Here is a 72,089-nt window from a genome sequence, read left to right as displayed (position 1 = left end):
TGGTTGTGGCAGCAAAGAAGTCCAGAGGGGCGAAGCAAAAGAGGTTTGTGATCCGAGCGAGGTCCGTGGGGGCAGGAGAGAGGCGTCCAGAAGTCCAGGTCCGAGTGCGGAGGTGGAGGAAGGCAGTCAGAGTCCAGGGGGAAGATCGGCAGGTGAGGCGCACGGCTCACTACGGAGACACGGAGGTACTGTGGGAACAGGAGATGACAAGGACAAATAAGGACTAGGCACGAGGGAGACAAAGCGAGCAAAAGAGAGAGACACAGGTGAGGAGCCAGAGACGTGAAGCTTACTGAATCAGGGCTTTGTTCCGGCGTGGAGTAGTCAGTGGAGTGAGCCTTTATGCTGCTGCTTCTCGTCAAGACCAGGTGCGTTGATTGATGATTGCCGCCGGCTGTGGAGGCGCGTGGCCGCGGTCTGCGTGGCGCGTGCGGGGGCGTGTCCTGCGGTGCTTGCAGCGTAGCTTCGAGGAGCTCCTGCCGAGGAGGGAGAAGCAGACTGCGCGAGCGCCGTAACAGTGCCCCCCCTCTTATGCGAGGCTCTCGACGAGCGCCGGAGAGCTCCAGGGTTGACCTGATAGAAGTCCTCCAGAAGGGTGGGGTCAGCAAGGTAGGAGGCCAACACCCAGGATCTACCCTCTGGACCATAACCCTCCCAATGTACCAAAAATACCAGGCCCCTACCTTGCCGATGGACCCCAAGGATCTCCTTGACGGTCCAAACTGGGTCACCGTTATCCAGAGGGGTAGGGTCAGGGGAAGAGAGTGGAGAACTGGAGACAGGCTTACTCTGGGATACATGGACCACCGGATGTGGCTTCACCGAGGGGGGTAGAGACAGACTAACAGATACTGTTGGATAAGCTCAGAGCAATCGGATTTAACAAAACCTCATGGAGCTGGATGCAATCCTACTTGGAGGGGAGGAAACAGGTGGTAGAGGTGAACGGCACCGTGTCCCCCCCCCCCCCCCCTCTCAGTGAGCTGTGGAGTCCCCCAAGGCAGTATATTAGGGCCTTTACTGTTCCTGGTATACATAAACGACTTGTCATCGGCATGCGACTGTGAATTGTTTTTGTTTGCGGATGACTCGACCTTGCTGGTATCCGGCAAGGACAAGTCACAGGTGGAGAAAATCCTCAGTGCTGAACTCTGTAGAACTTGCACCTGGCTCGCTGACAACAAGCTATCCATACACTTGGGTAAAACGGAATCCATCCTGTTTGGGTCCCACATCAACCTTAAGAGAGTCAATGACTTCACTATAAAAGTGGGTGACGTTGTTCTCACCAGGAAAGATGAGGTCACCTACCTAGGTTCCATTCTAGAGGCTAATCTTTCCTGTGATAAAATGGCAACCAAGGTAATCAAAAAGGTCAACCAACGAACGAGATTTCTCTATAGAATCTCCTCTCTGGTCAACAAAAGCACCTTGAGGATTCTGGCGGGAACTCTCGTTCAACCCTTTTTTGATTACGCATGCACCTCCTGGTACCCTAGCACCTCTAAAACCCTCAAATCTAAACTCCAAACATCCCAAGACAAGCTAGTCAGATTACTTCTAGACCTCCACCCCAGATCCCACCTCACTCCTACCCACTTCTCCAAAGTGGGCTGGCTCAAGGTGGAGGACAGAGTAAAACAACTTGCACTGAGCCTAGTCTATAAAATCCACTACACCTCCCTGAAACCGAAGTACATGTCAAACTACTTCCTTAACGTAAATGACCGCCATAACCACAACACCAGGGGGAGCTCCACTAACCACGTTAAACCCAGATTCCGATCTAACAAAGGTCTTAACTCATTCTCTTTCTATGCCACATCAATGTGGAATGCACTCCCAACAGGTGTAAAAGAAAGCATAAGAAAAAGTATCTACATTTGATTGTTAACATTTGATTTATATATGTTTATTTTTGTAATATTTTTATGAATTTATTAATCAATCAACAAAACAATACACAACAATGCAATCCAATTCCAAAAGCAAAGCCGCCCCAGCAACACTAAGAACAACAGTAAACAGCAATTGAGGACACAAACATGACACGGAACAATCCAAATGTAGTGAAACAAAAATGAACATTATCGACAACAGCATCAATACTAGTAACAATATCAAAACAGCAGTGATTAAAAATCCCTCATTGACATTATCATTAGACATTTATATATATAAAAAAAAGAACAATAGTGTGACAGTGGCTTACACTTGCATCGCATCTCATAAGCTTGACAACACACTGTGTCCAATATTTTCACAAAGATAAAATAAGTCATATTTTGGTTCATTTAATAGTTGAAACAAATTATTCTTGAGACAAGATTTCGGGCCCCAATGACATATTTATTTGAGAAGCTGTCTCAGAAAATTATGATATAAAACAATAACTCCCCAGCTGGAGCCTTCCTAGTCACTGCCCGACATGACGTGGATTTGAAACCAATCCCCTTTGAGTGACAGCTAGCTGCCTTAACCACTCAACTATCATTGTTCTGCTGGAGCCAAGACTTCGGGCCCCAATGACATATTTAATTGAGAAACTGTCTCAGTAAACTATGATACAAAAAAGTAACTCCTCCAGCCGGAGTTTACCCAGTCACTGCTCGGCCATGACTGGGATTTGAACCCAGTCCTCTTTGATTGGAAGCTAGCTGCTTTAACCACTCAGCTACCCTTTGTCGTGCCCCAATGACATATTTAAATGAGAACCTGTCTCAGTTCGATCCTGCGCTCTGGATCTTTCTGTGTGGAGTTTGCATGTTCTCCCTGTGACTGTGTGGGTTCTATTCCGACTTTCATATATATATATATACAGTATATATGGGGTGACGGAGTGATATATATATATATATATATATATATACATATATATATAATGTGGGGTGAAGGAGTGATGCGTGGGATGATGCAACACTATGCCCAGATGTGGGATGTGAGTTCAGGATGTTGGTGTGGCTTGTGCAGCCCTTTGAGACACTCGTGATTTAGGGCTATATAAGTACTGTGAAGTCTGGGAAGCTAAATAAGGCACACTTGGAAAAAATGAATTTCTTTATGTGTGCAATTGCGGCAGAAGTCCACAGGAGGGCGCACGTTCCCTTCCAGAGTCTATAGCTGCCATTAAAAGACACTTGGGCAATAGCCAGAGGTGCACTCTTAAAACGAATGTGTTGGAAATAACACAATTTGTGTTGTTTTTTTACACATCTCCATGTCCAGAGGGGGACAACTCAATTTGTCAATTTTAACACATTAACTTTGTTACTTATATTAACACAGTAAATGTGTAGGTTTTAGTAACAAATGTTTGTGTTACTCAAATTAAACACATTTTGTGTATATTGGCAACACCTGTGTGTGTGTGCATGCTATGCTATATAAAAAAAACAACATAATTGAAATTTAATTGGCATTTAATTCAAAAATTCCTTCTATTCATTACAAGTCACAACATTTAGGAAATAAGTCTGTATCTTGTCAGTAAGTGCAATTCAGAATCTCTCAGCTCATATTAGGGATGTCCGATAATGGCTTTTTGCCGATATCCGATATGCCGATATTGTCCAACTCTTTAATTACCGATACCGATATCAACCGATATATACAGTCGTGGAATTAACACATTATGCCTAATTTGGACAACCAGGTATGGTGAAGATAAGGTACTTTTTAAAAAAATGAATAAAATAAAATAAGAAATAAATTTAAAACATTTTCTTGAATAAAAAAAGTAAAACAATATAAAAACAGTTACATAGAAACTAGTAATTAATGTAAATTTGTAAAATTAACTGTTAAAGGTAAGTATTATTAGTGGAGCAGCAGCACGCACAATCATGTGTGCTTACGGACTGTATCCCTTGCAGACTGTATTGATATATATTGATATATAATGTAGGAAGCAGAATATTAATAACAGAAAGAAACAACCCTTTTGTGTGAATGAGTGTAAATGGGGGAGGGAGGTTGGTGCACTAATTGTAAGTGTATCTTGTTTATGTGGATTTAATAAAAAAAAACAAAAAAAAAACAAAACACTGATACTAATAAAAAAAACCGATACCGATAATTTTCGATATTACATTTTAACGCATTTTTCGGCCGATATCGGCAGACCGATATTATCGGACATCTCTAGCTCATATACATCAAGTGGCAAAGCATCAGTTGCATCTTTCAGATTCATCACTTGAAATTAGTCTTTTTAATCACATAAGTGTGAAGGTGTTCATCAAAATAGTTAACAGTGAGAACTCTCAACAAAATGAACACCTCATCACGGTCAGAAAAGGTAACAATATACACTGTCTCTCCAAAGATATGTTTGTTGTCCAGATCACATTTGAAGGAAAGCACACAACCAGGTGTGTAGCAATGACCAAATATAGACACACAACTGATACTCCAAATGTTTCAATCATTGATTGAAGCTTTATTAGTAGATTGCACAGTGAAGTACATATTACATACAATTGACCACTAAATGGTAACACCCCAATAAGTTGTTCAACTTATGTCCACAGGCTGCCATTTTTTCAATCAACAACTCCTACTTTACCAAGCAGGCAAGTTACAAGCCCAATACAATTTGAAGAGTTAGTCCAGACTGCAGGTGAGACCCTCTTCCTGGAGTGGAATGACATGGGCAGCCACGAGGACATATTGTGTTGATGTTGTGCTGCAATGTCCAATGCTCACCAGACCAGGTTGCATCACTGGAGCAGGGTCAGTGGTTTGTAGGAGGTCATGGAAGCTTCTTCCTGGCTAAAACAGTGTATGCAACACATGGGATTACATCATCTTTACAAGTTAAGATATCTCACTTGTTTTATATTCTTATCACAAATTAAGATATTCTTACTTGTTCAATGTAGGACAGCACTGACTTGATGCTGCATTTTGTCCATCCCATAGATCTTCTTGACCCAGTAGGGGGCAGATCATGTGTGAGCATCTTCAGTGCTCTACAGCACCTTCATTCTGTACAAATAGACAAATATACACAGTTTATATCACTGACATGTGACACTGTAAGGTTAAATGTGTGTCAACTTGGGGAGTCTTTGGAAGATGACACAAAAAGGCATGATAATCCTCCATAAATAAACTAAACATTACCAGCACTCTCAGCTTCTGGTGGTTCATCTTTTCCTTCAAGAGCAGCCAGCTTCAACAACTTTGGTCCCATTTGTGTAGAAAGATGTCTGTCTTGTATGGAAACATCTTCTCAAACTGTCGATCTGTTAAGGTTTACCAACAGGACAAGACAAGGGTGACTAGATAAGGTTATATGCAAATCCATTTGAGAGTGCAGGTGGTGATTACATTTACTGACTTACCAGATATGGTACATCAATGAAACGAGGGTAGTTCTCAACAATCTCTGCCAGAGTAGGTGACTGATTAGATATCCAGTATCTTGGGTGGAAGTAGGTTTTGTCCATACCCATCTTGATGGAAGAAAGGTTCTCCGGACTAGGCTTCATCCTTATGATCACAGTTATCCATTCTTGGACAGACTCATCACTTTCTGTAACTTCTTCAAGTCCAACAGTGACTTCAGATGAGCCACCCCTTCTGCAATAACGGCAGCAATCATCCCTTCGTTTTCGGCGGATATTCCTCAGCTTACCTTCCAGAAAGCCAGCGTGGCATGTTGGATCATAGAAGTGTTCCTTTACAACACAAATAAAACTAATCTAATGAGCTACTGTCAGAATCAATCCAAGTAATGTGTGTTTCTCACTCTTAACATTCCCTTACATATCCTTATTTTCATCCTCCATGTTGATGTTAAGTGACGGGTAAAGTGTCACATGGTTCTGGCGAGAAGTTTTTTGTCCGCACTTACTGGATAACTGAGGAAAAACATCATGAAGAAGAAAAAGGACACATTAACATTGGACATAACATTAGACGTCCTGTACTTCAAAATAAGTGACAAATGTCTACTTACAACTGACGGCAGTTGTTACCAGTACCCTTCTCCATTTTTATGTACGTGAAGTGAATTATATAGCGCTTTTTCTCTAGTGACTCAAAGCGCTTTACATAGTGAAAGCCAATATCTAAGTTGCATTTAAAGCAGTGTGGGTGGCACTGGGAGCAGGTGGGTAAAGCGTCTTGCCCAATGACACGACGGCAGTGACTAGGATGGCGGAAGCGGGGATCGAACCTGGAACCCTCAAGTTGCTGGCACGGCCGCTCTCCCACTCTCCTCGTAGAATGCAAAACTCCTGGGATCTTTTAGTTGGAGGCGAGTGTTGGCAGTGTCAGGATGAAGATCACTGGCTGCTGTTGAAGTGTGAAGGAACAGTCCACTATTTTATTTCAACCAGTGTAGAGATATTAACACTTCATCTAAGCCAGCGTGTCCAAAGTGTGGCCCGGGGGCCATTTTCGGCCCGCAGCTAATGTTTTACCGGCCCATCATTCTAAAAAAATGTTTGAAAACATTAAAAGTGGAATAAAAGACCAAATGGGTGAAACGAAAGGAGAAAAACTTTGCAATGTTCACTCTAATAACACAATTTGTTTTTACAATTTCTCACAAAATAATCAAAATCAATGTTGCTATGAATTATTGACCGACTTAAGGACAAAAGGGACATACAAAACATGAAAAAAAGTTAATTATATAAATTGTTATTACAAACATACAAAGCTAATTACACTATATATTATCTGAAGCTGATAGAGATTTAAGTGTTAAATGTAAACATGAGTGGGGCACTTTTGGATCCCTAAGAATTTTAGTGGAATTAAAAAACACCTGTCTTTGCTAAAAAATTTAAAATAATAAATTCTAATCAATGTTGCTATTAATTATTGACCTAGTTAGGGATCCAATTACTTTACATCAAATATTCCACTTTGAAAATCTTTTTGGGAAAAATATTGTATATTTGCCCCCAAAAAATAGGGTTTTGACAAAAAGCTCATGAAATGTGTGTGTGTATATATTTTACACCTGAAGTTGAATTACAGATTCAAGCATTTAATTAAAAATATATATAAAACTTGTTTTAAACCCGTTTTGAGACTGAAACCCTTCTGCGTCCCTAGGACCTAACTTGCGGGAGCCAATAAGGTTAAAAAAAAAAATAAAGTGGATATTGTATTGGTTTTGAAAATGAAAAAATATCAAAATGGCCCCCGCATGTTTTGATTTTTCAGTGTGCGGCCCTCAGTGGAAAAAGTTTGGACACCCCTGATCTAAGCACTGGGATAATACTACAAATAAAAGGCACATAGGCTCACTAAACAGATTATTATGTTTAGTGAGCTGCCTTAAATGAACAAACATACCTGCTGTACTTCCATTTCCTGTGTGGTGACAGCAGTGGCACTGACATACCAAACATCTCATTGAATGGACTTGAATACAATTTGGAATGTATCCATGTTTTCAACTTGGCAGTTCACATCAGTGTCAATGAATTCATTAAAATCTGAGCAGAAATTCAGAATTCTGGTCATTTCTGCTTTGATGTCCACACCTGTGTAATGTCCTTGACTTTACCAGGAGTGGAAGTCTTCTTGAAAATGTCTCTGCCATCCAGGAGGACTTGTGAGACATCTGGGAGAAGCCATTCTTCTACATGTGTACAAACTCAAATGTACAGACAAACACAACTAATTCAATACAACTCCAAGGAAGGACTTTGTGTAAAATAATAATCATTTAATTATAGCCTAAGAGATTATAATACACATACAGTAGTTAGAACAAGCTACATTTTGAACCATTATTAGTCCAGTGCAAATATGTTTACATGTCATAGGTGACTTGATTTCTGAAACATTGACTATGACTGGAAATGGCCTTTAATACCTATGCAACATATGGACAGATTAAATTTAAAAAAGGTCATTTAAAATGGAGATAACATACCCAAAAGAAACCATGAATAGTTTAAGTCAACCAGTGCAGTTTTGTCAAACAGTTTAATTGATACTGTGGAGACCTTCTTATCAAATCTTACCTTAGTAATGTTAGCTAACTTGTGGAAACAAACCTGCAAAATAAAGCCAACATTAATTTAGCCATTAAGCAACATTATGTACACAGCATAACCAGGCTACTATTTGAAAGAGCCCTAAAATAATAATAATGGAGGTTTAGTATAGCTAGCAATATGGCTAGCTGTTCATCAGCAGTTCATTTGCACATGCACAACTTTACATCTTGTCAGCAGGTTACAGTCACACATTCCCAGCAAAACTACCACTATTACACCCTTTAAGATACAACAACGTGCAAGTAGACTGGAATATGCTTACCTTCATTAAGACGGATACAGTCGCAGAGGTCCGGCGGTGATGGCCACGTAGATCACAGAAAAGGCGGGACTTTTTTTGTTTTGGTTTTGTTTTGTCCCCAACTCTATGTCCACCCAGCTGATTGTCAAAGCTCATGACACAATGTTGTGTAGAATGTCTGTGTTACTTACCCTCAGGAAAATCCTGTGATTTAACACATTTGTTGAAATCATTACACAAAACATGTGTGGATTTCCAACACATTCCTTTTAAGAGTGTGGAAACGGGGTTTGTATACACACACATATTTTAGACCACAGTAACACTCCAGTTTGAAAAGTAACACTGTTGACATAGGAAAATAAAACCATACTTATAGGGATTTTGTCATTTTTAATGTTGAACAACTTCCATGTTTAATGTCTTCCTTAGAAAAGGTAAGCAGGCACACATGCAGCAGAATGTGTGGCATTTTTTAATGCCAAAATATTGTGTCCAAAAAACACTAACTCAGTGTCATGTTCTAAATCACAAATAAAAGACAGGGAAATATTTTCACACATTCATGAGTTAGTCACTCCTCTGTTACACAGAAATATCCTGCAGTTATCTTGCCATATATACAGTATGATTGCTGTGTGGATTTACTTGTGTTCAACAGGACGTTACACGGCTCCACCAAGAGGTGATGGAGGACCAAATGGACATGGCGGAGTACAGGAGGCAGGAAGAGAGACTGCAAGGAGACAGAAGAAGGCTGCAAGAACGGCTGAAAAGGGTCAAAACCGAAATTAGAATACTTGACTTAAAATGTAAGGAAGGTAGATTCTACAATCTGACATTACAATATTGTTGTTAAGTTTAAGCAATCTCTTGCAGTGGATCTGCTGCACACCCAACATGAGCTCGCACAACTGAGAAAAAGGTATGACTACTTGAGTGGGCTGATAAACTTTCATTTGTAACTTGTATCTTACCTTAACTGAAATTAAAACTATTTCTGTTTGGAGAGTGAATCGCAGCGCAGGGAGCGGCGGAGTGAGCAGCGGAGATGAAACACAAGTGTCAGTTAAGGTAAGCTACAAAAATACAAGTTACAAATGAAACAGTTAATTATCAGCCCACTCAAGTCGTCATACCTTTTTCTCAGTTGGGAGAGCTCTTGGTTGGTCTGCAGCTGACCCACGTTCCGTACATTTCAAGTCAAGCTTTGCAGCAGATGCTGAGCGGGAGAGGAAAGGACAGAGAGCCTGAAAGATGAGCCGAAAAACAGAAAAATAAAAGAAGTCTACTCTGCTCAAGTATGATTTTGATTGATTGAGACTTTAGTAGATTGCACAGTACAGTACATATTTCATCCATCAGTGGTCAATTGACCACTAAATGGTAACACCCCAATAAGTTTTTCAACTTGTTTAAGTCCACGTTAATCAATTTGTGATATGTTGGAGCAGCAGGCAGCTATATACTCTGCATTGACCCACAACACCCTGAAGACAAATGTCAGACATCATCAACCTGTCTGATGATGACGTGAGAGTGGCAGAGGAGGTCCTCCAGGTGCTTAAACCCCTCAGAACTGTTCCATCTCTACTGAGCACTGAAACGTCACCATCTGTGTCAATGATCCTGCCACTGAAAACAAGGATTGTACAATCCATGACTCCAAGTGTGGAAGACAGCAGCATCACTCCAGATGTCAGGCTTTATTTCACTACCTATGTTTCAAGGAAGATGATGTGCCTTCTTATGTTGCACTTTAACTTGCTTTTTATTATTGGTCATTGGTCCAAGTTTAAAGAAAGGAGAAGTGTCTTTTGATGTTGCACTGTTTTTCATTAATTATGTTAAAAGGAAGATAAAAATGCATGCCATGAATTGATTAACGTGGACTTAAACAAGTTGAAAAACTTATTGGGGTGTTACCATTTAGTGGTCAATTGTACGGAATATGTACATTGCAATCTAATAAAAGTTTCAATCAATCAAAAAGTCAAGTTGATCAACAAATTGTATTATTCTCCAGTGCAATAACAGTACTGAAATGAAGGCTAAAAGGGCATTAATGGGAGCTTTAGAAAAAAAAGAAAAATAGAACTAATTAAATAGTTACTTTTCACAGTAACGCATTACTTTTGTGTAAGTAACTGAGTTACTTTTGAAATAAAGTAACTAGTAACTGTAACTAGTTACTGGTTTTCAGTAACTAACCCAACACTGGTCACGGATGGGTTTGTGAAGAGTGTTCCAGAGGGTGGGAGCAGCGATGGAGAAAGCTGTCACCCCAGGTCCGAAGCTTGGTTCTGCATGGTGGGGAGAGCAGGTTGGCATCAGAGGAGCGGAGGCTGCGTGAAGGTATGGAGGTGAAGCAGGTTGGTGAGGTAGCAGGGGGCCTGCTTGTGGAGGCCTTTGTGGGTGAGGAGGAGGATTTAAAGTGGATCCGGTGAGGACTGGGGAGCCAGTGGAGTTTCTGGAGGACTGGGGTGATGTGCTCACGGGAGCGGGTGTGGCTGAGCAGGCGGGCGGCAGAGTTTTGAATGTATTGGAGTTTGAGAATTTTGCAAGAAGAGTCGTAGAGGATGCCGTTACAGTAGTCAAGTGTGGAGGTGATGAAGGCATGGATCAGGGTTTCAGCGGCAGAGAAGGATGGACGGAGACGGGCAATATTTTGGAGGTGGAAGAAAGCAGTTCTTGTGATGTGGTTGACCCGGTGTTGAAAAGAGAGCTTATTGTCCAGAATGACTCCGAGGTTGCGGATGTGAGTGGATGGGGACAGAGTAGAGTTGTGAGCAGTTTTGGTGAGGGATTTGGGGCCCACGATGAGCATGTCAGATTTGTCAGTTGAGTTTGAGGAAGTTGGAGTGCAGCCATGATTTGATTTCAGTGAGGCAGTCGGTCAGGGTGGAGAGATTTTGTGGAGATGTAGCTGGACATCATCTGCGTAGCAGTGGAATTGGAGGTGATGGCGGCGGATGATGTTACCGAGGGGGAGCATGTACAATGAAGAGAAGTGGACCAAGCACCCAACCCTGGGGGACACCTAGTGACAGAGGGGCAGTACTACCTTTAGAAGAAAGTATGTATTGATGTATTACAGTACAAGGACACAATTACTTATATAATATACTATCTTTAGATGAAAGTGTAAATACATATGTATATACTATATTTAGCAGTATTGATGTACTACAGTACAAGGATAGAAACATGCTATATTTCCAAGAAAGTGTATGTATTAATGTACTAAACTACAAGGACAGAAATACTTTTATAATATACCAACTTTAAAAGACAGCATAATGATGTACTACCAGGACAGAAACACATGTTATACTATCTTTGCAAGAAATGCTAAGTATTGATAAATACTGATGAAATATACTATCTTCAGAATAAATCCCAAGTACTGAAGCACTACAAGGACAGAAATATTTCATCCTGTATGACTTGTATTTAACTCCTGAGTAAACACTGCCCCCTGGTGGACTCTTTCACCACATACCTTGTCTCCTTTGGTTCCACTCAGACCTTGAGCACCTGGAACGCCCATCGCTCCTCTCTCTCCTTTGCTTCCCTGTCATATATGAGAACAATGAATAAGTATTGTACTTTCAACACAGTCTTTCCCACTATTCCTTGTGGAGCCACTGGACCGCGCTGACCTCGGTCTCCCTGCAGTTACACGTATGAGGTGAGTACCTGGAGTCAAAGTGTTATTGACTCAAGTATTTACCTTGGGACCAGGAACCCCAGGCTCGCCCTATAGTAATAAGTCATTTCAGGTGTGCAGTAGAAAAACAGTCTAATCGATAAGCACTGGATTTGTTTAGGTACTTACCAAAGGTCAAGGGTCACCGGACATGCCGGCATGACCTCTGGGACCAGGCTCGTCCTAGCAAGAGAAAAAGTGGTTAAAAGTGAAGTGCATAATGTAAAGTTTGATTGAATAGTGCTTACTTTAACTCCAGGTCCACCTTTGGCTCCTGGACTAGCAGGTAATCCTAGAGAGAGAAACGCAGCACAATCATACACATGTACTAGAACACACTCTTTATTTAGGACCACATGTTACAGTGCATTTTAATGTACAATCACCTCATGATAGTATTACACAATTCCCTAAGCCAGTGATTCTCTAACTACAAAGAATGACATAAATATGCAAACAGTGTTACTGTTCAAACTGTGGCCAAAAATATTCAATGAATACTTATGGCCACTACACAACTGTATTTCAATGTTGGTCATTATGGTGGTACTTGGAGAGCAAAGTTGTTTTTCCTGAAGTGGTGTACACACACACGCGTCAAATTGTATCTATTTTATTGTGTAAATGATAGTAACATATACATGTTTGTCAACATTTGGCTAAAAGGACATTTTTTTATGTATAAATGTTGATTTCTGAAAGTAAAAACATTTTCTAATTGGCTAAACGGTTTCAAATTATCAATTAAATCTGGGAAAACTGTTAAGTACAAAAACCCTTAAATAGATATCTTTATTAAAGTTTTCTAACCTATTTTTTTTTTTTTTTTTTTTTTTTTTTTTTTTTTTAAATTGTATCATATTTTTTAAATGCTCTTTGTATTTGCTTTTATTTTCTTTACTTGACATGTTTTGTTCTACCGGATGGATGTGTAATATTGTTGAATATAAAAAAACAAGTTTGACAACAAACTATGCTGTGTATATATACACACATATACACACACATATATATATACATATATACACACACATATATACACATACATATATATATATACACATACATATAAATACATACATATATATACACATACATATAAATATGTATATATAGTTCTGATGTTGTGACCTCTGTGTATAATATACATTTTCGCTGGTTACTAATAAATATCCATCCATGGAAAACTTCACTATAGTAATAGTAATTATAAGTCAGGGTCCGCGCATGCGCGAAGACAACGTCCCCTTTTTGACGGCATTCTGTGACGTCACGTTTTGTTATGTTAGAATATTTTATGAGTGTGTTGTCTAAAAACTAGCTTACCTAAAAGTAAAGGAACATGAGGGGGATATTTAAAAACATGTTGTATAATTATAATGCAATAGTAATCGCCCAAATTTGACGCGAACATGAATGTTTAAAACGCGAGATTTTAGCCGAGGAGCTTTCGCTAGCTGTTGTGCTAAGTTGCTACAAAGAGAGATATAGGTTATCGAGCAAATGTATACATGGAAATAAAGCTGTAGTCACTCAACAAAACTTTGCATCACTCTGGAGTAGAGAAGCCTGTCTGATAACTTTTTAAATGTACTTTCAGTCAACCTAAACAATTTAGTAAACATCAGTGAAATGATCTTCTTGAAACATTCTCCTCAGTACAAAACAAGCACTTCTTTCCCTCGCTTTCCTCACCAGTTGCGTCTTCTGAGTCCACACAGGAGCTGTCTTCCTTCCTCTTAGCAGCATGTCAAAAGGAGTGACGCTCAAACATGTTGAAGCATGTGCTCTGAGCAGGTGAACAGGTGAATTCAATCAAAGCAGGTGGAGATGTTCAGCCCTCAGCTCTCACTGTTGCCCCTTCAGGCCTGGAGTGTGCTCTACATGCTGCTCTGTACTTGGACTTGACAATATGTAATATGTACACACTGCAAGTATATATATCATGTAGTAACAGACACCTTCATAACAATATGTAATATGTACAATGTACACACTGCAAGTATATATATCATGTAGTAACAGACACCTTCATAACAATATGTAATATGTACAATGTACACACTGCAAGTATATATATCATGTAGTAACAGACACCTTCATAACAATATGTAATATGTACATTATACACACTGCAAGTATATATATCATGTAGTAACAGACACCTTCATAACAATATGTAATATGTACAATATACACACTGCAAGTATATATATCATGTAGTAACAGACACCTTCATAACAATATGTAATATGTACAATATACACACTGCAAGTATATATATCATGTAGTAACAGACACCTTCATAACAATATGTAATATGTACAATGTACACACTGCAAGTATATATATCATGTAGTAACAGACACCTTCATAACAATATGTAATATGTACATTATACACACTGCACGTATATATATCATGTAGTAACAGACACCTTCATAACAATATGTAATATGTACACACTGCAAGTATATATATCATGTAGTAACAGACACCTTCATAACAATATGTAATATGTACATTATACACACTGCACGTATATATATCATGTAGTAACAGACACCTTCATAACAATATGTAATATGTACATTATACACACTGCACGTATATATATCATGTAGTAACAGACACCTTCATAACAATATGTAATATGTACACACTGCAAGTATATATATCATGTAGTAACAGACACCTTCATAACAATATGTAATATGTACAATATACACACTGCAAGTATATATATCATGTAGTAACAGACACCTTCATAACAATATGTAATATGTACAATATACACACTGCAAGTATATATATCATGTAGTAACAGACACCTTCATAACAATATGTAATATGTACAATATACACACTGCAAGTATATATATCATGTAGTAACAGACACCTTCATAACAATATGTAATATGTACAATATACACACTGCAAGTATATATATCATGTAGTAACAGACACCTTCATAACAATATGTAATATGTACAATATACACACTGCAAGTATATATATCATGTAGGAGCAGACACCTTCATAACAATATGTAATATGTACAATGTACACACTGCAAGTATATATATCATGTAGTAACAGACACCTTCATAACAATATGTAATATGTACAATGTACACACTGCAAGTATATATATCATGTAGTAACAGACACCTTCATAACAATATGTAGTATGTACAATATACACACTGCAAGTATATATATCATGTAGTAACAGACACCTTCATAACAATATGTAATATGTACACACTGCAAGTATATATATCATGTAGTAACAGACACCTTCATAACAATATGTAATATGTACACACTGCAAGTATATATATCATGTAGTAACAGACACCTTCATAACAATATGTAATATGTACACACTGCAAGTATATATATCATGTAGTAACAGACACCTTCATAACAATATGTAATATGTACACACTGCAAGTATATATATCATGTAGTAACAGACACCTTCATAACAATATGTAATATGTACACACTGCAAGTATATATATCATGTAGTAACAGACACCTTCATAACAATATGTAATATGTACAATATACACACTGCAAGTATATATATCATGTAGTAACAGACACCTTCATAACAATATGTAATATGTACAATATACACACTGCAAGTATATATATCATGTAGTAACAGACACCTTCATAACAATATGTAATATGTACAATATACACACTGCAAGTATATATATCATGTAGTAACAGACACCTTCATAACAATATGTAATATGTACAATGTACACACTGCAAGTATATATATCATGTAGTAACAGACACCTTCATAACAATATGTAATATGTACATTATACACACTGCAAGTATATATATCATGTAGTAACAGACACCTTCATAACAATATGTAATATGTACAATATACACACTGCAAGTATATATATCATGTAGTAACAGACACCTTCATAACAATATGTAATATGTACAATATACACACTGCAAGTATATATATCATGTAGTAACAGACACCTTCATAACAATATGTAATATGTACAATGTACACACTGCAAGTATATATATCATGTAGTAACAGACACCTTCATAACAATATGTAATATGTACATTATACACACTGCACGTATATATATCATGTAGTAACAGACACCTTCATAACAATATGTAATATGTACACACTGCAAGTATATATATCATGTAGTAACAGACACCTTCATAACAATATGTAATATGTACATTATACACACTGCACGTATATATATCATGTAGTAACAGACACCTTCATAACAATATGTAATATGTACACACTGCAAGTATATATATCATGTAGTAACAGACACCTTCATAACAATATGTAATATGTACACACTGCAAGTATATATATCATGTAGTAACAGACACCTTCATAACAATATGTAATATGTACAATATACACACTGCAAGTATATATATCATGTAGTAACAGACACCTTCATAACAATATGTAATATGTACAATATACACACTGCAAGTATATATATCATGTAGTAACAGACACCTTCATAACAATATGTAATATGTACAATATACACACTGCAAGTATATATATCATGTAGTAACAGACACCTTCATAACAATATGTAATATGTACAATATACACACTGCAAGTATATATATCATGTAGTAACAGACACCTTCATAACAATATGTAATATGTACAATATACACACTGCAAGTATATATATCATGTAGGAGCAGACACCTTCATAACAATATGTAATATGTACAATGTACACACTGCAAGTATATATATCATGTAGTAACAGACACCTTCATAACAATATGTAATATGTACAATGTACACACTGCAAGTATATATATCATGTAGTAACAGACACCTTCATAACAATATGTAGTATGTACAATATACACACTGCAAGTATATATATCATGTAGTAACAGACACCTTCATAACAATATGTAATATGTACACACTGCAAGTATATATATCATGTAGTAACAGACACCTTCATAACAATATGTAATATGTACACACTGCAAGTATATATATCATGTAGTAACAGACACCTTCATAACAATATGTAATATGTACACACTGCAAGTATATATATCATGTAGTAACAGACACCTTCATAACAATATGTAATATGTACACACTGCAAGTATATATATCATGTAGTAACAGACACCTTCATAACAATATGTAATATGTACACACTGCAAGTATATATATCATGTAGTAACAGACACCTTCATAACAATATGTAATATGTACAATATACACACTGCAAGTATATATATCATGTAGTAACAGACACCTTCATAACAATATGTAATATGTACAATATACACACTGCAAGTATATATATCATGTAGTAACAGACACCTTCATAACAATATGTAATATGTACAATATACACACTGCAAGTATATATATCATGTAGTAACAGACACCTTCATAACAATATGTAATATGTACAATGTACACACTGCAAGTATATATATCATGTAGTAACAGACACCTTCATAATAATATGTAATATGTACACACTGCAAGTATATATATCATGTAGTAACAGACACCTTCATAACAATATGTAATATGTACAATATACACACTGCAAGTATATATATCATGTAGTAACAGACACCTTCATAACAATATGTAATATGTACAATGTACACACTGCAAGTATATATATCATGTAGTAACAGACACCTTCATAACAATATGTAGTATGTACAATATACACACTGCAAGTATATATATCATGTAGTAACAGACACCTTCATAACAATATGTAATATGTACACACTGCAAGTATATATATCATGTAGTAACAGACACCTTCATAACAATATGTAATATGTACAATATACACACTGCAAGTATATATATCATGTAGTAACAGACACCTTCATAACAATATGTAATTTGTACAATATACACACTGCAAGTATATATATCATGTAGTAACAGACACCTTCATAACAATATGTAATATGTACAATGTACACACTGCAAGTATATATATCATGTAGTAACAGACACCTTCATAACAATATGTAATATGTACAATATACACACTGCAAGTATATATATCATGTAGTAACAGACACCTTCATAACAATATGTAATATGTACAATATACACACTGCAAGTATGTATATCATGTAGTAACAGACACCTTCATAACAATATGTAATATGTACAATGTACACACTGCAAGTATATATATCATGTAGTAACAGACACCTTCATAACAATATGTAATATGTACAATGTACACACTGCAAGTATATATATCATGTAGTAACAGACACCTTCATAACAATATGTAATATGTACAATATACACACTGCAAGTATATATATCATGTAGTAACAGACACCTTCATAACAATATGTAATATGTACAATATACACACTGCAAGTATATATATCATGTAGTAACAGACACCTTCATAACAATATGTAATATGTACAATATACACACTGCAAGTATATATATCATGTAGTAACAGACACCTTCATAACAATATGTAATATGTACAATATACACACTGCAAGTATATATATCATGTAGTAACAGACACCTTCATAACAATATGTAATATGTACAATGTACACACTGTGACTTCAATAATAAATATGGCAGTGCCATGTTGGCATTTTTTTTCCATAACTGGAGTTGAAGTTGTTCTCTTATTTTGGTAAACCTTGTTACATTGTTTAATGCATCCAGCATCACAACAAAATTAGGCATAATAATGTGTTATTATACGACTGTTTATATCGGTATCGGTTGATATTGGTATCGGTAATTAAGAGTTGGACAATATCGGATATTGGCAAAAAAAACCATTATCAGACATCCCTTTGTATTGAATGAATAGAGAATCCTTTTGAATCGGGAAAATATCGTTTTTAAATTGAGAATCGTGTACAATAGAAGAAAAATCGATTTTGAATTGAATCGTGACCCCAATAATCTATATATATATATATATATATATATATATATATATATATATATATATATATATATATATATATATATATATATATATATATATATATATATATATATATATATATATATATATATGTATATGTAATTTATTTTTTACAGTCAGTGTACCTAAAAAATATAATAATCAAAGGCATAGGCAAATGTGGATATATTTAACTGCTCCATGCAGCCCTCTGAGGGGGTTTGACACCCATGGGTTAGAAGAACATATAAAAAGGAGGATACATATAAAAAGTACCTTTTCTTTTTTTTTTTGCAAGATGGCACTAAGATATTTGACTCTTAAGTTGAAGTCTAGTTTTGGCTCTGCAAGAGTGTTTTTTTTTTACAAATCCTATCTGAAAAGGATAGGGCGTACGTTCCCCTCCAGAGTCTATTGCTGTCATTAAAAGACACTTGGGCAATAGCCAGAGGTGTTTCTTCACATGTCTGCTCCTCTAAATAAGGGACACTCAGACTGTGAAGTCTAAATAAGGCACACTTGCAAATAATGCCTTTCTTTATGTGTGCAATTGCGGCAGAAGTCCACAGGAGGGCGCACGTTCCCCTCCAGGCTATTGCTGTCATTAAAAGACACGTGGCGGAAGTGGCTCACCTGAGCAGGTGAAAACAATCAGTCAATCACAATCACATCTAAAACATCCAATAAATAGACTGCAACAGTCAGAAGTTTACAAGCAGGATGGAAGCAGCAAGCGAGGTAAGATGGAGCTGTAGCCGGTGGGGCGGGGGCGGTCTTCCCGTCCGGTTGCGGGGGGTCTCCGGGCCCCTCGGGCGGGGCGTCCCGCCTTTCTGTCCATGTGGGGTGTGGTCTCTCGCTGGCTTGGGGTCTGGCTGCCCCCTGCTTTTCTCGTGCCTTGTCCTCTGCCGGGTGCGTCTGTCTGCGGCCTGCTGCTGGCCCTTGTGGGCGGCGCGGTGGGCCAGGCTCTGGGGTTCCTGTCGCTGTCCGGCTTGGCTGCGTGGGGGCGGTGGCCCCTGGTTCCCTGGGCACCACACCTACTGTTTGTGAGATGGGCTCTCGGGGAGGCTGGGGCCGTACTCTGGCTCCCGCACACACTGGGAGTCAAATGTATTGTACATGCAAATTCACATATACTCACACACATACATACACACATACATAGGTACCTACGCTCCCACATACATATACAAATAAATACAGTACATATTTACACACAAAGTTCGTACATCCACACGCACATTCATTATACAAACATACTGTATACACATACTGTACATATACATTCACTGTACAAACACACATATACACATACTGTACATATACATTCACTGTACAAACACACACATACACATACTGTACATATACATTCACTGTACAAACACACACATACACATACTGTACATATACATTCACTGTACAAACACACACATACACATACTGTACATATACATTCACTGTACAAACACACACATACACATACTGTACATATACATTCACTGTACAAACACACACATACACATACTGTACATATACATTCACTGTACAAACACACACATACACATACTGTACATATACATTCACTGTACAAACACACATACTGTATACACATACTGTACATATACATTCACTGTACAAACACACATATACACATACTGTACATATACATTCACTGTACAAACACACACATACACATACTGTACATATACATTCACTGTACAAACACACATATACACATACTGTACATATACATTCACTGTACAAGCACACATACACATACTGTACACATACAAGTACATATGCACACATACACTCATGCACATAATCATGTTTCATCAAACATATATTAACGTTGTTGCCCTAGGGTAAACTGGGTATAACACATGGCACACTGACAAAGCTTAACCTATTGTTACTATAACAATCTACAAGGTTAATGTAGGTTGCTTCTCTTTCTTCCCCTCCATTTTTCTGCATTCTTTCGTATCTCAAGTTATCATGACGTATATGTATTGTTGCATTTGAACAATTGTATTGTTGATAATAAAGGTAAAGTATTGGTATTGTTTATTATCAATAGCACTATTTCTATTGGTATTCATATTGCTCCATTTTTAGTGTAATAATGCTCATTGTCATTTCTGTATTTTTTTATTTATTTTCGCTAACTGCTTATTTGCTATTACTTTTACCATCATATTTGTACATGTCCTATTTGCTGATGTTGCTCTGTTGTTGTTGTTGTTGTTGTTGTTGTGTTTGCTGTTGTTGTTGTGTTTGCTGTTGTTCTTTTTGTCTCTCTGTCTAATCCCCCTCTTGTCCCCACAATTCCCCCCTCTGTCTTCCTTTTTCTCTCTTTCTATCCCCTCCTGCTCCGGCCCGGCTGCACCAAATGATAATATAAATACATTTAATAAAGTCAAAATACAAGTAAGGCAACAAGAGAAGTATCCTACACTTCTCTTTTGTAAAGTCAATCTGAACAGCCGATATGATCATCTACATCTACTATATGATCATCTACATCTACTATATGATCATCTACATCTACTATATGATCATCTACATCTGCTATATGATCATCTACATCTACTATATGATCATCTACATCTACTATATGATCATCTACATCTGCTATATGATCATCTACATCTGCTATATGATCATCTACATCTGCTATATGATCATCTACATCTGCTATATGATCATCTACATCTACTATATGATCATCTACATCAACTATATGATCATCTACATCTACTATATGATCATCTACATCAACTATATGATCATCTACATCTACTATATGATCATCTACATCTGCTATATGATCATCTACATCTGCTATATGATCATCTACATCTGCTATATGATCATCTACATCTACTATATGATCATCTACATCAACTATATGATCATCTACATCTACTATATGATCATCTACATCTGCTATATGATCATCTACATCTGCTATATGATCATCTACATCTACTATATGATCATCTACATCTACTATATGATCATCTACATCTGCTATATGATCATCTACATCTGCTATATGATCATCTACATCTACTATATGATCATCTACATCTGCTATATGATCATCTACATCTGCTATATGATCATCTACATCTACTATATGATCATCTACATCTGCTATATGATCATCTACATCTACTATATGATCATCTACATCTACTATATGATCATCTACATCAACTATATGATCATCTACATCTACTATATGATCATCTACATCTACTATATGATCATCTACATCTACTATATGATCATCTACATCTACTATATGATCATCTACATCTACTATATGATCATCTACATCTACTATATGATCATCTACATCTGCTATATGATCATCTACATCTACTATATGATCATCTACATCTGCTATATGATCATCTACATCTACTATATGATCATCTACATCTACTATATGATCATCTACATCTGCTATATGATCATCTACATCTGCTATATGATCATCTACATCTGCTATATGATCATCTACATCTGCTATATGATCATCTACATCTACTATATGATCATCTACATCAACTATATGATCATCTACATCTACTATATGATCATCTACATCAACTATATGATCATCTACATCTACTATATGATCATCTACATCTGCTATATGATCATCTACATCTGCTATATGATCATCTACATCTGCTATATGATCATCTACATCTACTATATGATCATCTACATCAACTATATGATCATCTACATCTACTATATGATCATCTACATCTGCTATATGATCATCTACATCTGCTATATGATCATCTACATCTACTATATGATCATCTACATCTGCTATATGATCATCTACATCTACTATATGATCATCTACATCTACTATATGATCATCTACATCAACTATATGATCATCTACATCTACTATATGATCATCTACATCTACTATATGATCATCTACATCTACTATATGATCATCTACATCTACTATATGATCATCTACATCTACTATATGATCATCTACATCTGCTATATGATCATCTACATCTACTATATGATCATCTACATCTGCTATATGATCATCTACATCTGCTATATGATCATCTACATCTACTATATGATCATCTACATCTGCTATATGATCATCTACATCTACTATATGATCATCTACATCTACTATATGATCATCTACATCTACTATATGATCATCTACATCTACTATATGATCATCTACATCTGCTATATGATCATCTACATCTACTATATGATCATCTACATCTACTATATGATCATCTACATCTGCTATATGATCATCTACATCTACTATATGATCATCTACATCTGCTATATGATCATCTACATCTACTATATGATCATCTACATCTGCTATATGATCATCTACATCTACTATATGATCATCTACATCTACTATATGATCATCTACATCTACTATATGATCATCTACATCTACTATATGATCATCTACATCTGCTATATGATCATCTACATCTACTATATGATCATCTACATCTACTATATGATCATCTACATCTGCTATATGATCATCTACATCTACTATATGATCATCTACATCTACTATATGATCATCTACATCTGCTATATGATCATCTACATCTGCTATATGATCATCTACATCTACTATATGATCATCTACATCAACTATATGACCATCTACATCTACTATATGACCATCTACATCTGCTATATGATCATCTACATCTACTATATGATCATCTACATCTACTATATGATCATCTATGATCATCTACATCTACTATATGACCATCTACATCTGCTATATGATCATCTACATCTGCTATATGATCATCTACATCTGCTATATGATCATCTACATCTACTATATGATCATCTACATCTACTATATGATCATCTACATCTGCTATATGATCATCTACATCTACTATATGATCATCTACATCTACTATATGACCATCTACATCTGCTATATGATCATCTACATCTACTATATGATCATCTACATCTACTATATGATCATCTACATCTGCTATATGATCATCTACATCTACTATATGATCATCTACATCTGCTATATGATCATCTACATCTGCTATATGATCATCTACATCTGCTATATGATCATCTACATCTACTATATGATCATCTACATCTACTATATGATCATCTACATCTACTATATGATCATCTACATCTGCTATATGATCATCTACATCTACTATATGATCATCTACATCTGCTATATGATCATCTACATCTGCTATATGATCATCTACATCTGCTATATGATCATCTACATCTGCTATATGATCATCTACATCTGCTAATCTACATCTGCTATATGATCATCTACATCTACTATATGATCATCTACATCTGCTATATGATCATCTACATCTACTATATGATCATCTACATCTGCTATATGATCATCTACATCTGCTATATGATCATCTACATCTGCTATATGATCATCTACATCTGCTATATGATCATCTACATCTGCTAATCTACATCTACTATATGATCATCTACATCTACTATATGATCATCTACATCTACTATATGATCATCTACATCTACTAAATGATCATCTACATCTACTATATGATTTGCCCGAGAAGCTGGGCAGGACATTATAAAAATAAAAAATTAAAAAACCCAAATTGTATTGGGCTTGTAACCTTGCCTGGTTGGTAAAGTAGGAGTTGTTGATTGAAAAAATGGCAGCCTGTGGACATAAGTGGACCCCGACTTAAACAAGTTGAACAACTTATTGGGGTGTTACCATTTAGTGGTCAATTGTATGTAATATGTACTTCACTGTGCAATCTACTAATAAAGTTTCAATCAATGATTGAAACATTTGGAGTATCAGTTGTGTGTCTATATTTGGTCATTGCTACACACCTGGTTGTGTGCTTTCCTTCAAATGTGATCTGGACAACAAACATATCTTTGGAGAGACAGTGTATATTGTTACCTTTTCTGACCGTGATGAGGTGTTCATTTTGTTGAGAGTTCTCACTGTTAACTATTTTGATGAACACCTTCACACTTATGTGATTAAAAAGACTAATTTCAAGTGATGAATCTGAAAGATGCAACTGATGCTTTGCCACTTGATGTATATGAGCTAGAGATGTCCGATAATATCGGTCTGTCGATATTATCGGCCGAAAAATGCGTTAAAATGTAATATCGAAAATGATCGGTATCGTTTTTTTTAATTAGTATCGGTGTTTTTTTTAATTTTTTAAATTTTTTTTATTAAATCCACATAAACACAAGATACTTACAATTAGTGCACCAACCCAAAAAACCTCCCTCCCCCATTTACACTCATTCACACAAAAGGGTTGTTTCTTTCTGTTATTAATATTCTGCTTCCTACATTATATATCTATATATATCAATACAGTCTGCAAGGGATACAGTCCGTAAGCACACATGATTGTGCGTGCTGCTGCTCCACTAATAGTACTAACCTTTAACAGTTAATTTTACAAATTTTCATTAATTACTAGTTTCTATGTAACTGTTTTTATATTGTTTTACTTTCTTTTTTATTCAAGAAAATGTTTTTAATTTATTTATCTTATTTTATTTGATTCATTTTTTTAAAAAGTACCTTATCTTCACCATACCTGGTTGTCCAAATTAGGCATAATGTGTTAATTCCACGACTGTTGATATCGGTTGATATCGGTATCGGTAATTAAAGAGTTGGACATTATCGGCATATCGGCATATCGGCAAAAAGCCATTATCGGACATCCCTAATATGAGCTGAGAGATTCTGAATTGCACTTACTGACAAGATACAGACTTATTTCCTAAATGTTGTGACTTGTAATGAATAGAAGGAAATTTTGAATTAAATGCCAATTAAATTTCAATTATGTTGTTTTTTTTATATAGCATAGCATGCACACACACACAAGTGTTGCCAATATACACAAAATGTGTTTAATTTGAGTAACACAAACATTTGTTACTAAAACCTACACATTTACTGTGTTAATATAAGTAACAAAGTTAATGTGTTAAAATTGACAAATGGAGTTGTCCCCCTCTGGACATGGAGATGTGTAAAAAAACAACACAAATTGTGTTATTTCCAACACATTCGTTTTAAGAGTGCACCTCTGGCTATTGCCCAAGTGTCTTTTAATGGCAGCTATAGACTCTGGAAGGGAACGTGCGCCCTCCTGTGGACTTCTGCCGCAATTGCACACATAAAGAAATGCATTATTTCCAAGTGTGCCTTATTTAGCTTCCCAGACTTCACAGTACTTATATAGCCCTAAATCACGAGTGTCTCAAAGGGCTGCACAAGCCACACCAACATCCTGAACTCACATCCCACATCTGGGCATAGTGTTGCATCATCCCACGCATCACTCCTTCACCCCACATTATATATATATATATATATATATATATATATATATATATATATATATATATATATATATATATATATATATATATATATATATATATATATATATATATATATATATAATTTAAAAAATGCTAGAAAAATAATCTGTGATTAATCACAGATCTAGAGTGTGATTAATCTGATTAAAACAAATTAATCACTTGACAACCCTTAGATATACGGTATAAATGTTAATTTTTGTATATGTATATATACATATACAGTATGTACAGTATATATATGTAGCTGAGTGGTTAACACTGGCAACTGTGCACCAAGGGGTACTGGGTACAAATCCCGGTCAGGTTACAAGACTCCAGCCAAAAGAGTCAGTGTTTTTTTACACGTCCATTTGTAGTTAACTGAGACAGGTTCTCATTTAAATATGTCATTGGGGCACGACAAAGGCTAGCTGAGTGGTTAAAGCAGCTAGCTTCCAATCAAAGAGGACTGGGTTCAAATCCCAGTCATGGCCGAACAGTGACTGGGTAAACTCCGGCTGGAGGAGTTACTTTTTTGTATCATAGTTTACTGAGACAGTTTCTCAATTAAATATGTCATTGGGGCCCGAAGTCTTGGCTCCAGCAGACCAATGATAGTTGAGTGGTTAAGGCAGCTAGCTGTCACTCAAAGGGGATTGGTTTCAAATCCACGTCATGTCGTGCAGTGACTAGGAAAGCTCCAACTGGAAGAGTTGCTGTTTTATATCCTAGTTTACTAGGACAGGTTATGTCATTGGGGCACGAAAACTGTGAATTGGCAGATAAAGGATAGCCGAGTGGTTATAGCAGCTAGCTCCCAATTAAAGGGTACTAGGTTCAAATCCAAGTCATGGTCCAGCAGTGACTAGGAAGGCTCCAGCTGGGGAGTTATTGTTTTATATCATAATTTTCTGAGACAGCTTCCCAAATAAATATGTCATTGGGGCCCGAAATCTTGTCTCAAGAATAATTTGTTTCAACTATTAAATGAACCAAAATATGACTTATTTTATCTTTGTGAAAATATTGGACACAGTGTGTTGTCAAGCTTATGAGATGCGATGCAAGTGTAAGCCACTGTCACACTATTGTTCTTTTTTATATATATATAAATGTCTAATGATAATGTCAATGAGGGATTTTTAATCACTGCTGTTTTGATATTGTTACTAGTATTGATGCTGTTGTCGATAATGTTCATTTTTGTTTCACTACATTTGGATTGTTCCGTGTCATGTTTGTGTCCTCAATTGCTGTTTACTGTTGTTCTTAGTGTTGCTGGGGCGGCTTTGCTTTTGGAATTGGATTGCATTGTTGTGTATTGTTTTGTTGATTGATTAATAAATTCATAAAAATATTACAAAAATAAACATATATAAATCAAATGTTAACAATCAAATGTAGATACTTTTTCTTATGCTTTCTTTTACACCTGTTGGGAGTGCATTCCACATTGATGTGGCATAGAAAGAGAATGAGTTAAGACCTTTGTTAGATCGGAATCTGGGTTTAACGTGGTTAGTGGAGCTCCCCCTGGTGTTGTGGTTATGGCGGTCATTTACGTTATGGAAGTAGTTTGACATGTACTTCGGTATCAGGGAGGTGTAGCGGATTTTATAGACTAGGCTCAGTGCAAGTTGTTTTACTCTGTCCTCCACCTTGAGCCAGCCCACTTTGGAGAAGTGGGTAGGAGTGAGGTGGGATCTGGGGTGGAGGTCTAGAAGTAATCTGACTAGCTTGTTCTGGGATGTTTGGAGTTTAGATTTGAGGGTTTTAGAGGTGCTAGGGTACCAGGAGGTGCATGCGTAATCAAAAAAGGTTGAACGAGAGTTCCCACCAGAATCCTCAAGGTGCTTTTGTTGACCAGAGAGGAGATTCTGTAGAGAAATCTCGTTCGTTGGTTGACCTTTTTGATTACCTTGGTTGCCATTTTATCACAGGAAAGATTAGCCTCTAGAATGGAACCTAGGTAGGTGACCTCATCTTTCCTGGTGAGAACAACGTCACCCACTTTTATAGTGAAGTCATTGACTTTCTTAAGGTTGATGTGGGACCCAAACAGGATGGATTCCGTTTTACCCAAGTGTATGGATAGCTTATTTATAAATAGTTGATTTATATAGGCTAGTAAGGTAAAGTTTTGTACCTGACAAGTTTCGGCTATCTTGCTTCTGCAGCCAGGTACAAAACTTTACCTTACTAGCCTATATAAATCAACTATTTATAAATACACATTAGTAGGCTAAATGAACCTCTTTAACATGTATGGATAGCTTGTTGTCAGCGAGCCAGGTGCAAGTTCTACAGAGTTCAGCACTGAGGATTTTCTCCACCTGTGACTTGTCCTTGCCGGATACCAGCAAGGTCGAGTCATCCGCAAACAAAAACAATTCACAGTCGCATGCCGATGACAAGTCGTTTATGTATACCAGGAACAGTAAAGGTCCTAATATACTGCCTTGGGGGACTCCACAGCTCACTGAGAGGGGGGGGGGGGGGGGGGGACACGGTGCCGTTCACCTCTACCACCTGTTTCCTCCCCTCCAAGTAGGATTGCATCCAGCTCCATGAGGTTTTGTTAAATCCGATTGCTCTGAGCTTATCCAACAGTATCTGTTAGTCTGTCTCTACCCCCCTCGGTGAAGCCACATCCGGTGGTCCATGTATCCCAGAGTGTATGAATAAGAGTGTATGACTAAGAGTGTATGAATAAGATTTATTCATGTATTTTATTATATAAAAATGGGAGCCATTACCTCCCTGCTTGGCACTCGGCATCAAGGGTTGGAATTGGGGGTTGAATCACCAAAATGATTCCCGGGCGCGGCCACCGCCGCTGCTCACTGCTCCCCTCACCTCCCTGGGGGTGATCAAGGGTGATGGTTCAAATGCAGAGAATAATTTCGCCACACCTAGTGTGTGTGTGTGTGACAATCATTGGCACTTTAACTGAACTTTTAATGATGTTATTCATATTATTCAGATTGAAAAGCTTCAGGGGCCACATGTGGCCCCCGGACGTTCATCTGCCCAGGTCTGTGCTAAGGTGATCTCTAGAAGTGGTCCACACTCCATGTCAGTAGGTGGCGGTAATGCACACCAGAAGGTTGCTTGCCAACCTGCTATAAAAAAAAAAGAAGAAGAAGAAGATCCACACTTCCGGGTGGTGATGACGTCGCGTCGTGACGTCATATTTCAAAATGGCAGAGCCCGCGGAAAGACCCCCTGGAGTCGACTCCATTTCCCAAGAAAAGATGTCAACAGCGCGACTTGTAACAATTATAAGGCCGAGGAGGGTTATTTGAACACACACCATTCAATTATTATAAATGAAAGTCACGTTTTGTAACCGCTCCGGTCTCGTCCCAGCGGAAGTGACGCTAGCACGTCATCAGAATACAACAGCTTGCTAGCTAACACGCCTCCTATCATGTCAGCGCTGTTATTTGTTCACATGTCATTCATTCCTTCTCATTTACATCAACACGACGACAGAGACATTCTGCCGCTAGACGAAGGTCACCGAGCAGCGACGAAGTTTGCATTTTCGGCAGGTGAGTGTTCAATTGTCCTCCGAGAAAAGTAGCATGAAGTCATTCTATTACACAGGTGAAAGTCATACACACATAATATGCTGGAAAAGTCCATTCATGTCAGCAATTAACTTCAAATGTCAAACTCATTTGTGATGTTAAAGGGAAAACAGTACTTAAATGTATTTATATTATTCAAATGTCAATGATGCTGTATAATAGACTGTATTTATGTTATTGACATGTGAATAATGCTGTATAATCAGTGTTGGGACTAACGCGTTACAAAGTAACTAGTAGTCTAACGCCTTATTTTTTATATTCAGTAACTCAGTTACCGTTACTACATGATGCGTTACTGCGTTATTTGATGTCATTTCTTATGTAGTATCGGCTAAAAACAGAAGATCTGAGTGTGTTTTATTGGAGAGTTGCAGTGTCGTCCTTCTGAATGATTCCCGGGCGCGGCGCCGCTGCTGCCCACTGCTCCCCAAGGGGATGGCTCAAATGCAGAGGACACATTTCACCACACCTAGTGTGTGTGTGTGACAATCATTGGTACTTTAACTTGAACTTATCTTAATTCTTCCTGTGTCACAACGGAGACAAGAGAAGAGGCGCTGTGTGTGTGTGTGTGCGTGTGCGTGTGTGTGTGTGTGTGTGTGTGTGTGTGTGTGTGTGTGTGTGTGTGTGTGTGTGTGTGTGTGTGTGTGTGTGTGTGCGTGTGCGCGTGTGCGTGTGTGTGTGTGTGGAGGGGGGCGTGTCTGTGTTTACTTACAAGACATCATGGTGGAGCTGAAGCCGAGTTTCTTAACATGGAGATATTCTAGAGCAGGGGTCACCAACGCGGTGCCCGCGGGCACCAGGTAGCCCGTAAGGACCAGATGAGTAGCCCGCTGGCCTGTTCTAAAAATAGCTCAAATAGCAGCACTTACCAGCGAGCTGCCTCTATTTTTTAAATTGTATTTATTTACTAGCAAGCTGGTCTCGACATTTTTAATTCTAAGAGACAAAACTCAAATAGAATTTGAAAATCCAAGAAAATATTTCAAAGACTTGGTCTTCACTTGTTTAAATAGATTCATAATTTTTTTTTACTTTGCTTCTTATAACTTTCAGAAAGACAATTTTAGAGAAAAAATACAACCTTAAAAATGATTTTTTATTGTAAAGAATAATAAATACATTTTAATTTAATTCTTAATTTTAGCTTCTGTTTTTTCGACGAAGAATATTTGTGAAATATTTCTTCAAACTTATTATGATTAGAATTCAAAAAAATTATTCTGGCAAATCTTGAAAATCTGTAGAATCAAATTTAAATCTTATTTCAAAGTCTTTTGAATTTCTTTTAAAATTTTTGTTCTGGAAAATCTAGAAGAAATAATGATTTGTCTTTGTTAGAAATATAGCTGGTCCAATTAATTTAAAACATGTCATCAAACTTCTAAAATTAATCTTAATCAGGAAAAATTACTAATGATGTTCCATAAAATCTTTTTAAATTTTTTTCAAAAAGATTCGAATTAGCTAGTTTTTCTCTTCTTTTTTTCGGTTGAATTTTGAATTTTAAAGAGTCGAAATTGAAGATAAACTATGTTTCAAAATTTAATTATCATTTTTTTCGTGTTTTCTCCTCTTTTAAACCGTTCAATTAAGTGTAAATATCATTAATTATTAATAATAACAGAGTTAAAGGTAAATTGAGCAAATTGGCTATTTCTGGCAATTTATTTAAGTGTGTATCAAACTGGTAGCCCTTCGCATTAATCACTACCCAAGAAGTAGCTCTTGCTTTCAAAAAGGTTGGTGACCCCTGCTCTAGACTGACCATGTGTCTTCTTTTGCGGGGCTGTCCGGGCGGAGTTTCTTAAAGGCCTCAAATGTCCGGCAGGGTTGCGTATATTTTCAATGTACGTTCAGGGTTAAGATGGGGTTAAAAACCAAACTAATTGTGCACACGCAGCAGCATTCGTGAGGGAGGGACAGAGAGAGCGAGGGAGTGGATTGATTGATTGAGACTTTTATTAATAGATTGCACAGTACAGTACATATTCCGTACAATTGACCACTAAATGGTAACACCCCAATAAGTTTTTCAACTTGTTTAAATCGGGGACCACATTAATCCATTTATTTCAAACTGTCATTGCTCAAAACATAATATTGAATCAAAATCAATGTTATTATGTTTTTTTTGACCTATCCAAGGTTCCCATTACTTCACATCAAATATTCCACTTTGAAAAATATTTTTGGTGGAAGATTTTGCATATTTTGTGTGTTTGCCATTAAAAACATAGTTTTGTTTGACAAAAAAGGGCGGAAAACAAACAGACAAAAAAACAACATAACTAAAACATTTTGAAACGAGGGATAGATCTGAAGTTGATGTAGACTCCAGAGATTTAAGCGTTAAATATAAAATGTTTGTATGCCCTGGCACACCATTATCATCATTTCATGACCCAAGCAAAACACTTTTTACACTTTTATACTGAAATAAATACACCTACAACTTATTCAATAAAAACATAGAAAAAACTACCAGCAGCGGTAAAGTTTAGATCCATGAAGGAAAGAAGAAAGTGAATGAATGTTTATAACTGAATACATTTACATATGTATACAAATTAGTTTTCTTTCTTTATTATTTTTTTTAATGAATTAAGTAACGTTTATGACAACCTTTTTCCAAAACACAATATATAATGTGAGATATAACAGGATAATGCATACGTTTATCTTTTTTGTTGTCAAAACGCTTACCAAAAAGTGGGACCCCAAAAATTTACTGTAGGACCCCATTTTTATGACTTGATGGGGTCCCTGGGACCCCATTTTGAAAATTCCTAGCGCTGATCAACAGATTGTATTATTCTCCAGTGCAATAACAGTACTTAAATGAAGGCTTAAAGGGCATTAATGGTAGCTTTAAAAAAAGAAGAAGAAGAAAACAAGTAACTAAATAGTTACTTTTCACAATAACGCATTACTTTTTGGTGTAAGTAACTGAGTTAGTAACTGAGTTGCTTTTGAAATAAAGTAACTAGTAACTGTAACTAGTTACTGGTTTTCAGTAACTAACCCAACACTGTGTATAATAGACTGTATTTATATTATTCACAAGTGAATAATGCTGTATAATAGACTGTATTTATATTTTTCACATGTAAAAAATACCTTAGTGTTTATTTTTATTGTGAGCGAACTGTGGTGCTGAATTTCCCAGAGGGATCAATAAAGTACTTTCTATTCTATTCTATTCTATTCTAAAAACATCCAAATCCATTGCTATTCTTTATATAAAGTAAGACACATGCTGAATAAGAAATATCTGCACATCATTCCTTGAGTAATTCGATTACAAAATACATTCGAGGAATTGTTGCTGCCTCGAGGTGTCGTATATATTTTTTTTACGGCATTTTGCCTGGTTCACTAAACAGTAGTCAAAGCTCACGTTTCGCACAGACTGTTTAGGTGTTGCACAGCGTGTTTACGTCACAGATCATCCCCCCCTTGCACTGCACGACACCGCTCTTTTAAGTACGCTCCAGTTTAGAAAACCTTTAAACGGCACCGTATGATAATCATCAAAAACGCACGAGAGACAAGAACTTTGTTTATGCGGTCACACCACACAGCACATAGGGCTGTGAGCGCACCTGTTTTTATTAGCACATACACATTTTTAGCTGTGCGTGTCAGCCTTCAATAATGAAAACAGGCGTTTAGGAAATAAGACGATTAGGCCAACCACAATAATTGACGGCACATCTTAACGTGTATAATTAAAAAAAAATTGTGATTTATTCGATTAATCGATCGGGATATTCGATAGAATACTCGATTACTAAAATATTCGATAGCTGCAGCTGTAGTTATATTATTCTTTTATTTTTCCATATCTAACATACTGTGTTGAACTTTGGGGAAATGTTTATAGAACAAACACAGGCTCAATAATTCAACTTGAAAAAAGGGTCATTAGAATAATACACAAGGCTGGCTACGATGAACCTACCAATCCATTATTCCTAAGTTCTAATGTAGAGGTGTCAAACTCATTTTAGATCGGGGGCCACATGGACAAAAATCTACTCCCAAGTGGGCCGGACTGGTAAAATCAAGGCACGATAACTTAAAAATAAAGACAACTTCAGATTGTTTGTTTTTTTCTTTGTTAAAAATAGAGCAAGCACATTCTGAAAATGTACAAATCATAATGTTGTTGTTTTTTTTTTTTACACTTACATGTTGCGGTTAATAGTATTCTACCTTTATTTGTCGATATGTATACTTTCTGATGAAATGATGTGATAATGTTCATCAGTCAACTCATTGGTGTTCATTTTTAATCTATTAAGATCAAATAATAATATGTTATTTAAATGGAGGCTTCTCACATGATGAGATAACTTCTGGAAATGACTGGCTCATAAGGGTCAAAGGTATAAATGTGTGTGTCCAAGTTAAAGGAAAAGGCAGGCTGTCTTCTTCTAATGGATTTATTACAATCTTTACAAGCCGGGTAACGTTTGCTGTGGTCTGGAACAACATGGCGCACAAACAACTATCAGAAATGCAGCCAATATTACGTACAGATAATGTGTCATGAGACATGCAAATATAAATGAAATGCACAGAGGACATAAGTAAAGGAAATTAAATGAGCTCAAATATTCCTACAAACGAGTCATAATGATGCAATATGTACATACAGCTAGCTTGAATAGCATGTTAGCATTGATTAGCTTGCAGTCATGCTCTGACCAAATATGCCTGATTAGCACTCCAACAAGTCAATAACATCAACAAAGCTCACCTTTTGTGCATTCGCGCACAGCGTAGAACGTTTGGTGGACAAAATGAGACAAAGAAGAAGTGGCATAAAACACGTCTTTCTGTGGCAGCGTCGGAGAAAGTTGTACATGTAAACAAACAACAATGAGTTCAAGGATCGCTGAAATGAGTAGGACAAAACAGTGCTTGCTAAATCCTCTCATCAGTGAAGCATGTTTAACATAAACAGTGGGACTTCTAACAAGTAGGAAGGTTTGTGTCATGTTTGTTCTCCTACAGAAAATATATTACAATAAAAATGTTCTTCATCTTTTTCCATTTTCACACATCTGTGAAAGAGGTCCAGGGAGCCACGAGGGCGGTGCTAAAGAGACGCGGGTTGCTGACCCCCGGCCTACACCCGAGACTGGCCGCCAGTTCATCACAGGACACATGAACAAGCCTTCGCCCTCAAATCAGAGAAGTATTCATTTACTCTAACATGATTTGTATTCAGTTCAATGCATTTATTGTCATTGTCATAGTGAATAACACACACACTGCATAGTAACCATGTAGCAAAAATGTGTTAGGTGGTGCAATCCTGACCCATGAAACACGGCGTAAACACAAAGGGTGCCACGAACGATGCACAAAATTCACAGTCTGGTATGGATCGGTACTTGAGCGGCGCCGTTCCATACATTTTTTCAATACCCAAAAGAGGGAAATGTTCATGCCTTTTTTTAAACTTGTAGTTTATTGAAATTGTCGTTGTCCACGACAGAAAACGGTCGGCAAGGCGAGTTTATTTACAGAGCACAGTTCGTACTACAGGCAGGCCAGTCTAGTACCCGCACTCTTTTACTACGAAGCCACGCTGTTGTAACACGTGCAGAATGTGGCTCTTACTGAAATAAGCAGGGGCGGCCGTGAAAAAGACGTCGCTTGGATGGCAACTTTTGTTGTTCCAAAACCTGTATGTACCTTTCAGCATGAATGGTGCCTTCACAAACGTGTAAGTTACCCACTAATACACCCCCATATCATCAATCTTTATTGCAGACCTTCAGATCCATTTAAACATATAAAAACAGAATATAATACATTAAAAAACAAAACAATAAAAACATACATTAAAAACAAAACAAAACAAGTTTTCCATACAATTACAGACGCTGGGTTTTCAACTTTGCGCCTAGAACAATCCGGATGGTTCTTTTCCTCTTTGGACCGGAGGACACGACGTCCACAGTTTCCAAAAACAATTTGAAATGTGGACTTGTCAGACCACAGAACACTTTTCCAGTTTGCATCAGTACATCTTAGATGAGCTCGGGCCGAGCGAAGCCGGCGGCGTTTGTGGGTGTTGTTGATAAATGGCATTCGCTTTGCATTGTAGAGTTTTAACTTGCACTTACAGATGTAGTGACGAACTGTAGTTACTGACAGTGGTTTTCTGAAGTGTTCCTGAGTCCATGTGGTGATATCCTTTACACACTGATGTCGCTTTTTGATGCAGTACCAACACAAATACAACTTTGAGACTACGTGCTTTCTGAGAAGATTACCGTAGTAACTAGTATATCATGCAAAAGCGCAGATTCCAACCAATCAGTCCATCTTAGATGAGCTCGGGCCGAGCGAAGCCAGCGGCGTTACTGGGTGTTGTTGCATTTATCAACAACACCCAGAAACGCAGAGTTTTGAGGACGAAAATGAATTGATACCATTTTAGAATAAGGCTGTAACATAGCAAAATGTGGCAAAAAATGAAGCGCTGTGAATACTTTCCGGATGCAGTGTACAGTATAAAGGGCAGATCAATAGAAGTGATAATTAGACGTTGCAGTTCATGGGTGGGATGTGAGAGAGGGTCACTGCCTGAGGATACAGACGAGCTGTTGGCAAGTTGTCCTGGCACGTATAGACCTGTTCCTTCTACCTGAGGGCCGCAGGTGAGGAGCAGGGTGTTGTTGGTCACGCAGGATGCTGTGCACTCGCCTCAGACAGCAGGTAGTGTAGACTGTGCCCATCTCTGGAAGACTTGATTGTTTTTCAGCTGTTTTAATCACCGATTAGAGAGTCTGCTGTCATGGCACACTTCTAAAAGCTCACTCTTACACTAGGAAGCGGAGTCATTCATTGCGCTTTACCTGACACATGAAACGTGACAAATACGATCGCTGAGATGAAACGGATCAGGCCCGTGAACAGGTTCTATCCGGATGAATTTGCTAAGTATACAAATGAGCTGAAATTTTTGTATGAAAGAAACTGCTGTTTTAAATGTGTCCACTAGATGTGGCAATTCTTTGTATCTTTGTAGATGATGCTACATACAGGATGTACAAAAAAAATAAAACACATGATGTTAGTGCAACAGTCAAAGAAAATTAGCAAACTACATAAATAACATCCTGTAATTTGATTTTGATATTTTTTTTTTTATCTTGTTAGATTGAAAATGAACACCAATGAGTTGACTGATGAACATTATCACGTCATTTATTCAGAAAGTATAAATAACGACAATTAAAGGTAGAACACTATTAACTGCAACATGGAAGTGTAAAAAAACAACATGATTTGTTTATTTTTGAGAAATTCTATTTTTAAACCAAGAAAACAATCTGAAGTTGTCTTTATTTTTAAGTTATCGTGCCGTGATTTTACCAGTCCGGCCCACTTGGGAGTAGATTTTTCTCAATGTGGCCCCCGATCTAAAATGAGTTTGACACCTCTGGCCTAGATAAATTGGTAAACATCCTCACAAATATTGATATAAAGCATTACCGTATTTTCCGAACCATAGGGCACACCGGATTATAAGGAGCACTGCCGATGAATGGTCTATTTTTGATCTTTTTTTCATATATAAGGCGCACCGGATTATAAGGCGCATTAAAGGAGTCATAATATATATCTTTTTTTCTAAATGTAAAAGACTTCCTTGGGGTCTACATAACATGTAATGGTGGTTCTTTGCTCAAAATGTTGCATAGATGATGTTTTACACATCATCTTCAAGCCGCTTCCGGGTGCGCCGTTTTGTGGGCGGTCTTATTTACGTGGCTCACCTTCGGCAGCGTCTTCTCCCCGTCATCTTTGTTGCGAAGTGTCAAAAGATGGAGCTAACTGTTTTAATGACATTCACACTTTACTTCAATCAATAACGGAGCAGCATCTCCTCATCCAGAAACAACAACACCAGAAATGTGTCCCGTGAAAAACCGTCCGACCAGAACTCTAACAACTAAAGTTCCTTGGGTGAATAATGGTAACTCGCTACACCGGTATGTTTTAGGGCTTTCATGGCGAGTTTACTGACTGAAATAAGTAATAACTTTACACTGCTTTTTATTAGAAATGGCAACAGCAGAGGATGGATGTCCCATAACAAGAAGGTGGAGAAAAAGAAGAAGCTTATCGACTACGGTGTCGGCACGGACTACAAAGGCGGACCTGCACAAATTTTCAGGTACCAGAAGGTAAGAAAAGTTTCTTTTGCATAATATTGCGAAACAAAACACCAGAAAATATGTCTTACCTTATACACACACCATAATAATACTCCTATGTTGAAGCACAGTACAATCCATCAAGCGGTGCAGTTTCATAGCTGACCAAAGTCCTACTAAAACATTTTGATAGATTTTTGAGCGCCGTGTGTAATGTTCTATATTTTCAATGGAGCATATACAATGTTGGTGTTGTTTACTTGAGTCATATTGCGGTCTACACGAAATCAAATCAAATCAATAATGGAGCAGCATCTCCTCATCCGGAAACAACCACACCGGAAATGTGTCCCGTGAAAAACCGTTCAACCGGAACTCTCTAATGACTAAACTTCCTTGGGTGAATAATGTAAACTCACTACACCGGTATGTTTTAGCGCTTTCATGGCAAGTTTACTGACAGATATAAGTGAGAACTTGACACTACTTTATATTAGAAATGGCAACAGCGGAGGATGAATGTCACATAACAAGAAGATAGAGAAAAAGAAGAAGCTTATTAACTACAAAGGCGGACACACAATTTTTCAGGACTCATGCAGATCCCAAATACAGATCAGCAGGTACCAGAAGTTAAGAAAAGTTGCATAATATTGCGAAACAAAACGCCAGATAATGTCTTACCTTATACACACACCATAATAATAGTGGTATGTTTAATGCGCCGACAATCCTTCAAGCGGTGCGGCTTCATAGCTGACCAAAGTCGTGCTAAAACATTTTGATAGATTTTTGAGCGCCGTGTCTAATGTTCTATATTTTCAACGGAACATTTAAAATGTTGCTGTTGTTTACTTAAAAGCCATCATAGTGCAGGCTACACGTATCTCTTATGTTTGACTGCCATCTACTGCTCACACTTATAATTACACCATGTACCAAATAAAATAGCCTCGAGGTGGGTAAGCTCAACCAAACTTGTTCATTACATTAGGCGCAACTGTGTAAGGCGCACTGAGAAATAAAAAAGGATTTTAAATGCGCCTTATAGTCCGGAAATTACGGTAAACGCATTGGCCAAAAAGTGCATTGTGTGTCCTCGCCGCGATCTATTTTACATTGTTGAAATGTCGGCAAAGCAAATGTGAGTATGTGAAGAACGAACCTGGAGTGAAACAGCGCACAATTCAACGTCAAGTTCGGTCTCGATACCTTTCATCTTTACCATGGAAAAAAGGACGTACGCCAGGTTTTTGTGCATAAGCACAACATAACACGAGGCCCCTGCTGAATTGGGATCTGGTCACCCTTAGATATAGAGCAGTGGGAAAAGTGGAAGTGTGCCTGCTAACTCTCACATGCTGTGTGATTTGATAATAACATCAAAAAAGTCCACAATCCAATTTCACAGTGTGATGTTCAGTCAAAGGTCGTGCACTTTGGATCCTATTAAAAGTTCAAATGGACCGAGAGCACCCTCGCATAATGTAGGTGCACGGTGGTGATGATGGCGGTGGCAAACTAATATGCACAGTACAGTACATTATTACCTTTTTCACACTAAATTACAAAAAAAAAATGTTTTGCTAAAATGTCGTAAGGGGGGACCCTTACAAAAAATTCCAAAAAACGGACTTGCTTCAGCAGCACAATTCTGGTGCTGTAGTTGTAGGAGATGTCTCAAAACGTCATCAGGAGTCCCGACTAAACCCGTAAATGTAAGAAAATGTAAGAAAATGCATATTTTATGTAAAACTTTTTTTGCTAAAATGTCGTAAGGGGGGACCCTGTCGTAAAAATTCCAAAAAACGGACTTGCTTCAGCAGCACAATTCTGGTGCTGTAGTTGTAGGAGATGTCTCAAAACGTCATCAGGAGTCCCGACTAAACCCGTAAATGTAAGAAAATGTAAGAAAATGCATTTTTTAAGGAAAACATTTTTTGCTAAAATGTCGTAAGGGGGGACCCTGTCGTAAAAATTCCAAAAAACGGACTTGCTTCAGCAGTACAATTCTGGTGCTGTAGTTGTAGGAGATGTCTCAAAACGTCATCAGGAGTCCCTAAAAAACCTAAAAATGGCATAAAATGCTTTTTTTGGGAAAACTTTTTTTTTACAAAAAAAAATTCAAAAAACAGACTTGCTTCAGCAGCACAATTCTGGTGCTGTAGTTGTAGGAGATGTCTCAAAACGTCATCAGGAGTCCCGACTAAACCCGTAAATGTAAGAAAATGTAAGAAAATGCATTTTTTAAGAAAAACATTTTTTGCTAAAATGTCGTAAGGGGGGACCCTGTCGTAAATATGCCAAAAAACGGACTTGATTCAGCAGCACAATTCTGGTGCTGTAGTTATAGGAGATGTCTTAAAACGTCATCAGGAGTCCCTACAAATTCTAAAAATGGCATAAAATGCTTTTTTTGGGAAAACTTTTTTTTTACAAAAAAAAATTCAAAAAACGGACTTGTTTGAGCAGCACAATTCTGGTGCTGTAGTTGTAGGAGATGTCTCAAAACGTCATCAGGAGTCCCGACTAAACCCGTAAATGTAAGAAAATGTAAGAAAATGCATTTTTTACGAAAAACATTTTTTGATAAAATGTCGTAAGGGGGGACCCTGTCGTAAAAATGCCAAAAAACGGACTTGATTCAGCAGTACAATTCTGGTGCTGTAGTTGTAGGAGATGTCTTAAAACGTCATCAGGAGTCCCTACAAAACCTAAAAATGGCATAAAATGCTTTTTTTGGGAAAACTTTTTTTTACAAAAAAAAAATTCAAAAAACAGACTTGCTTCAGCAGCACAATTCTGGTGCTGTAGTTGTAGGAGATGTCTCAAAACGTCATCAGGAGTCCCGACTAAACCCGTAAATGTAAGAAAATGCATTTTTTAAGAAAAACATTTTTTGCTAAAATGTCGTAAGGGGGGGCCCTGTCGTAAAAATGCCAAAAAACGGACTTGCTTCAGCAGTACAATTCTGGTGCTGTAGTTGTAGGAGATGTCTCAAAACGTCATCAGGAGTCCCTACAAAACCTAAAAATGGCAAAAAATGCTTTTTTTGGGAAAACTTTTTTTTTACAAAAAAAAATTTAAAAAACGGACTTGTTTGAGCAGCACAATTCTGGTGCTGTAGTTGTAGGAGATGTCTCAAAACGTCATCAGGAGTCCCGACTAAACCCGTAAATGTAAGAAAATGTAAGAAAATGCATTTTTTAAGAAAAACATTTTTTGCTAAAATGTCGTAAGGGGGGACCCTGTCGTAAAAATGCCAAAAAACGGACTTGATTCAGCAGCACAATTCTGGTGCTGTAGTTGTAGGAGATGTCTCAAAACGTCATCAGGAGTCCCTACAAAACCTAAAAATGGCATAAAATGCTTTTTTTGGGAAAACTTTTTTTTTACAAAAAAAATTTCAAAAAACAGACTTGCTTCAGCAGCACAATTCTGGTGCTGTAGTTGTAGGAGATGTCTCAAAACGTCATCAGGAGTCCCGACTAAACCCGTAAATGTAAGAAAATGCATTTTTTAAGAAAAACATTTTTTGCTAAAATGTCGTAAGGGGGGACCCTGTCGTAAAAATGCCAAAAAACGGACTTGCTTCAGCAGTATAATTCTGGTGCTGTAGTTGTAGGAGATGTCTCAAAACGTCATCAGGAGTCCCTACAAAACCTAAAAATGGCATAAAATGCTTTTTTTGGGAAAACTTTTTTTTTACAAAAAAATTTTCAAAAAACAGACTTGCTTCAGCAGCACAATTCTGGTGCTGTAGTTGTAGGAGATGTCTCAAAACGTCATCAGGAGTCCCGACTAAACCCGTAAATGTAAGAAAATGTAAGAAAATGCATTTTTTAAGAAAAACATTTTTTGCTAAAATGTCGTAAGGGGGGACCCTGTCGTAAAAATGCCAAAAAACGGACTTGCTTCAGCAGTATAATTCTGGTGCTGTAGTTGTAGGAGATGTCTCAAAACGTCATCAGGAGTCCCTACAAAACCTAAAAATGGCATAAAATGCTTTTTTTGGGAAAACTTTTTTTTACAAAAAAAAATTCAAAAAACGGACTTGTTTGAGCAGCACAATTCTGGTGCTGTAGTTGTAGGAGATGTCTCAAAACGTCATCAGGAGTCCCGACTAAACCCGTAAATGTAAGAAAATGTAAGAAAATGCATTTTTTAAGAAAAACATTTTTTGCTAAAATGTCGTAAGGGGGGACCCTGTCGTAAAAATGCCAAAAAACGGACTTGCTTCGGCAGTACAATTCTGGTGCTGTAGTTGTAGGAGATGTCTCAAAACGTCATCAGGAGTCCCTACAAAACCTAAAAATGGCATAAAATGCTTTTTTTGGGAAAACTTTTTTTTTACAAAAAAAATTTCAAAAAACGCACTTGTTTGAGCAGCACAATTCTGGTGCTGTAGTTGTAGGAGATGTCTCAAAACGTCATCAGGAGTCCCGACTAAACCCGTAAATGTAAGAAAATGTAAGAAAATGCATTTTTTAAGAAAAACATTTTTTGCTAAAATGTCGTAAGGGGGGACCCTGTCGTAAAAATGCCAAAAAACGGACTTGATTCAGCAGCACAATTCTGGTGCTGTAGTTGTAGGAGATGTCTCAAAACGTCATCAGGAGTCCCTACAAAACCTAAAAATGGCATAAAATGCTTTTTTTGGGAAAACTTTTTTTTACAAAAAATTTTTCAAAAAACAGACTTGCTTCAGCAGCACAATTCTGGTGCTGTAGTTGTAGGAGATGTCTCAAAACGTCATCAGGAGTCCCGACTACACCCGTAAATGTAAGAAAATGTAAGAAAATGCATTTTTTAAGAAAACATTTTTTGCTAAAATGTCGTAAGGGGGGACCCTGTCGTAAAAATGCCAAAAAACGGACTTGCTTCAGCAGTATAATTCTGGTGCTGTAGTTGTAGGAGATGTCTCAAAACGTCATCAGGAGTCCCTACAAAACCTAAAAATGGCATAAAATGCTTTTTTTGGGAAAACTTTTTTTTTACAAAAAAAAATTCAAAAAACGGACTTGTTTGAGCAGCACAATTCTGGTGCTGTAGTTGTAGGAGATGTCTCAAAACGTCATCAGGAGTCCCGACTAAACCCGTAAATGTAAGAAAATGTAAGAAAATGCATTTTTTAAGAAAAACATTTTTTGCTAAAATGTCGTAAGGGGGGACCCTGTCGTAAAAATGCCAAAAAACGGACTTGCTTCGGCAGTACAATTCTGGTGCTGTAGTTGTGGGAGATGTCTCAAAACGTCATCAGGAGTCCCTACAAAACCTAAAAATGGCATAAAATGCTTTTTTTGGGAAAACTTTTTTTTTACAAAAAAAAATTCAAAAAACGGACTTGTTTGAGCAGCACAATTCTGGTGCTGTAGTTGTAGGAGATGTCTCAAAACGTCATCAGGAGTCCCGACTAAACCCGTAAATGTAAGAAAATGTAAGAAAATGCATTTTTTAAGAAAAACATTTTTTGCTAAAATGTCGTAAGGGGGGACCCTGTCGTAAAAATGCCAAAAAACGGACTTGATTCAGCAGCACAATTCTGGTGCTGTAGTTGTAGGAGATGTCTCAAAACGTCATCAGGAGTCCCGACTAAACCCGTAAATGTAAGAAAATGCATTTTTTAAGAAAAACATTTTTTGCTAAAATGTCGTAAGGGGGGACCCTGTCGTAAAAATGCCAAAAAACGGACTTGCTTCAGCAGTATAATTCTGGTGCTGTAGTTGTAGGAGATGTCTCAAAACGTCATCAGGAGTCCCTACAAAACCTAAAAATGGCATAAATGCTTTTTTTGGGAAAACTTTTTTTTTACCAAAAAAATTCAAAAAACGGACTTGTTTGAGCAGCACAATTCTGGTGCTGTAGTTGTAGGAGATGTCTCAAAACGTCATCAGGAGTCCCGACTAAACCCGTAAATGTAAGAAAATGTAAGAAAATGCATTTTTTAAGAAAAACATTTTTTGCTAAAATGTCGTAAGGGGGGACCCTGTCGTAAAATGCCAAAAAACGGACTTGCTTCGGCAGTACAATTCTGGTGCTGTAGTTGTAGGAGATGTCTCAAAACGTCATCAGGAGTCCCTACAAAACCTAAAAATGGCATAAAATGCTTTTTTTGGGAAAACTTTTTTTTTACCAAAAAAAATTCAAAAAACGGACTTGTTTGAGCAGCACAATTCTGGTGCTGTAGTTGTAGGAGATGTCTCAAAACGTCATCAGGAGTCCCGACTAAACCCGCAAATGTAAGAAAATGCATTTTTAAGAAAAACATTTTTTGCTAAAATGTCGTAAGGGGGGACCCTGTCGTAAAAATTCCAAAAAACGGACTTGATTCAGCAGCACAATTCTGGTGCTGTAGTTGTAGGAGATGTCTTAAAACGTCATCAGGAGTCCCTACAAAACCTAAAAATGGCATAAAATGCTTTTTTTGGGAAAACTTTTTTTTTACAAAAAAAAATTCAAAAAACGGACTTGTTTGAGCAGCACAATTCTGGTGCTGTAGTTGTAGGAGATGTCTCAAAACGTCATCAGGAGTCCCGACTAAACCCGTAAATGTAAGAAAATGTAAGAAAATGCATTTTTTAAGAAAAACATTTTTTGCTAAAATGTCGTAAGGGGGGACCCTGTCGTAAAAATGCCAAAAAACGGACTTGCTTCAGCAGTACAATTCTGGTGCTGTAGTTGTAGGAGATGTCTCAAAACGTCATCAGGAGTCCCTACAAAACCTAAAAATGGCATAAAATGCTTTTTTTGGGAAAACTTTTTTTTTACCAAAAAAAATTCAAAAAACGGACTTGTTTGAGCAGCACAATTCTGGTGCTGTAGTTGTAGGAGATGTCTCAAAACGTCATCAGGAGTCCCGACTAAACCCGTAAATGTAAGAAAATGTAAGAAAATGCATTTTTTAAGAAAAACATTTTTTGCTAAAATGTCGTAAGGGGGGACCCTGTTGTAAAAATGCCAAAAAACGGACTTGCTTCGGCAGTACAATTCTGGTGCTGTAGTTGTAGGAGATGTCTCAAAACGTCATCAGGAGTCCCTACAAAACCTAAAAATGGCATAAAATGCTTTTTTTGGGAAAACTTTTTTTTTACCAAAAAAAATTCAAAAAACGGACTTGTTTGAGCAGCACAATTCTGGTGCTGTAGTTGTAGGAGATGTCTCAAAACGTCATCAGGAGTCCCGACTAAACCCGTAAATGTAAGAAAATGTAAGAAAATGCATTTTTTAAGAAAAACATTTTTTGCTAAAATGTCGTAAGGGGGGACCCTGTCGTAAAAATGCCAAAAAAACGGACTTGCTTCGGCAGTACAATTCTGGTGCTGTAGTTGTAGGAGATGTCTCAAAACGTCATCAGGAGTCCCTACAAAACCTAAAAATGGCATAAAATGCTTTTTTTGGGAAAACTTTTTTTTTACAAAAAAAAATTCAAAAAACGGACTTGTTTGAGCAGCACAATTCTGGTGCTGTAGTTGTAGGAGATGTCTCAAAACGTCATCAGGAGTCCCGACTAAACCCGCAAATGTAAGAAAATGCATTTTTTAAGAAAAACATTTTTTGCTAAAATGTCGTAAGGGGGGACCCTGTCGTAAAAATGCCAAAAAACGGACTTGATTCAGCAGCACAATTCTGGTGCTGTAGTTGTAGGAGATGTCTCAAAACGTCATCAGGAGTCCCTACAAAACCTAAAAATGGCATAAAATGCTTTTTTTGGGAAAACTTTTTTTTTACAAAAAAAATTTCAAAAAACAGACTTGCTTCAGCAGCACAATTCTGGTGCTGTAGTTGTAGGAGATGTCTCAAAACGTCATCAGGAGTCCCGACTAAACCAGTAAATGTAAGAAAATGTAAGAAAATGCATTTTTTAAGAAAAACATTTTTTGCTAAAATGTCGTAAGGGGGGACCCTGTCGTAAAAATGCCAAAAAACGGACTTGATTCAGCAGCACAATTCTGGTGCTGTAGTTGTAGGAGATGTCTCAAAACGTCATCAGGAGTCCCTACAAAACCTAAAAATGGCATAAAATGCTTTTTTTGGGAAAACTTTTTTTTTACAAAAAAAAATTCAAAAAACGGACTTGTTTGAGCAGCACAATTCTGGTGCTGTAGTTGTAGGAGATGTCTCAAAACGTAATCAGGAGTCCCGACTAAACCCGTAAATGTAAGAAAATGCATTTTTTAAGAAAAACATTTTTTGCTAAAATGTCGTAAGGGGGGACCCTGTCGTAAAAATTCCAAAAAACGGACTTGATTCAGCAGCACAATTCTGGTGCTGTAGTTGTAGGAGATGTCTCAAAACGTCATCAGGAGTCCCTACAAAACCTAAAAATGGCATAAAATGCTTTTTTTGGGAAAACTTTTTTTTTACAAAAAAAAATTCAAAAAACGGACTTGTTTGAGCAGCACAATTCTGGTGCTGTAGTTGTAGGAGATGTCTCAAAACGTCATCAGGAGTCCCGACTAAACCCGTAAATGTAAGAAAATGTAAGAAAATGCATTTTTTAAGAAAAACATTTTTTGCTAAAATGTCGTAAATGTCGTAAGGGGGGACCCTGTCGTAAAAATGCCAAAAAACGGACTTGCTTCGGCAGTACAATTCTGGTGCTGTAGTTGTAGGAGATGTCTCAAAACGTCATCAGGAGTCCCTACAAAACCTAAAAATGGCATAAAATGCTTTTTTTGGGAAAACTTTTTTTTTACAAAAAAATTTTCAAAAAACGGACTTGTTTGAGCAGCACAATTCTGGTGCTGTAGTTGTAGGAGATGTCTCAAAACGTCATCAGGAGTCCCGACTAAACCCGTAAATGTAAGAAAATGTAAGAAAATGCATTTTTTAAGAAAAACATTTTTTGCTAAAATGTCGTAAGGGGGGACCCTGTCGTAAAAATGCCAAAAAACGGACTTGATTCAGCAGCACAATTCTGGTGCTGTAGTTGTAGGAGATGTCTCAAAACGTCATCAGGAGTCCCTACAAAACCTAAAAATGGCATAAAATGCTTTTTTTGGGAAAACTTTTTTTTTACAAAAAAAAATTCAAAAAACGGACTTGTTTGAGCAGCACAATTCTGGTGCTGTAGTTGTAGGAGATGTCTCAAAACGTCATCAGGAGTCCCGACTAAACCCGTAAATGTAAGAAAATGTAAGAAAATGCATTTTTTAAGAAAAACATTTTTTGCTAAAATGTCGTAAGGGGGGACCCTGTCGTAAAAATGCCAAAAAACGGACTTGCTTCGGCAGTACAATTCTGGTGCTGTAGTTGTAGGAGATGTCTCAAAACGTCATCAGGAGTCCCTACAAAACCTAAAAATGGCATAAAATGCTTTTTTTGGGAAAACTTTTTTTTTACAAAAAAAAATTCAAAAAACGGACTTGTTTGAGCAGCACAATTCTGGTGCTGTAGTTGTAGGAGATGTCTCAAAACGTCATCAGGAGTCCCGACTAAACCCGCAAATGTAAGAAAATGCATTTTTTAAGAAAAACATTTTTTGCTAAAATGTCGTAAGGGGGGACCCTGTCGTAAAAATGCCAAAAAACGGACTTGATTCAGCAGCACAATTCTGGTGCTGTAGTTGTAGGAGATGTCTCAAAACGTCATCAGGAGTCCCTACAAAACCTAAAAATGGCATAAAATGCTTTTTTTGGGAAAACTTTTTTTTTACAAAAAAAATTTCAAAAAACAGACTTGCTTCAGCAGCACAATTCTGGTGCTGTAGTTGTAGGAGATGTCTCAAAACGTCATCAGGAGTCCCGACTAAACCAGTAAATGTAAGAAAATGTAAGAAAATGCATTTTTTAAGAAAAACATTTTTTGCTAAAATGTCGTAAGGGGGGACCCTGTCGTAAAAATGCCAAAAAACGGACTTGATTCAGCAGCACAATTCTGGTGCTGTAGTTGTAGGAGATGTCTCAAAACGTCATCAGGAGTCCCTACAAAACCTAAAAATGGCATAAAATGCTTTTTTTTGGGAAAACTTTTTTTTTACAAAAAAAAATTCAAAAAACGGACTTGTTTGAGCAGCACAATTCTGGTGCTGTAGTTGTAGGAGATGTCTCAAAACGTAATCAGGAGTCCCGACTAAACCCGTAAATGTAAGAAAATGTAAGAAAATGCATTTTTTAAGAAAAACATTTTTTGCTAAAATGTCGTAAGGGGGGACCCTGTCGTAAAAATTCCAAAAAACGGACTTGATTCAGCAGCACAATTCTGGTGCTGTAGTTGTAGGAGATGTCTCAAAACGTCATCAGGAGTCCCTACAAAACCTAAAAATGGCATAAAATGCTTTTTTTTGGGAAAACTTTTTTTTTACAAAAAAAAATTCAAAAAACGGACTTGTTTGAGCAGCACAATTCTGGTGCTGTAGTTGTAGGAGATGTCTCAAAACGTCATCAGGAGTCCCGACTAAACCCGTAAATGTAAGAAAATGTAAGAAAATGCATTTTTAAGAAAAACATTTTTTGCTAAAATGTCGTAAAAATGCCAAAAAACGGACTTGCTTCGGCAGTACAATTCTGGTGCTGTAGTTGTAGGAGATGTCTCAAAACGTCATCAGGAGTCCCTACAAAACCTAAAAATGGCATAAAATGCTTTTTTTGGGAAAAATTTTTTTTTACAAAAAAATTTTCAAAAAACGGACTTGTTTGAGCAGCACAATTCTGGTGCTGTAGTTGTAGGAGATGTCTCAAAACGTCATCAGGAGTCCCGACTAAACCCGTAAATGTAAGAAAATGTAAGAAAATGCATTTTTTAAGAAAAACATTTTTTGCTAAAATGTCGTAAGGGGGGACCCTGTCGTAAAAATGCCAAAAAACGGACTTGATTCAGCAGCACAATTCTGGTGCTGTAGTTGTAGGAGATGTCTCAAAACGTCATCAGGAGTCCCTACAAAACCTAAAAATGGCATAAAATGCTTTTTTTGGGAAAACTTTTTTTTTACAAAAAAAAATTCAAAAAACGGACTTGTTTGAGCAGCACAATTCTGGTGCTGTAGTTGTAGGAGATGTCTCAAAACGTCATCAGGAGTCCCGACTAAACCCGTAAATGTAAGAAAATGTAAGAAAATGCATTTTTTAAGAAAAACATTTTTTGCTAAAATGTCGTAAGGGGGGACCCTGTCGTAAAAATGCCAAAAAACGGACTTGCTTCAGCAGTACAATTCTGGTGCTGTAGTTGTAGGAGATGTCTCAAAACGTCATCAGGAGTCCCTACAAAACCTAAAAATGGCATAAAATGCTTTTTTTGGGAAAACTTTTTTTTTACAAAAAAAATTTCAAAAAACGGACTTGCTTCAGCAGCACAATTCTGGTGCTGTAGTTGTAGGAGATGTCTCAAAACGTCATCAGGAGTCCCGACTAAACCCGTAAATGTAAGAAAATGTAAGAAAATGCATTTTTTAAGAAAAACATTTTTTGCTAAAATGTCGTAAGGGGGGACCCTGTCGTAAAAATTCCAAAAAACGGACTTGATTCAGCAGCACAATTCTGGTGCTGTAGTTGTAGGAGATGTCTTAAAACGTCATCAGGAGTCCCTACAAAACCTAAAAATGGCATAAAATGCTTTTTTTGGGAAAACTTTTTTTTTACAAAAAAAAATTCAAAAAACGGACTTGTTTGAGCAGCACAATTCTGGTGCTGTAGTTGTAGGAGATGTCTCAAAACGTCATCAGGAGTCCCGACTAAACCCGTAAATGTAAGAAAATGTAAGAAAATGCATTTTTTAAGAAAAACATTTTTTGCTAAAATGTCGTAAGGGGGGACCCTGTCGTGAAAATGCCAAAAAACGGACTTGCTTCAGCAGTACAATTCTGGTGCTGTAGTTGTAGGAGATGTCTCAAAACGTCATCAGGAGTCCCTACAAAACCTAAAAATGGCATAAAATGCTTTTTTTGGGAAAACTTTTTTTTTACAAAAAAAATTTCAAAAAACAGACTTGCTTCAGCAGCACAATTCTGGTGCTGTAGTTGTAGGAGATGTCTCAAAACGTCATCAGGAGTCCCGACTAAACCCGTAAATGTAAGAAAATGTAAGAAAATGCATTTTTTAAGAAAAACATTTTTTGCTAAAATGTCGTAAGGGGGGACCCTGTCGTAAAAATGCCAAAAAACGGACTTGCTTCAGCAGTACAATTCTGGTGCTGTAGTTGTAGGAGATGTCTCAAAACGTCATCAGGAGTCCCTACAAAACCTAAAAATGGCATAAAATGCTTTTTTTGGGAAAACTTTTTTTTTACAAAAAAAATTTCAAAAAACAGACTTGCTTCAGCAGCACAATTCTGGTGCTGTAGTTGTAGGAGATGTCTCAAAACGTCATCAGGAGTCCCGACTAAACCAGTAAATGTAAGAAAATGTAAGAAAATGCATTTTTTAAGAAAAACATTTTTTGCTAAAATGTCGTAAGGGGGGACCCTGTCGTAAAAATGCCAAAAAACGGACTTGATTCAGCAGCACAATTCTGGTGCTGTAGTTGTAGGAGATGTCTCAAAACGTCATCAGGAGTCCCTACAAAACCTAAAAATGGCATAAAATGCTTTTTTTGGGAAAACTTTTTTTTTACAAAAAAAAATTCAAAAAACGGACTTGTTTGAGCAGCACAATTCTGGTGCTGTAGTTGTAGGAGATGTCTCAAAACGTCATCAGGAGTCCCGACTAAACCCGTAAATGTAAGAAAATGTAAGAAAATGCATTTTTTAAGAAAAACATTTTTTGCTAAAATGTCGTAAGGGGGGACCCTGTCGTAAAAATGCCAAAAAACGGACTTGCTTCGGCAGTACAATTCTGGTGCTGTAGTTGTAGGAGATGTCTCAAAACGTCATCAGGAGTCCCTACAAAACCTAAAAATGGCATAAAATGCTTTTTTTGGGAAAACTTTTTTTTTACAAAAAAATTTTCAAAAAACGGACTTGTTTGAGCAGCACAATTCTGGTGCTGTAGTTGTAGGAGATGTCTCAAAACGTCATCAGGAGTCCCGACTAAACCCGTAAATGTAAGAAAATGTAAGAAAATGCATTTTTTAAGAAAAACATTTTTTGCTAAAATGTCGTAAGGGGGGACCCTGTCGTAAAAATGCCAAAAAACGGACTTGATTCAGCAGCACAATTCTGGTGCTGTAGTTGTAGGAGATGTCTCAAAACGTCATCAGGAGTCCCTACAAAACCTAAAAATGGCATAAAATGCTTTTTTTGGGAAAACTTTTTTTTTACAAAAAAAAATTCAAAAAACGGACTTGTTTGAGCAGCACAATTCTGGTGCTGTAGTTGTAGGAGATGTCTCAAAACGTCATCAGGAGTCCCGACTAAACCCGTAAATGTAAGAAAATGTAAGAAAATGCATTTTTTAAGAAAAACATTTTTTGCTAAAATGTCGTAAGGGGGGACCCTGTCGTAAAAATGCCAAAAAACGGACTTGATTCAGCAGCACAATTCTGGTGCTCTAGTTGTAGGAGATGTCTCAAAACGTCATCAGGAGTCCCTACAAAACCTAAAAATGGCATAAAATGCTTTTTTTGGGAAAACTTTTTTTTTACAAAAAAAAATTCAAAAAACGGACTTGTTTGAGCAGCACAATTCTGGTGCTGTAGTTGTAGGAGATGTCTCAAAACGTCATCAGGAGTCCCGACTAAACCCGTAAATGTAAGAAAATGTAAGAAAATGCATTTTTTAAGAAAAACATTTTTTGCTAAAATGTCGTAAGGGGGGACCCTGTCGTAAAAATGCCAAAAAACGGACTTGATTCGGCAGTACAATTCTGGTGCTGTAGTTGTAGGAGATGTCTCAAAACGTCATCAGGAGTCCCTACAAAACCTAAAAATGGCATAAAATGCTTTTTTTGGGAAAACTTTTTTTTTACAAAAAAAAATTCAAAAAACGGACTTGTTTGAGCAGCACAATTCTGGTGCTGTAGTTGTAGGAGATGTCTCAAAACGTCATCAGGAGTCCCGACTAAACCCGTAAATGTAAGAAAATGTAAGAAAATGCATTTTTTAAGAAAAACATTTTTTGCTAAAATGTCGTAAGGGGGGACCCTGTCGTAAAAATGCCAAAAAACGGACTTGCTTCGGCAGTACAATTCTGGTGCTGTAGTTGTAGGAGATGTCTCAAAACGTCATCAGGAGTCCCTACAAAACCTAAAAATGGCATAAAATGCTTTTTTTGGGAAATTTTTTTTTTACAAAAAAATTTTCAAAAAACGGACTTGTTTGAGCAGCACAATTCTGGTGCTGTAGTTGTAGGAGATGTCTCAAAACGTCATCAGGAGTCCCGACTAAACCCGTAAATGTAAGAAAATGTAAGAAAATGCATTTTTTAAGAAAAACATTTTTTGCTAAAATGTCGTAAGGGGGGACCCTGTCGTAAAAATGCCAAAAAACGGACTTGCTTCAGCAGTACAATTCTGGTGCTGTAGTTGTAGGAGATGTCTCAAAACGTCATCAGGAGTCCCTACAAAACCTAAAAATGGCATAAAATGCTTTTTTTGGGAAAACTTTTTTTTTACAAAAAAAAATTCAAAAAACAGACTTGTTTGAGCAGCACAATTCTGGTGCTGTAGTTGTAGGAGATGTTTCAAAACGTCATCAGGAGTCCCGACTAAACCCGTAAATGTAAGAAAATGTAAGAAAATGCATTTTTTAAGAAAAACATTTTTTGCTAAAATGTCGTAAGGGGGGACCCTGTCGTAAAAATTCCAAAAAACGGACTTGATTCAGCAGCACAATTCTGGTGCTGTAGTTGTAGGAGATGTCTCAAAACGTCATCAGGAGTCCCTACAAAACCTAAAAATGGCATAAAATGCTTTTTTTGGGAAAACTTTTTTTTTACAAAAAAAATTTCAAAAAACGGACTTGCTTCAGCAGCACAATTCTGGTGCTGTAGTTGTAGGAGATGTCTCAAAACGTCATCAGGAGTCCCGACTAAACCCGTAAATGTAAGAAAATGTAAGAAAATGCATTTTTTAAGAAAAACATTTTTTGCTAAAATGTCGTAAGGGGGGACCCTGTCGTAAAAATTCCAAAAAACGGACTTGATTCAGCAGCACAATTCTGGTGCTGTAGTTGTAGGAGATGTCTTAAAACGTCATCAGGAGTCCCTACAAAACCTAAAAATGGCATAAAATGCTTTTTTTGGGAAAACTTTTTTTTTACAAAAAAAAATTCAAAAAACGGACTTGTTTGAGCAGCACAATTCTGGTGCTGTAGTTGTAGGAGATGTCTCAAAACGTCATCAGGAGTCCCGACTAAACCCGTAAATGTAAGAAAATGTAAGAAAATGCATTTTTTAAGAAAAACATTTTTTGCTAAAATGTCGTAAGGGGGGACCCTGTCGTAAAAATGCCAAAAAACGGACTTGATTCAGCAGCACAATTCTGGTGCTGTAGTTGTAGGAGATGTCTCAAAACGTCATCAGGAGTCCCTACAAAACCTAAAAATGGCATAAAATGCTTTTTTTGGGAAAACTTTTTTTTTACAAAAAAAAATTCAAAAAACGGACTTGTTTGAGCAGCACAATTCTGGTGCTGTAGTTGTAGGATATGTCTCAAAACGTCATCAGGAGTCCCGACTAAACCCGTAAATGTAAGAAAATGTAAGAAAATGCATTTTTTAAGAAAAACATTTTTTGCTAAAATGTCGTAAGGGGGGACCCTGTCGTAAAAATGCCAAAAAACGGACTTGATTCGGCAGTACAATTCTGGTGCTGTAGTTGTAGGAGATGTCTCAAAACGTCATCAGGAGTCCCTACAAAACCTAAAAATGGCATAAAATGCTTTTTTTGGGAAAACTTTTTTTTTACAAAAAAAAATTCAAAAAACGGACTTGTTTGAGCAGCACAATTCTGGTGCTGTAGTTGTAGGAGATGTCTCAAAACGTCATCAGGAGTCCCGACTAAACCCGTAAATGTAAGAAAATGTAAGAAAATGCATTTTTTAAGAAAAACATTTTTTGCTAAAATGTCGTAAGGGGGGACCCTGTCGTAAAAATGCCAAAAAACGGACTTGCTTCGGCAGTACAATTCTGGTGCTGTAGTTGTAGGAGATGTCTCAAAACGTCATCAGGAGTCCCTACAAAACCTAAAAATGGCATAAAATGCTTTTTTTGGGAAAACTTTTTTTTTACAAAAAAAAATTCAAAAAACGGACTTGTTTGAGCAGCACAATTCTGGTGCTGTAGTTGTAGGAGATGTCTCAAAACGTCATCAGGAGTCCCTACAAAACCTAAAAATGGCATAAAATGCTTTTTTTGGGAAAACTTTTTTTTTACAAAAAAAAATTCAAAAAACGGACTTGTTTGAGCAGCACAATTCTGGTGCTGTAGTTGTAGGAGATGTCTTAAAACGTCATCAGGAGTCCCTACAAAACCTAAAAATGGCATAAAATGCTTTTTTTGGGAAAACTTTTTTTTTACAAAAAAAAATTCAAAAAACGGACTTGTTTGAGCAGCACAATTCTGGTGCTGTAGTTGTAGGAGATGTCTCAAAACGTCATCAGGAGTCCCGACTAAACCCGTAAATGTAAGAAAATGTAAGAAAATGCATTTTTTAAGAAAAACATTTTTTGCTAAAATGTCGTAAGGGGGGACCCTGTCGTAAAAATTCCAAAAAACGGACTTGATTCAGCAGCACAATTCTGGTGCTGTAGTTGTAGGAGATGTCTCAAAACGTCATCAGGAGTCCCGACTAAACCCGTAAATGTAAGAAAATGTAAGAAAATGCATTTTTTAAGAAAAACATTTTTTGCTAAAAATGGGACCCTGTCGTAAAAATGCCAAAAAACGGACTTGCTTCAGCAGTACAATTCTGGGGCTGTAGTTGTAGGAGATGTCTCAAAACGTCATCAGGAGTCCCTACAAAACCTAAAAATGGCATAAAATGCTTTTTTTGGGAAAACTTTTTTTTTACAAAAAAAAATTCAAAAAACGGACTTGTTTGAGCAGCACAATTCTGGTGCTGTAGTTGTAGGAGATGTCTCAAAACGTCATCAGGAGTCCCGACTAAACCCGTAAATGTAAGAAAATGTAAGAAAATGCATTTTTTAAGAAAAACATTTTTTGCTAAAATGTCGTAAGGGGGGACCCTGTCGTAAAAATTCCAAAAAACGGACTTGATTCAGCAGCACAATTCTGGTGCTGTAGTTGTAGGAGATGTCTTAAAACGTCATCAGGAGTCCCTACAAAACCTAAAAATGGCATAAAATGCTTTTTTTGGGAAAACTTTTTTTTTACAAAAAAAAATTCAAAAAACGGACTTGTTTGAGCAGCACAATTCTGGTGCTGTAGTTGTAGGAGATGTCTCAAAACGTCATCAGGAGTCCCGACTAAACCCGTAAATGTAAGAAAATGTAAGAAAATGCATTTTTTAAGAAAAACATTTTTTGCTAAAATGTCGTAAGGGGGGACCCTGTCGTAAAAATGCCAAAAAACGGACTTGATTCAGCAGCACAATTCTGGTGCTGTAGTTGTAGGAGATGTCTCAAAACGTCATCAGGAGTCCCTACAAAACCTAAAAATGGCATAAAATGCTTTTTTTGGGAAAACTTTTTTTTTACAAAAAAAATTTCAAAAAACAGACTTGCTTCAGCAGCACAATTCTGGTGCTGTAGTTGTAGGAGATGTCTCAAAACGTCATCAGGAGTCCCGACTAAACCCGTAAATGTAAGAAAATGTAAGAAAATGCATTTTTTAAGAAAAACATTTTTTGCTAAAATGTCGTAAGGGGGGACACTGTCGTAAAAATGCCAAAAAACGGACTTGCTTCGGCAGTACAATTCTGGTGCTGTAGTTGTAGGAGATGTCTCAAAACGTCATCAGGAGTCCCTACAAAACCTAAAAATGGCATAAAATGCTTTTTTTGGGAAAACTTTTTTTTTACAAAAAAAAATTCAAAAAACGGACTTGTTTGAGCAGCACAATTCTGGTGCTGTAGTTGTAGGACATGTCTCAAAACGTCATCAGGAGTCCCGACTAAACCCGTAAATGTAAGAAAATGTAAGAAAATGCATTTTTTAAGAAAAACATTTTTTGCTAAAATGTCGTAAGGGGGGACCCTGTCGTAAAAATGCCAAAAAACGGACTTGCTTCAGCAGTACAATTCTGGTGCTGTAGTTGTAGGAGATGTCTCAAAACGTCATCAGGAGTCCCTACAAAACCTAAAAATGGCATAAAATGCTTTTTTTGGGAAAACTTTTTTTTTACAAAAAAAATTTCAAAAAACGGACTTGCTTCAGCAGCACAATTCTGGTGCTGTAGTTGTAGGAGATGTCTCAAAACGTCATCAGGAGTCCCGACTAAACCCGTAAATGTAAGAAAATGTAAGAAAATGCATTTTTTAAGAAAAACATTTTTTGCTAAAATGTCGTAAGGGGGGACCCTGTCGTAAAAATGCCAAAAAACGGACTTGATTCAGCAGCACAATTCTGGTGCTGTAGTTGTAGGAGATGTCTCAAAACGTCATCAGGAGTCCCTACAAAACCTAAAAATGGCATAAAATGCTTTTTTTGGGAAAACTTTTTTTTTACAAAAAAAATTTCAAAAAACAGACTTGCTTCAGCAGCACAATTCTGGTGCTGTAGTTGTAGGAGATGTCTCAAAACGTCATCAGGAGTCCCGACTAAACCCGTAAATGTAAGAAAATGTAAGAAAATGCATTTTTTAAGAAAAACATTTTTTGCTAAAATGTCGTAAGGGGGGACACTGTCGTAAAAATGCCAAAAACGGACTTGCTTCGGCAGTACAATTCTGGTGCTGTAGTTGTAGGAGATGTCTCAAAACGTCATCAGGAGTCCCTACAAAACCTAAAAATGGCATAAAATGCTTTTTTTGGGAAAACTTTTTTTTTACAAAAAAAAATTCAAAAAAACGGACTTGTTTGAGCAGCACAATTCTGGTGCTGTAGTTGTAGGAGATGTCTCAAAACGTCATCAGGAGTCCCCGACTAAACCCGTAAATGTAAGAAAATGTAAGAAAATGCATTTTTTAAGAAAAACATTTTTTGCTAAAATGTCGTAAGGGGGGACCCTGTCGTAAAAATGCCAAAAAACGGACTTGCTTCAGCAGTACAATTCTGGTGCTGTAGTTGTAGGAGATGTCTCAAAACGTCATCAGGAGTCCCTACAAAACCTAAAAATGGCATAAAATGCTTTTTTTGGGAAAACTTTTTTTTTACAAAAAAATTTTCAAAAAACGGACTTGCTTCAGCAGCACAATTCTGGTGCTGTAGTTGTAGGAGATGTCTCAAAACGTCATCAGGAGTCCCTACAAAACCTAAAAATGGCATAAAATGCTTTTTTTGGGGAAAACTTTTTTTTTACAAAAAAAATTTCAAAAAACAGACTTGCTTCAGCAGCACAATTCTGGTGCTGTAGTTGTAGGAGATGTCTCAAAACGTCATCAGGAGTCCCGACTAAACCCGTAAATGTAAGAAAATGTAAGAAAATGCATTTTTTAAGAAAAACATTTTTTGCTAAAATGTCGTAAGGGGGGACCCTGTCGTAAAAATTCCAAAAAACGGACTTGATTCAGCAGCACAATTCTGGTGCTGTAGTTGTAGGAGATGTCTCAAAACGTCATCAGGAGTCCCTACAAAACCTAAAAATGGCATAAAATGCTTTTTTTGGGAAAACTTTTTTTTTACAAAAAAAATTTCAAAAAACGGACTTGTTTGAGCAGCACAATTCTGGTGCTGTAGTTGTAGGAGATGTCTCAAAACGTCATCAGGAGTCCCGACTAAACCCGTAAATGTAAGAAAATGTAAGAAAATGCATTTTTTAAGAAAAACATTTTTTGCTAAAATGTCGTAAGGGGGGACCCTGTCGTAAAAATTCCAAAAAACGGACTTGATTCAGCAGCACAATTCTGATGCTGTAGTTGTAGGAGATGTCTCAAAACGTCATCAGGAGTCCCTACAAAACCTAAAAATGGCATAAAATGCTTTTTTTAGGAAAACTTTTTTTTTACAAAAAAAATTTCAAAAAACGGACTTGCTTCAGCAGCACAATTCTGGTGCTGTAGTTGTAGGAGATGTCTCAAAACGTCATCAGGAGTCCCGACTAAACCCGTAAATGTAAGAAAATGCATTTTTTAAGAAAAACATTTCCTGCTAAAATGTCGTAAGGGGGGACCCTGTCGTAAAAATGCCAAAAAACGGACTTGCTTCAGCAGTACAATTCTGGTGCTGTAGTTGTAGGAGATGTCTCAAAACGTCATCAGGAGTCCCTACAAAACCTAAAAATGGCATAAAATGCTTTTTTTGGGAAAACTTTTTTTTTACAAAAAAAAATTCAAAAAACGGACTTGTTTGAGCAGCACAATTCTGGTGCTGTAGTTGTAGGAGATGTCTCAAAACGTCATCAGGAGTCCCGACTAAACCCGTAAATGTAAGAAAATGCATTTTTTAAGAAAAACATTTTTTGCTAAAATGTCGTAAGGGGGGACCCTGTCGTAAAAATTCCAAAAAACGGACTTGATTCAGCAGCACAATTCTGGTGCTGTAGTTGTAGGAGATGTCTCAAAACGTCATCAGGAGTCCCTACAAAACTTAAAAATGGCATAAAATGCTTTTTTTGGGAAAACTTTTTTTTTACAAAAAAAATTTCAAAAAACAGACTTGCTTCAGCAGCACAATTCTGGTGCTGTAGTTGTAGGAGATGTCTCAAAACGTCATCAGGAGTCCCGACTAAACCAGTAAATGTAAGAAAATGTAAGAAAATGCATTTTTTAAGAAAAACATTTTTTGCTAAAATGTCGTAAGGGGGGACCCTGTCGTAAAAATGCCAAAAAACGGACTTGATTCAGCAGCACAATTCTGGTGCTGTAGTTGTAGGAGATGTCTCAAAACGTCATCAGGAGTCCCTACAAAACCTAAAAATGGCATAAAATGCTTTTTTTGGGAAAACTTTTTTTTTACAAAAAAAATTTCAAAAAACAGACTTGCTTCAGCAGCACAATTCTGGTGCTGTAGTTGTAGGAGATGTCTCAAAACGTCATCAGGAGTCCCGACTAAACCCGTAAATGTAAGAAAATGTAAGGAAATGCATTTTTTAAGAAAAACATTTTTTGCTAAAATGTCGTAAGGGGGGAGGGACCCTGTCGTAAAAATTCCAAAAAACGGACTTGATTCAGCAGCACAATTCTGGTGCTGTAGTTGTAGGAGATGTCTTAAAACGTCATCAGGAGTCCCTACAAAACCTAAAAATGGCATAAAATGCTTTTTTTGGGAAAACTTTTTTTTTACAAAAAAAAATTCAAAAAACGGACTTGTTTGAGCAGCACAATTCTGGTGCTGTAGTTGTAGGAGATGTCTCAAAACGTCATCAGGAGTCCCGACTAAACCCGTAAATGTAAGAAAATGTAAGAAAATGCATTTTTTAAGAAAAACATTTTTTGCTAAAATGTCGTAAGGGGGGACCCTGTCGTAAAAATGCCAAAAAACGGACTTGCTTCAGCAGTACAATTCTGGTGCTGTAGTTGTAGGAGATGTCTCAAAACGTCATCAGGAGTCCCTACAAAACCTAAAAATGGCATAAAATGCTTTTTTTGGGAAAACTTTTTTTTTACAAAAAAAAATTCAAAAAACGGACTTGTTTGAGCAGCACAATTCTGGTGCTGTAGTTGTAGGAGATGTCTCAAAACGTCATCAGGAGTCCCGACTAAACCCGTAAATGTAAGAAAATGTAAGAAAATGCATTTTTTAAGAAAAACATTTTTTGCTAAAATGTCGTAAGGGGGGACCCTGTCGTAAAAATGCCAAAAAACGGACTTGCTTCGGCAGTACAATTCTGGTGCTGTAGTTGTAGGAGATGTCTCAAAACGTCATCAGGAGTCCCTACAAAACCTAAAAATGGCATAAAATGCTTTTTTTGGGAAAACTTTTTTTTTACAAAAAAAATTTCAAAAAACGGACTTGTTTGAGCAGCACAATTCTGGTGCTGTAGTTGTAGGAGATGTCTCAAAACGTCATCAGGAGTCCCGACTAAACCCGTAAATGTAAGAAAATGTAAGAAAATGCATTTTTTAAGAAAAACATTTTTTGCTAAAATGTCGTAAGGGGGGACCCTGTCGTAAAAATGCCAAAAAACGGACTTGCTTCAGCAGTACAATTCTGGTGCTGTAGTTGTAGGAGATGTCTCAAAACGTCATCAGGAGTCCCGACTAAACCCGTAAATGTAAGAAAATGCATTTTTTAAGAAAAACATTTTTTGCTAAAATGTCGTAAGGGGGGACCCTGTCGTAAAAATGCCAAAAAACGGACTTGCTTCAGCAGTACAATTCTGGTGCTGTAGTTGTAGGAGATGTCTCAAAACGTCATCAGGAGTCCCGACTAAACCCGTAAATGTAAGAAAATGCATTTTTTAAGAAAAACATTTTTTGCTAAAATGTCGTAAGGGGGGACCCTGTCGTAAAAATGCCAAAAAACGGACTTGATTCAGCAGCACAATTCTGGTGCTGTAGTTGTAGGAGATGTCTCAAAACGTCATCAGGAGTCCCTACAAAACCTAAAAATGGCATAAAATGCTTTTTTTGGGAAAACTTTTTTTTTACAAAAAAAATTTCAAAAAACGGACTTGTTTGAGCAGCACAATTCTGGTGCTGTAGTTGTAGGAGATGTCTCAAAACGTCATCAGGAGTCCCGACTAAACCCGTAAATGTAAGAAAATGTAAGAAAATGCATTTTTTAAGAAAAACATTTTTTGCTAAAATGTCGTAAGGGGGGACCCTGTCGTAAAAATTCCAAAAAACGGACTTGATTCAGCAGCACAATTCTGGTGCTGTAGTTGTAGGAGATGTCTCAAAACGTCATCAGGAGTCCCTACAAAACCTAAAAATGGCATAAAATGCTTTTTTTGGGAAAACTTTTTTTTTACAAAAAAAATTTCAAAAAACAGACTTGCTTCAGCAGCACAATTCTGGTGCTGTAGTTGTAGGAGATGTCTCAAAACGTCATCAGGAGTCCCGACTAAACCAGTAAATGTAAGAAAATGTAAGAAAATGCATTTTTTAAGAAAAACATTTTTTGCTAAAATGTCGTAAGGGGGGACCCTGTCGTAAAAATGCCAAAAAACGGACTTGATTCAGCAGCACAATTCTGGTGCTGTAGTTGTAGGAGATGTCTCAAAACGTCATCAGGAGTCCCTACAAAACCTAAAAATGGCATAAAATGCTTTTTTTGGGAAAACTTTTTTTTTACAAAAAAAATTTCAAAAAACAGACTTGCTTCAGCAGCACAATTCTGGTGCTGTAGTTGTAGGAGATGTCTCAAAACGTCATCAGGAGTCCCGACTAAACCCGTAAATGTAAGAAAATGTAAGAAAATGCATTTTTTAAGAAAAACATTTTTTGCTAAAATGTCGTAAGGGGGGACCCTGTCGTAAAAATGCCAAAAAACGGACTTGATTCAGCAGCACAATTCTGGTGCTGTAGTTGTAGGAGATGTCTCAAAACGTCATCAGGAGTCCCTACAAAACCTAAAAATGGCATAAAATGCTTTTTTTGGGAAAACTTTTTTTTTACAAAAAAAAATTCAAAAAACGGACTTGTTTGAGCAGCACAATTCTGGTGCTGTAGTTGTAGGAGATGTCTCAAAACGTCATCAGGAGTCCCGACTAAACCCGTAAATGTAAGAAAATGTAAGAAAATGCATTTTTTAAGAAAAACATTTTTTGCTAAAATGTCGTAAGGGGGGAGGACCCTGTCGTAAAAATGCCAAAAAACGGACTTGCTTCAGCAGTACAATTCTGGTGCTGTAGTTGTAGGAGATGTCTCAAAACGTCATCAGGAGTCCCTACAAAACCTAAAAATGGCATAAAATGCTTTTTTTGGGAAAACTTTTTTTTTACAAAAAAAAATTCAAAAAACGGACTTGTTTGAGCAGCACAATTCTGGTGCTGTAGTTGTAGGAGATGTCTCAAAACGTCATCAGGAGTCCCGACTAAACCCGTAAATGTAAGAAAATGTAAGAAAATGCATTTTTTAAGAAAAACATTTTTTGCTAAAATGTCGTAAGGGGGGACCCTGTCGTAAAAATGCCAAAAAACGGACTTGATTCAGCAGCACAATTCTGGTGCTGTAGTTGTAGGAGATGTCTCAAAACATCATCAGGAGTCCCTACAAAACCTAAAAATGGCATAAAATGCTTTTTTTGGGAAAACTTATTTTTTTACAAAAAAAATTTCAAAAAACAGACTTGCTTCAGCAGCACAATTCTGGTGCTGTAGTTGTAGGAGATGTCTCAAAACGTCATCAGGAGTCCCGACTAAACCCGTAAATGTAAGAAAATGCATTTTTTAAGAAAAACATTTTTTGCTAAAATGTCGTAAGGGGGGACCCTGTCGTAAAAATGCCAAAAAACGGACTTGATTCAGCAGCACAATTCTGGTGCTGTAGTTGTAGGAGATGTCTCAAAACGTCATCAGGAGTCCCTACAAAACCTAAAAATGGCATAAAATGCTTTTTTTGGGAAAACTTTTTTTTTACAAAAAAAAATTCAAAAAACGGACTTGTTTGAGCAGCACAATTCTGGTGCTGTAGTTGTAGGAGATGTCTCAAAACGTCATCAGGAGTCCCGACTAAACCTGTAAATGTAAGAAAAAGTAAGAAAATGCATTTTTTACGAAAAACATTTTTTGCTAAAATGTCGTAAGGGGGGACCCTGTCGTAAAAATGCCAAAAAACGGACTTGATTCAGCAGCACAATTCTGGTGTTGTAGTTGTAGGAGATGTCTCAAAACGTCATCAGGAGTCCCTACAAAACCTAAAAATGTCATCTCCTGTTCCCACAGTACCTCCGTGTCTCCGCAGTGAGCCGTGCGCCTCACCTGCCGATCTTCCCCCTGGACTCTGACTGCCTTCCTCCACCTCCGCACTCGGACCTGGACTTCTGGACGCCTCTCTCCTGCCCCCACGGACCTCGCTCGGATCACGAACCTCTTTTGCTTCGCCCCTCTGGACTTCTTTGCTGCCACAACCAACACACACTTACAATAACCTCTGGTAACTTATATTTGGTTAACTTCTACACATAGCCCTGCATCCACACACATAGTAGCATACACACCCGACGTAATCATCAAGCTCAAATAAAACCCGTTGAGCTAGACCTCCTGCTGTCGTACCGTCTCCTTCCCCCTTCGTCTTACGTAACAGTACCGGTACCAAAATGTATTTTGATACTTTTCTAAAAAAAAGGGTACCACAAAAAATGTCATTATTGGCTTTATTTGAACAAAACATCTTAGTGTACATGAAACATATGTTTATTATTGTCATTTAGTCCTCAAATAAAATAGTGAACATACTAGACAACTTGTCTTTTAGTAATAAGTAAACAAACAAAGACTCCTAATTAGTCTGCTGACGTATGCATTAACATATTGTGTCATTTATACACCTATTATTTTCTACACATTATGAGGGACAAACTGCAAAAATTGATTATTAATCTACTTGTTCATTTGCTGTTAAAATCTGCTTATTTTCTGTTTCAACATTTTCTATCTACACTTTTGTTCAAATGTAATAATCACTTATTCTTCTCTTCTTTGATACTTTACATTAGTTTTGGATGATACCACACATTTAGGTATGGATCTGATACCAAGTAGTTACAGGATCATACATTGGTCATTTTCAAAGTCCTCATGTGTCCAGGGACGTATTTACTGACTTTATAAACATAATATACATTTTAAAAGAAGGAAAAAAGATTTTGTGACGATAAAAAAATATCGATGTAATCATAGTAGTATCGACTAGATACGCTCTTGTACTTGGTATCATTACAGTAGATGTCAGGTGTAGATCCACCCATGGCATTTGTTTACATTGTGACGGCGGTGAGATATTGTATCCTCCTACGGTGTGTAGTGAAGCATGTTTAGGTATTCCTCATCCTCCAGTGATAATGCTACTTGTAAAAAACTTACTTTATTTGTCGCCATGGAGGCCAGGATTAGTGATTTAGAAGTAGCTGAAACACTGTGGATGTGTGTTAGCTGCGAGCTAGTTAGCCATGTCTTAAAGCAGCTCTTCCTGAGGGTGTTTCAGTGTTATAACTTCACCTTTATCTTGACTTTTTACACCAAAATGCGTCCATTCTCCCTTTTCTGTCTACACACTGTGTCTGCTTGTAAGTACTCTGTGTGTGTGTGCTGCCCAACAGCAGTAAAACCAGCAATGTCATGATTGACTATTTGCTTGATCAGAAACTTAACAAAGCTCCAAAGTTTTGGTTCACCTCCATCGTAGTTCACTAAGACGGGTCCTCCATTATATTTGTCATTAGGGCCTGGAATCTAGCTCTGCAAGACCTGGGATAGCTGAGTGGTTAACACTGTTGGCCACCAAGCAAGGGGTACTGGGTTCAAATCCCAGTAGGGAGTTAGTGTTTTGTTTCACTATCATTGTGATTTTGTGAGACAGGTTCTCAATTAAATATGTCATTGGGGCCCGAAATCTAGCTTCAAGAAGACCAAGAATAGCTTAGTGGTCAAAGCAGCTAGTGCCCAATCAAATGGGACTGGGTTCAAATCCCAGTCAGATCGTTTGGTGACTAGGGAGGATCCAGTCAGAGAAATTACTCTTTTATATCATAGTTTACTGAGACAGGTTCTAAATCACATATAATTAAATATGTCATTGGGGACCAAAATCTGCCTTCAAGAATACCAAGGATAGCTGAATGTTTAAAGCAGCTAGCTCCCAATCAAAGGGTTCTGGGTCCAAATCCCAGTCAGGTCACTCTGAAACAGGTAAAGATCTTGTCAGAGGAATAAATCTTTTGTATGATAGTTTAAAGGTTCTCAATTATATATGTCATTGGGGCCCGAAATCTGGTAACAAGATAGACCAAGGATAGCTGAATGGTTAAACAGCTATCTCTCAATCAAAGGGTTCTGGGTTCAATCCCTGTCAGGTCGATCGGCTTGCCAAGCCAAAGTATGCAGAAGTGGGGATGCCGGACGATGTGGGGGTGTATCAGTAATTCCTATGCTGGGATGGGTGGGAATAGAAAGATAGATAATTAATTCATTGTGAGTGTTGACCAATCAGCTCTCCTGGTCTGACTAATTGCAATTGAGATAATAAAATAGATGAAACAATTCTAATTGGATAATGAATAAACCAAATACAAGAAAGATAATTGGGGAAAAAATGGAGGAAGTAGAACTAGTGGAATAATTTAATTAAAAGATAATTGTATTGATAATTAATTATTAAGATAATTAATTATACAAATTTGGGTTTTTATTATCTAATTTTTTTTTATCACAATTGCAATTAGACATGTTTTTATAATCATATTTTTTTATTATCCAATTATTTCAACTTTTTTATTATCTCAAATGCAGTTAGTCAGACCAGGAGCTCCATTAAGATCTTTGATTAGTGTTTTGTAACATGTATTTAAAACAGCAGAGTGCTCCTGTCTTAGAAAGGATCTTTGACCTGCATTTTTCCACAGTACAGTGCTCCCGTCAAACAAGATCTTTGATTAGTGTTCTGTGACAGGAGCACTCCACTGTATTATCCTGAATCAGATGCACCTGTGTGAGGTGGTTAGCTGCATAAAGACACCTGTCCAATCAGTAAGAGCCAAACATTCAGCATGGCTAAGAGCAAAGAGCTGTCCAAAGACACCAGAGACAAAATGGTACAACTCCACAAGGATGGAAAGGGCTACGGAGAAATTGCCAAGCAGCTTGGTGAAAAAAGGTCCACTGTTGGAGCAATCATTAGAAAATGGAAGAAGCTAAACATGACGGTCAATCTCAATGGGAGTGGAGCCCCATGCAAGATATCACCTGGTGGGGTCTCAATGATGCTAAGAAAGGTGAGGAATCAGCCCAGGACTACACGGCAGGACTTGGTCAATGACCTGAAAAGAGCTGGGACCACTGTTTCCATGGTCACTGTTGGTAATAACGTCATGGTTTGAAATCATGCATGGCACGGAAGGTTCCCCTGCTTAAACCAGAACATGTTAAGGCCCGTCTTAAGTTTGCCAATGACCATTTGGATGATCCAGAGGAGTCATGGGAGAAAGTGTTGTGGACAGTGTTTTATCACATCTCTATCATAGTTTACAGACACAGGTTCACCATTAAATCTGGTCTTAAGAAAACCCAAGGTAGCTCAGTGGGTTACATCAATACTGTTAACCAAGGGGTACTGGGTTCAAGTCCCACTTACAGTTTTATATCATAGTTTACTGAGACAGGTTCTCAATTAAATGTTTCATTGGGGCCCGAAAACTTTGTTCTAGAAGACAAAAGATAGCTGAAGGGTTAAACAGCTACCTCCCAATCAAAGGGTTCTGGGTTCAATCCCAGTCAGGTCACTCTACAACTAGTAAATATTGAGTAAGAGCAATTAGTCTTTTAAATGAAAGTTTACTGAGACAGTTCTCAATTATATATGTCATTGGGGCCCGGAAATCTGGTAATTGTATGGCCGAGGATAGCTGAATGGTTAAACATCTAGCTCCCAACAAAGGGTTCATGGGTTCAATCCCAGTCCAAGGTCCAAGCAAGGGTGGGGAGTAGCGTTATGTGGGGGTGTATCACCTCCCCCACACAGAGTAAAGTCAAGTGGTAGCTGGTTAATTAACTTATAGTTAAAAAGGTAAGTATGAGTAATAATAATAACAAATAGTCTATAGTCCAAAAGTCAAAGGTAACCTCGGGGGTTAGCTCCTCCTCCTTGCCGAGGCTAAAGTTGGCTGGGATGGGCGGGAATAGAAAGATAGATAATTAATTCATTGTGAGTGTTGACCAATCAGCTCTCCTGGTCTGACTAATTGCAGTTGAGATAATAAAAAAATAAAAAAACTGCAATTGAAAGAATAAAAAAATAATAATTGAATAATAAAAAAATGAGATTAATAAAAACATGTCTGTCATGCAATTGAGATAATTGCAATTGACATAATTAATTGAGATAATTGCGATTGGAGATAATTGAGATAATTAATTATCTCAATTAAGATAATTTTAATTATCTCAATAATTTTAATTATCTCAATTGAGATAATTAATTATCATAATTAATTGAGATAATTAAAATTAATTATCTCCATTCCAATTATCTCAATTAATTATCTCAATTAACTCAATTGTAGTTATCTCAATTGCAATTACATGACAGACATGTTTTTTTTTATCTTATTTTTTTATTATCCAATTTTTTTTATTTTTATTGTATCAATTGCAGTTTTTTTTTTTCATTATCTCAACTGCAATTAGTCAGACCAGGAGAGCTGATTGGTCAACACTCACAATGAATTAATTATCTATCTTTCTATTCCCGCCCATCCCAGCCAACTTTAGCCTCGGCAAGGAGGAGGAGCTAACCCCCGAGGTTACCTTTGACTTTGGGACTATAGACTATTTGTTATTATTATTACTCATACTTACCTTTTTAACTATAAGTTAATTAACCAGCTACCACTTAACTTTACTCTGTGTGGGGGAGGTGATACACCCCCACATAACGCTACTCCCCACCCTTGCTTGGACCTTGGACTGGGATTGAACCCATGAACCCTTTGTTGGGAGCTAGATGTTTAACCATTCAGCTATCCTCGGCCATACAATTACCAGATTTCCGGGCCCCAATGACATATATAATTGAGAACTGTCTCAGTAAACTTTCATTTAAAAGATTAATTGCTCTGACTCGATATTTACTAGTTGTAGAGTGACCTGACTGGGATTGAACCCAGAACCCTTTGATTGGGAGGTAGCTGTTTAACCCTTCAGCTATCTTTTGTCTTCTAGAACAAAGTTTTCAGGCCCCAATGAAACATTTAATTGAGAACCTGTCTCAGTAAACTATGATATAAAACTGTAAGTGGGACTTGAACCCAGTACCCCTTGGTTAACAGTATTGATGTTACCCACTGAGCTACCTTGGGTTTTCTTAAGACCAGATGTAATGGTGAACCTGTGTCTGTAAACTATGATAGAGATGTGATAAAACACTGTCCACAACACTTTCTCCCATGACTCCTCTGGATTTATATTATTGTATATACTAGGTCATAAAATCAGTGTCAGTTGAGTCGGTCCATATGTTGCCTGTAGGGATTTTTAATGTCCAGCAGATGTCAGTATTTAGTGACACAGTATCAATACAGTTTTGCAATGTGTCGAAACGCTTCATGACGCCTCATCAACCCATCACTACCGTAGCCCTTTCCATCCTTGTGGAGTTGTACCATTTTGTCTCTGGTGTCTTTGGACAGCTCTTTGCTCTTAGCCATGCTGAATGTTTGGCTCTTACTGATTGTATGGGGTGGACAGGTGTCTTTATGCAGCTAACCACCTCACACAGGTGCATCTGATTCAGGATAATACAGTGGAGTGGAGGTGTTACAAAACACTAATCAAAGATCTTGTTTGACAGGAGCACTGTACTGTGGAAAAATGCAGGTCAAAGATCCTTTCTGTGACAGGAGCACTCTGTTGTTTTAAATACATGTTACAAAACTATGATATAAAAGAGTAATTTCTCTGACTGGATCTTTCCTAGTCACCAAACGATCTGACTGGGATTTGAACCCAGTCCCATTTGATTGGGCACTAGCTGCTTTGACCACTAAGCTATTCTTGGTCTTCTTGAAGCTAGATTTCGGGCCCCAATGACATATTTAATTGAGAACCTGTCTCACAAAATCACAATGATAGTGAAACAAAACACTAACTCCCTACTGGGATTTGAACCCAGTACCCCTTGCTTGGTGGCCAACAGTGTTAACCACTCAGCTATCCCAGGTCTTGCAGAGCTAGATTCCAGGCCCTAATGACAAATATAATGGAGGACCCGTCTTAGTGAACTACGATGGAGGTGAACCAAAACTTTGGAGCTTTGTTAAGTTACTGATCAAGCAAATAGTCAATCATGACATTGCTGGTTTTACTGCTGTTGGGCAGCACACACACACACAGAGTACTTACAAGCAGACACAGTGTGTAGACAGAAAAGGGAGAATGGACGCATTTTGGTGTAAAAAGTCAAGATAAAGGTGAAGTTATAACACTGAAACACCCTCAGGAAGAGCTGCTTTAAGACATGGCTAACTAGCTCGCAGCTAACACACATCCACAGTGTTTCAGCTACTTCTAAATCACTAATCCTGGCCTCCATGGCGACAAATAAAGTAAGTTTTTTACAAGTAGCATTATCACTGGAGGATGAGGAATAGCTAAACATGCTTCACTACACACCGTAGGAGGATACAATATCTCACCGCCGTCACAATGTAAACAAATGCCATGGGTGGATCTACACCTGACATCTACTGTAATGATACCAAGTACAAGAGCGTATCTAGTCGATACTACTATGATTACATGGATATTTTTTATCGTCACAAAATCTTTTTTCCTTTTTTTAAAATGTATATTATGTTTATAAAGTCAGTAAATATGTCCCTGGACACATGAGGACTTTGAAAATGACCAATGTATGATCCTGTAACTACTTGGTAGCAGATCGATACCTAAATGTGTGGTATCATCCACAACTAATGTAAAGTATCAAAGAAGAGAAGAATAAGTGATTATTACATTTGAACAAAAGTGTAGATAGAAAATGTTGAAACAGAAAATAAGCAGATTTTAACAGCAAATGAACAAGTAGATTAATAATCAATTTTTGCAGTTTGTCCCTCATAATGTGTACAAAATAATAGGTGTATAAATGACACAATATGTTAATGCATACGTCAGCAGACTAATTAGGAGTCTTTGTTTGTTTACTTATTACTAAAAGACAAGTTGTCTAGTATGTTCACTATTTTATTTGAGGACTAAATGACAATAATAAACATATGTTTCATGTACACTAAGATGTTTTGTTCAAATAAAGCCAATAATGACATTTTTTGTGGTACCCTTTTTTTTAGAAAAGTATCAAAATACATTTTGGTACCGGTACTGTTACGTAAGACGAAGGGGGAAGGAGACGGTACGACAGCAGGAGGTCTAGCTCAACGGGTTTTATTTGTGAATTGTTTTTGTTTGCGGATGACTCGACCTTGCTGGTATCCGGCAAGGACAAGTCACAGGTGGAGAAAATCCTCAGTGCTGAACTCTGTAGAACTTGCACCTGGCTCGCTGACAACAAGCTATCCATACACTTGGGTAAAACGGAATCCATCCTGTTTGGGTCCCACATCAACCTTAAGAAAGTCAATGACTTCACTATAAAAGTGGGTGACGTTGTTCTCACCAGGAAAGATGAGGTCACCTACCTAGGTTCCATTCTAGAGGCTAATCTTTCCTGTGATAAAATGGCAACCAAGGTAATCAAAAAGGTCAACCAACGAACGAGATTTCTCTACAGAATCTCCTCTCTGGTCAACAAAAGCACCTTGAGGATTCTGGCGGGAACTCTCGTTCAACCCTTTTTTGATTACGCATGCACCTCCTGGTACCCTAGCACCTCTAAAACCCTCAAATCTAAACTCCAAACATCCCAGAACAAGCTAGTCAGATTACTTCTAGACCTCCACCCCAGATCCCACCTCACTCCTACCCACTTCTCCAAAGTGGGCTGGCTCAAGGTGGAGGACAGAGTAAAACAACTTGCACTGAGCCTAGTCTATAAAATCCGCTACACCTCCCTGATACCGAAGTACATGTCAAACTACTTCCATAACGTAAATGACCGCCATAACCACAACACCAGGGGGAGCTCCACTAACCACGTTAAACCCAGATTCCCATCTAACAAAGGTCTTAACTCATTCTCTTTCTATGCCACATCAATGTGGAATGCACTCCCAACACGTGTAAAAGAAAGCATAAGAAAAAGTATCTACATTTGATTGTTAACATTTGATTTATTTTTATTTTTTTTAAAACATTTTTTAATGAATTTATTAATCAATCAACAAAACAATACACAACAATGCAATCCAATTCCAAAGCCTCAGCAACACTAAGAAAAACAATAAACAGAGCAATTGAGGACACACAAACATGCACCATACACTTGCATCGCATCTCATAAGCTTGACAACACACTGTGTCCAATATTTTCACAAAGATAAAATAAGTCATTTTTTGGTTCATTTAATAGTTGAAACAAATTATTCTTGAGACAAGATTTCGGGCCCCAATGACATATTTATTTGAGAAGCTGTCTCGGAAAATTATGATATAAAACAATAACTCCCCAGCTGGAGCCTTCCTAGTCACTGCTGGACCATGACTTGGATTTGAACCTAGTACCCTTTGATTGGGAGCTAGCTGCTATAACCGCTCGGCTATCCTTTATCTGTCAATTCACAGTTTTCGTGCCCCAATGACATAACCTGTCCTAGTAAACTAGGATATAAAACAGCAACTCTTCCAGTTGGAGCTTTCCTAGTCACTGCACGACATGACGTGGATTTGAAACCAATCCCCTTTGAGTGACAGCTAGCTGCCTTAACCACTCAACTATCATTGGTCTGCTGGAGCCAAGACTTCGGGCCCCAATGACATATTTAATTGAGAAACTGTCTCAGTAAACTATGATACAAAAAAGAAACTCCTCCAGCCGGAGTTTACCCAGTCACTGCTCGGCCATGACTGGGATTTGAACCCAGTCCTCTTTGATTGGAAGCTAGCTGCTTTAACCACTCAGCTACCCTTTGTCGTGCCCCAATGACATATTTAAATGAGAACCTGTCTCAGTTAACTACAAATGGACGTGTAAAAAAACACTGACTCTTTTGGCTGGAGTCTTGTAACCTGACCGGGATTTGTACCCAGTACCCCTTGGTGCACAGTTACCAGTGTTAACCACTCAGCTACATATATATACTGTACATACTGTATATGTATATATACGTATACAAAAATTAACATTTATACCGTATATCTAAGGGCTGTCAAGTGATTAATTTGTTTTAATCAGAT

General features: G+C 37.2%; 1 protein-coding gene and 3 long non-coding RNA genes across 7 annotated transcripts in view; 2 read left to right on the top strand and 2 right to left on the bottom strand.

The window, feature by feature from the left end:
* The window catches only part of LOC133645252 (uncharacterized), a 24,966-nt gene extending 15,308 nt beyond the window's left edge, over positions 1-9,658 (top strand). For both annotated transcript variants that reach the window (XR_009824937.1, XR_009824936.1), the window contains exons 3-5: positions 8,930-9,080; positions 9,148-9,342; positions 9,419-9,658. This is a non-coding gene — a long non-coding RNA (uncharacterized LOC133645252). The remainder of the gene's footprint in view (positions 1-8,929; positions 9,081-9,147; positions 9,343-9,418) is intronic.
* On the bottom strand, positions 4,861-6,541 carry LOC133645028 (uncharacterized). Its single transcript, XR_009824877.1, has 3 exons — positions 5,346-6,541; positions 5,125-5,246; positions 4,861-4,986 (listed from the first exon to the last, which is right to left on the bottom strand). It is a non-coding gene; the product is annotated as an uncharacterized LOC133645028 (long non-coding RNA).
* An 856-nt stretch (positions 9,659-10,514) lies between the features above and the next one.
* Positions 10,515-13,866, bottom strand: LOC133645250 (uncharacterized). 2 transcript variants are annotated; one of them, XR_009824933.1, is made up of 5 exons: positions 13,673-13,866; positions 12,226-12,269; positions 12,107-12,160; positions 11,771-11,842; positions 10,515-11,308 (listed from the first exon to the last, which is right to left on the bottom strand). It is a non-coding gene; the product is annotated as an uncharacterized LOC133645250 (long non-coding RNA). The 2 variants fall into 2 exon arrangements; XR_009824932.1 differs by lacking the exon at positions 13,673-13,866 and having other exon boundaries at positions 12,226-12,300.
* A 15,728-nt stretch (positions 13,867-29,594) lies between these two features.
* LOC133645247 (uncharacterized) lies at positions 29,595-63,379 on the top strand. Of its 2 annotated transcripts, none has more exons than XM_062040146.1 (5): positions 29,595-29,987; positions 35,113-35,235; positions 37,951-38,047; positions 38,119-38,232; positions 62,964-63,379. In XM_062040146.1, exons 1-5 carry the CDS (start codon positions 29,864-29,866, stop codon positions 62,983-62,985), a joined length of 480 nt encoding a protein of 159 aa, XP_061896130.1. In that variant the 5' UTR covers positions 29,595-29,863; the 3' UTR covers positions 62,986-63,379. The 2 variants fall into 2 exon arrangements, with proteins under 2 accessions (XP_061896130.1, XP_061896129.1); XM_062040145.1 differs by having other exon boundaries at positions 38,119-38,242.
* The last annotated feature ends 8,710 nt before the right edge of the window (positions 63,380-72,089 follow it).

The sequence above is a fragment of the Entelurus aequoreus genome, linkage group LG28 (assembly GCF_033978785.1).
Source record: "Entelurus aequoreus isolate RoL-2023_Sb linkage group LG28, RoL_Eaeq_v1.1, whole genome shotgun sequence".
Classification (NCBI taxonomy): domain Eukaryota; kingdom Metazoa; phylum Chordata; class Actinopteri; order Syngnathiformes; family Syngnathidae; genus Entelurus; species Entelurus aequoreus.
This window is presented reverse-complemented; position numbering and strand designations above follow the sequence as displayed.

Bases quoted from the DNA above. Each gene is read 5' to 3' on its own strand.
- LOC133645247 (XM_062040145.1), top strand. From the start codon at position 29,864: ATGTCAGCGCTGTTATTTGTTCACATGTCATTCATTCCTTCTCATTTA. The intron at 29,988-35,112 runs GTGAGTGTTCAA...TCTGTGAAAGAG, and splicing joins GAAGTTTGCATTTTCGGCAG to GTCCAGGGAGCCACGAGGGC. The intron at 38,048-38,118 runs GTATGTTTTAGG...GCTTTTTATTAG, and splicing joins AATGGTAACTCGCTACACCG to AAATGGCAACAGCAGAGGAT.